Genomic DNA, 72,089 nt, shown 5'->3' with positions numbered 1-72,089 from the left:
AATACCTCTGCCAACTAGAGACCCCATTTCTAGCAGAGACGTATTCTAGGAAAAGACTGCATGCAAGGATTTAGACATTGATGTTTGGAACATTGGCCCAGACTTATACTTGCTTTGCGCTGAATTTACTTCATTTGATTAAGCAAATGCGGTGCAAGCCTAACTCCTGTATAGCGCCAAGGTTTTGGAGTTAAAGTCATTTTTTGCTGGTGGGAAACTACCATGCGTCAATGAGATACAATGTAGGCATTCCCTTAGTGTCATATCTAACTCCCATGCTAAAATCAAGCACGGGAGAAGGGGACCTTAAATAATGGCACTAAGCTTGCTTAGCGCCATTATTTAACGCCTGGGTCGGGGCAGGCGTTAAGGGACCTGTGAGCCTATTTCCATGGTCAGAGACCATGATATGAGCCCACAGGTGCCCTTCCCTAGCCTCAGGGACACCACCACCCACACCAGAGGGACTCCAGAGGATGGGGGGACCCCATCCTATGGTGAGTAAGGTAAGTTCAGGTAAGTATTTTTTTTTTAATTGCCTTTGGGGGCCTATCTTGGGCCCCTCTACATGGCAGGGGCCCAAAGGCCATGCTCAGGGAAAATATGTCCCCTGGGCAAGGCCACTGGGGTGGTGGGCATGACTCTTATCTTTACTAAGACAGGAGTCATGATCATGGGGGTTTCACGTAAAAAAATGACGCTAGTTAGAGGCTTTTTTATGCCTCTGCCCATACTAGCGTCATCCTTTGATGCACAACCTCCTGTTCCGCTTAGGCCTCCCTCAGCCGGCTAGCGTCCTTTTTTATGACGCTAGCCAGGCCTTACCGCCGGCTACCGTCAATCCTTAAATATGACGTCCGGCCGGTGTTTTGGAATGGTCCTAGCTGACGGTATACTTTTTTGCGCAAAACTGTGTTTGCGCAGTTTTGCGTGAAAAAGTATAAATGTTTCCCATTGTTTATTAGGGGTCATCGTTCCCTATGACATAACTCTACTCTTTACTATTTTCTCCACAAAAAGGATTCCCATTAATACAGCCCTGTTTGTATGTTAATCAATCACGGTATGGTATTAAGGAATTAACAACGCTGTGGAAGTGATTGCCTGTTGTTGCCAGAATCATTCAGAACACTAATTCAATTTACAATCACTAAAGTTAGGTATTAACATAGAAACAAGCACTATAGTTCAGGTATTCCCTTTTACCTACAATAGAAAATCCATATATATTTCAGCACTAGCAAGTCTGAGAGTTTCAGCCTTCCACAGAGTCAAATATACTGAGATTTCCAATAAGGTATGTAATATGTCATATTGTATCGTAAATGGTGAAATAGTTATTTCTTGTGTTAGATATCCATGCTTTTGCAGAGTAGGGTGAGCTAAGCTGTAAGATTAGACACGGTGACGACATCCCATGTCTCTCTTTCTCCTGTTTCACTCCTCTTCCCCTAGGTCTATAGCTGAGCAGCATATTATGTTTTTATGGGTATCATTTGGTTCAGGGAAGCGAGGAGTCATTGAGCCCGTAGGAGTCCCAAGTTAGTGTAAATCTGATAAAGTTGTGCAACTGATGAATACTGTCAAGTCAATTTGCACCTTACAAATGAACCACCATCTTTAAATCAGATGCACTGTACAGATCTGAAAAAAACCTCCACCCAATGCTCATACAGTTATCATCAAACAAATATGGCTGGTGGAAGAAGTAGTCTTTCCAAGTCCGTGGACAGCTGACAGATCTTGGGTGTCTGCTTCTGAAATTATTTGAGAGGATTTGTTCAATAATTTAGAAGTGAGCTAGTAGTTGAATTTCCGATCTGCTCTCTCATTCTGGTGCACATGACTAAACAAAATTATCTTTCTGAGCGGTGGGGATTCCTGAGACTACATTGCTTACAAACATTCAAAGGGCATAGCCTAAATATGCCCCCTCAAACTGTTGAGAATCAATGAGTCACAGGTTCTGTGTTATATCCCTGCACCCTACAATTCTTACATTCGGAGAACCTCAAAACTCAACCTTTTAGCCTTTTCTTAAAAATTGTCTCATTTATACTTGATGTACGTAATGTTTAAGATGTTAAGATGGTCGTCACAAGTTCCTTCATATGCTGTCTATTCTGTGATTGAGCTATAGGGTTCTATGTTGGTTGTTGCTTTTTTATGCTGAAAGTGAGTTATTTGCAATACCCCGCGATTCAGGAGGGCTACGAATGAAATAAATCAATTAGTTAATTAATTTTCTTTTCCTTCTCCTGGGTTATGGATCACCTTTAATTAGGGTTTCTTTTTTTTTTTTTTTAAAGCCGAGTTATGATTTCTTGTAGATCAACAACCCATCCAGTAAAAATATACGTGGAATACTATAATAGTTAAACATTATGTGAAAAAGTAGAACAGCTTAATGGGGTTGTTGAAAAACACTGAGCAGTTATACCTGTAACATAAGACGAAGCTTCCATTTGCAGGCGTCATTATTGAAAACGACTGTCATGGTCCACATGCATGACACAAATCTGCTGTGGTTAAACTAATATAGAAAAATAACTTTTTTCTTTTTCGTTCATACAAACGTAAAAGTAAATATTCTTTACTAAACATACCACTGTTTTGTTTCGGATTTTCTAAAACGTTTTCAAATTGAGACTTAAATCTATATTCTGCTTTCCGAGGTTGCACCGGCTCTGTCTTAAGACTGAACCCCATTATTGGTTTCCGTTTTGTATCCCCTAAAAAAACAACCTCTGTACATACAGGTACATGAAACGATGACATTACTTTATCACAGACATTTCAAGAACTGGGTCACCTAGGTCATACACACAAAAAATTATCTGCAGTTTGTAGTACGTATATTAGTACTATACTAGTACTATTGATGTGCTACAAAATGGTCAGCATCTATACCTACAGGAAGCGAGATCATTGATTTCCTGTCAAATCATCTTCAAAGCAGCCAAGCAACAGGACTCCATTTCCCATCATCTATCTGCACAGAAGGTGACATCACTGGGTTTTCCATCATCAATCTACACAGAAAGTGACATCATTGGATTTGCATCATCCATCTGCACAAGAATTGATATCAATTCACACCTTCTCCCTACTTCAATCAAAGTTTCAATACATCACATCCCCTAAGCAAATACAGGCAAGAGCTTTGGGTCAGAAAGCCTATTCCACTAAAACATATAAGGTAAGAGAAAACCCAGAGACTCTCATAGCAATTGCACAACACAGAGACTCATACACTTCCCACTAACTACCACACTCTCAAACTGTGCTCATTAGCACTTGTTCTGCAGTACACCACACACCAGGACATGCAGACACCATAACATATCTCAATCTTGACAACTTTTGCATTGTGGAATCATGATTCACCTCCAAATTCTTAAACATACTTGACATCCTTCTTCCCACAAACCACAGCATCCATCATGTGTCCAGCACACATAAGAAGGGAGAAGACCTCATTGTTCTACATCCTAGGCAAGTAAGTAGTAGTTGACTCCATGAAGGTACTGATATGCCATTTCCCACTCTCTGCAACTCAGACCACCACTTTCCATCTCATCACAGGCCTCCTGGCCAGAACAAGGAATTTATTGATGAATTCTCAGATCTCTTTGCCACCTCATCCATCTGACATGCCCACACTACCCTCTTGGATGACTTCAACTTCCCAGACAACATGAGCTCAAAACATCATGACACCCTCTTCAACCTCAACACACTTAGGCCCTCATTACAACCCTGGCAGTCAGTGATAAAGCAGCGGTAATACCGCCAACAGGCTGGCGGTAACCAAAAAGGAATTATGACTACCGCGGAAACCGCTCAGACAGACAGACACTTTAATTACTTTCTGCTGCATTATGAACAACATCGCCGATGACTACGGTGAGTACTGCTGCCTAGCACACAAGGGAGGGGGGAGGAAAAAGAGAGCAACACACACACGCAACACCCCCACCCCCAACACCATACACACCACCAGATGAACCAACATTACATATTCCCCCCATACCTCTCAGGAATAATGCAAGGACAAAATGATTTGAAGAAAGTGAGTGTAATACATTAAAATACCATGAATAAGTGCATAAAAATACAAACGCATATACATATTTACAAATGGAGGGGCAGTGCCCGGTTCTCAATGTCCGTGGGCCACAGGGCCACAACACATAAGCCAAGGCCCGACCTCCCTCCTTCAACAACACAGAGAGAACACTGCAGGGGCATCAGGTCGAAAATAGACAGGCACCTCAGGGGGACGGGGAATCGGAGGGCACCTCAGACGGAAGATGGTACAACACCATGGGTCCAGGAGGGGGCTACATGCCCTCTGCGCTGTCCTGGGGAGTGCAAGGCCACAGTCTCTCAAGTGGGTGGTTTCCCACTGATTGGTCCTGGGGAGTGGAAGGCCACCGTCTCTCACATGGGTGGTTTGCCCACTGCTTGGTCCTGGGGAGTGCAAGGTCACAAGCTCTCTAGTGGATGGCTTCTTCCACTGGTTCTGGAGGGGGCATTGTGCCCAGTGAGCTTCATCCTGAGAAGGATGGGGTGAGTTGATGGCCTCTTCCACTGGTTCTGGAGGGGGCATTGTGCCCAGTGTGCTTCATCCTGGAAAGGATGGGGTGAGTGGATGGCTTCTTCCACTGTTTCAGGAGGGGAAATTGTGCCCAGTGTTCTTCATCCTGGGAAGGATGTGGTGGGTGGTTGCTTCTTCCACTGGTTCTGGATGTGGCATTGTGCCCAGTGAGCTTCATTCTGGGAAGGATGGGGTGGGTGGATGGCTTCTTCCACTGGTTTTGGAGGGGCATTGTGCCCAGTGTGCTTCATCCTGGGAAGGATCGGGTGAGTGGATGGCTTCTTCCACTGGTTCTGGAGGGGGCATTGTGCCCTGTGATGCAGATCTCGGGGAGTACAAGGTCACAGTCTCTCACCTGGGTGTCAGACCCACAGGATTTGCAGGGGCAAGGACGCACAACAGCCCATGGATGCAGGACTACACACTGTCCGCCGAAGGTGACAGCTGCTCAGTGGTGGCAGTGGCTTTGCTGGTGTCAGGGCTGGCAGTGGTGGGGGGAGGCTCCAGCCCTTCCCTTGAAGCCTCGGATGGCTGAACCACCATGGTTGGTGGTGGTGGGTCCAAATGAGTCCTAGGACCAGGCCTCCTGTCCTTCATGCCTGCTAGTGCAGGCCCCTTGCCCTTCCTGTCAGCATCTGGGGATTTCTCCTTGCCCTTCCCTGTCACAGTTGGTGGTGCCTCCTTTCCCTTCCCTGTCGCAGCTGGTGGTGCCTCCTTTCCCTTCCTAGATGCTGCTGGTGCAGGCATCATTTCAGTGTGGCTGCCTGGTGCCCGGGATCCTCTCCCACCTGCAGTAGCTGTCGACGCTACTCTGGCCATGGACTGAGGTGCTTGCCTGGTTTCTAACCACCCTGGTCCGACGTGAAGGATGGGGGCAAGTGGTGGGGAAGAGGTCAACGGTGGACAGGAAAAGTTTCTTAGGGACATTGAGATGGGAAGAGGGTGACGTTTGGGAGTGGAGGAAGAGGAAGTGGTTGTAGGAGGTGTCTGTCTGCTGATTGTGGGTGCAGGTGCATGGGCTGGATGCTGTTGTGAGGTGGATGGCTGTCTCAGTGCTGGCGTTTGTGTACTTTGGGACTAGGGGGCACAGACACAGTGGGAGAGGACACAGGGGATGTGTGCATGGATGTGGGGGTGGTGACTGCCAGTGAGAGGCGTGTAGTGATGGGTGTGATGGTGATGGTGGGAGTGGATGAGGATGTAATGCATGCAGGCGTGAGTGTAGACGCAAATGGGAGAGAGGAGGATGAGGAGGAGGAGGGGGATACAGTCGAGGCAGTGGATGTTGGTATGTTTGCATCTGGATGGTGTTTGTGTGAGTGCTTGTGGGATGATGTGTGGTGTTTGTGTTTCCTGAACCACTCCTGTGTGCTGTCTTGTGTGCATGCTGGTCTGCCTATGTGCTTGGGATAGGTTGGGCTTGAGGGGAATGGGATTGGGTAGAGAAAGTTGGAGGGGGAAGAGTGGAAACAGGGACAAAGGCTGCCATCAGAGAGGAGGTCAGAGCCTGGATGGATCTCTGTTGGGCCGCGATGCCAGAGTGATTGCCCTCCAGGAATGCATTTGTTTGTTGCAAATGGGCATGCAAGCCCCTGGATGGCAGTGGATGTTGGTGTGTCTGATTCTGAATGGTGTTTGTGTGAGTGCCTGTGGGATGATGTGTGGTGCTTGTGCTTGCCTCAGCCACTCCTGTGTGTTGTCTTGTGTGCATGCTGGTCTGCCTATATGCTTGGGATAGGTTGGGCTTGAGGGGAATGGGATTGGGTAGAGAAAGTTAGAGGGGGGAGGGTAGAAACCGGGACAAAGGCTGCCATCAGAGAGGAGGCCAGAGCCTGGATTGATCTCTGTTGGGCCGCCATGCCAGAGTGAATGCCCTCCAGGAATGCATTTGTTTGTTGCAAATGGGCATGCAAATTCACAATGAATGCCCAACAGAGATGGATTGCAGGAGGTCAATAGCCTCCTCATTCAAGGCAGCAGGGCTAACTGGGCAGGGCCTGAGGTGCCTGGGGCAAAGGAGATGCCCACCCCCCCGGGTGAGGGGGCACAGGAAACATGCTGAGGGGCTGCTGGGATGGCAGTGCTGGTACTGGGGGTGGCGGCTGTACCTGTAGTTGGTGTGGGCACAGAGGTGTCTACCACCACCAGGGAGCTTCCATTGGAGGAGGTATCACTGTCAGAACTGTCCCCTCCAGTCTCCGCCGTGGTGCTCCCCTCCCCCACTTTCCTGCTCTCTCACTGGTGCCCTCATCGTCAGTGGATTCGGCCTCCTGGGTCCTGTGGGATGCAGCACTTCCTGTCCCGTTCCATTAGCATACACGACACACACACACTGGGAACAGCCCTATGTACTAGGCAATGCACTAACAGTCACAATGCTAGTCACCAGCCCATGGACAGGGATACCTAACGGCAATTGCTGCATACCTGAGACCCACAGACCCCTGCCCAGTAGTGGATGCCTACTACCTTGGTTGCAGGAGGTTTACATCAGACCTTGCCCAACATGGGACCTACCCTGCAATGTCCAGCCTGGCCTAGGGGCACCCACAGGCCCACAGTTGCCACCCGGAAGCCACCCCACCACATGCAAGTAGTATATTGGGGCACTGTACTCACCCCCTTGTGGCTGCTGTGATGGCCCCAGCACCCATCCAGCTCAGGATAGGCCACTTCCAGTATGTGGGCCATCAGGGGAGTCAGGGTTCGACGGGCACCCCTTCCTCATTGGGAGGACATCCCCAGCTGGACCTCTGCCCTCTTACGTGCCCAGCGTCTCAGGTCCTCCCACCATTTCCGACAGGGAGTGCTCCACCTGCCGTAGACCCCCAGGGTCTGCACGTCCTTATACCCTTTTTTGATGGGCGCTGACCTGCAGAGAAATACACATATGAAAAGGTATCAGTCAGACCGTCCTGCCTGTTACACTCATGGCCCACCATAGCCCTCACATACCCTTATGCACAGTCATTGCCCACCATACAGGCAGCATTCTGCCCAGGGCCCTTCCACCAATGCCTACCCAACATGAGGCCCTCACACACAGCATTCCATGCATTCATGCCCCATGCATCATGCTCACAGTATACTCACCTGTTGGTCTGGAGGGTCATACAGCATTCGGTACTGGGGTAGGACCCTATCCACCAGTCTCTCCAACTCTGCAGCGGTGAAGGCAGGGGCCCTTTCCCCAGTGACATGAGCCATGGTCGGTTCCAGACACAGGTCACAGCAGCACTAGCAATGTAGGTCCTCTCCTGTTGAAGGTCAGGTAGCAAGTGAGTGAACAGATGGAAAATGGCAGTCACGTCCGCGTCGGTGCGTACCATCACCATTGGCCACTGTAACCAATAGGGTTCAATGGTATCCAAAGAGGAGCTGCACGGTGGTTCTCAACCACCTCCCGCAATGGCGCACAGTCAGCGGAATTATCTCATTTCCACATGTCCCTCCATAAAGGGCAGGCGGACACCATTTCGGGGGGGGCAGGCCATGGCACCTAACTGCATCACAGTACACATAGGCACCATTTGGGCCTATCCAACAATATACTGTTACAGTCACAACATGCAATGTAGTGTAGTGTTTGTAAATATGGAATATTGACCAGTTGCTCACCGTTTTGCCCCCTAGATTGCAACTGCTGCTGATGAATAGGAGATGGAGACATCCCCCGTGTACAGGCCCCTGGTGGACTTGGCAACAATGGAGGACAGGCACATTATCAGCACCTATAGACTGACCACAGTCACAGAGCTGTGTGTCCAATTGGAGCCTGACCTAATCTCTGCTATCCGTCAGCCCACTGGGATCCCCCCTCTTGTGCAAGTGCTCTCTGTGCTCCATTTCCTGGCAACTGGCTCTTTCCAAGTGACAGTGGGCTTGGCAGCAGGAATGTGTCAGCCAGTGTTCTCAATAGTGTTGACCAGAGTGTTGTCTGCCCTGATTAAACACATGCACAGCTACATTGTTTTCCCCCTGGTGGAGGATTTAACCACAATGAAAGCTGATTTCTATGCAATGGGACATATCCCAAACATTATTGGGGCTATTGATAGTACACATATTGCATTTGTCCCCCCCTCCCGGAGAAATGAACAGGTGTTCAGAAATCAAAAGAGCTTTCACTCCATGAAGGTGCAGATAGTGTGCCTGGCGGACCAGTACATCTCCCATGTCAAAGCAAAGTATCCTGGGTCTGTGCATGAAGGCTTTATCCTGAGGAACAGCAGCATCCCATATGTGATGGCTCAACTCCAGAGGCACTGGGTGTTGCTAATAGGTGAGCCCTGGTTCCTACCCAGTTGGTGTTGGTGTATGGGTATGATGTGGGCCCTAAGGGTTAGTGTGTGGCTAACAGTTGTCTCTCGATATTTTCAGGTGACTCTGGTTAACCCAACCTCTCATGGCTACTGACCCCTCTGAGGAATCCCAGGATAAGGGCAGAGGAACGTTACAATGAGGCACATGGGGGAACAAGAAGAATCATAGAGAAGACATTCAGCCTCCTTAAGGCCAGGTTTTCTAGCCTCCATTTAACAGGTGGATCCCTGTACTACTAACCCAAGAAGGTCTGCCAGATCATCGTGGAATGCTGTATGTTGCACAACCTTGCCTTATGTCGCAAGTGCCTTTTCTGCAGGTCGATGAGGCTGGAGATGCCCGTGTGGCAGCAGTGGACCCTGTGGACAGTGAATATGAGGAGGCAGAGAATGAGGACAACAGAAGTGCAATAATACAACATTCCTTCCAATGACACACAGGTAAGACACTGTAACTTCACTTTTTATTGACAGTTTTGTGTTTGACATTGTCACTGGCAGGCTGATTTTCCCACTTCTATGGCCACTTACCGCACCATTTGGCATCTCTATTTTCAGATATTTGTGCCCCACTATCACTCCTGGTGTGTTGACTGCAGCCAACTACAGGTTATTCCTATGTATACATTACTGTACAGTTGTATTGCAGTGTTTAAAGCTTGTTAAACAAATACATAGTTCAATAATTTGACAGACTCCATACTTGTATTTATGGAAATTGTGTTTATTTAAGTGCCAATAAGTAGAGGGGGATGTGGAATGGGCTGTGGTGATGGTGGAGGAATGTCCAGGATAGAGTCCAGTATATGTGGATCACAGGTGCATTGTCTATGGGGGCATAGGAAGTGGAGCATTGGCGGTTCAAGGTGGACAGGGTGACAGAGTGGGACACAAGGGTGACAGTCAGGAGTGTCTTATTTCCTGGTGGGGGTCTTGGCAATAGTCTCTGGCTTCGGCCTAGATCGCAGGGACCGTTTGCGGGGTGGTCCTCCTTCTGCAGGGGGAGGGGTGCTGGTGGCCTGTTGGTCCTGTGGCAGGGCCTCCTGTCCACTAGCAGCAGCGGAGGTGGAAGGCTGTTCAGTGGTTTGGCTAGTGTCAGGGGCCCGCTGGTGTGCCACGTCCTCCCTCATTGTGTTGGCCATGTCTGCCAGCACCCCTGCAATGGTGACCAGGGTGATATTTATGTCCTTCAATCCTCCCTGATCTCCAGGTACTGTCCCTCCTGCAGCCGCTGGGTCTCCTGCAACTTGTCCAGTATCTGGCCCATTGTCTCCTGGGAATGGTGGTATGCTCCCAGGATCTTGGTGAGTGCCTCCTGGAGAGTCGGTTCCCTAGGCCTGTCCTCCCCCTATTGCACAGCAGTCCTCCCAGCTTCCGTGTTGTCCTCTGCCTCTGTCCCCTGAACCGTGTGCCCACTGCCACTGACCTCAGGTCCCTGATTGTCCTGTGTTTGTGGGGTTGCCTGGGGTCCCTGCAGTGGTGGACACACTGCTGATTGATGTGTCCTGGGGACAGAGGTATGGGCCCACTGGGTGGGTACTGTGGTGGTGTTTCCTGAGGGGAGAGGCTCTGTGCTTGTATGGGTCTCTGCCTGGGTAACCAACTGTGAGGAAGTCCCTGATGAGCCAGGTTGGTCATCCAGATCCAGGCGTCCACAGCTGCTGTCATCACCTTGGGTCTCTTCTGGGGGGGACTGGATGTTTCTTCCACCTCCTTCAGGGTGACTTTGGGTGGGGACCTGTGGGGATGTAAATGCAGTGTTATTGTTTCTGCGTGTGACATCTTGGGCATGGGTGTGTTGACCTGTATGGTTGTTATTGCCCTGGCAGCTTTGCCTTGTGTGAGTAGTTATTTGGTGGGATAGGTGATTCTCTCTAGTGTGCATGCTTTAGTGATGGCTGTCCATGCAGGTCTGTGATGGGGTTCTGTACATTGGTGCCACATGCAGGGCTTGATATTGGGAGGGGTGGGTTGTGATGGTGTGGTGTGTGTGAGGTGGTGGAGTGATGGGAGTGAGGGTGGGGGGTAGGTGATGACATGAAGGTAGGTGGGTGATAGTAATAGATATTTCACATACCAGAGTTTAGTCCTCCTCCTACTCCTGCCAGATCCCTCAGGATGCATGATTGCCAAGACTTGCTCCTCCCATGTTGTTAGATGTGGGGGAGGAGTTGGAGGTCCACCGCCAGTCCTCTGTACAGCGAGTTGGTGTTTTGTTGCTGTGGAACGCCCCTTCCCCGTAGGTCATTCCACCTCTTTCTGATGTCATCCCTTGTTCTGGGGTGCTGTCCAACGGCGTTGACCCTGTCCACAATTCTCCGCTATAGCTCCATCTTCTTTGCAATGGATGTCTGCTGCACCAGTGATCCGAATAGCTGTGGCTCTACCCGGATGATTTCCTCCATTATGACCCTTAGCTCCTCCTCTGAGAACCTGGGGTGTCGTTGTGGTGCCATGGTTGTAGTGTGAGTGCTCTGGGTGAGGGTATGCGGGGTGATGTGTTGGGGTGTGTGATGTAAGGTGCGTGGATGGTGTATAGGTGATGGTGGTGTGTGGCTGTGGTCTTGCCTGTGGTCTTGCTATGTCTCTTGTGGCAAATGTTTTTAGTCGTATAGGGCTGTGGGTAATGTGGGTGTGTGTTTTATAGTGGTGTGGGTGTGTGGGTGTGGTGTGTGTATGGGTGTCAGGTGTGTGTAGTTTGAATTGTCCAATGTGGTGTAGTTTTGCATGTGTGTGTGTATTTTGAACGCAGCGGTATGTTGCGCAATGGTTTACTGCCATTGAATGTCCGCTGTGGTGATTCGTGGGTCATAATACTGTGAGCGTAGTTCTATTGGCGTAACGGTGTGGGTTTTGCTACTGCCAGTTTATCACTGACCTTTCGTCTGGCGGACTTGTGTGTGGCTATATAGTGACAGATTTCTATGTTTGTGTCATAATATGGGTAGCGGTAATCCACTGCGGCGGCAGTATTTGGCAGCAGTCAGCATGGTGGTATGCGGTACTTACCGCCAATGTCATGATGAGGGCCTTAGACCCTCATTTTGACTTTGACGGGCAGCCTCGCCGGGATGACCACATATGCTGCCGTTCCTCTGTGGTACCTACTACGAGTCTCATGTTAGGCCAGCGGGCGGAAACAGAGTTTCTACCCACCGGCCCAGCGGGACACACACTGTCATAGTTTGGTCTCTTGCTCTAGGCAACACTTCTGGTTTAAGGATGACAGTACTAATGTTTGTAGACGACTATGCCTATCATACAACAAGTAGCAGCTGTCGTCCCAACCCTTCCGGCTCACTAGCCGCACCTCACCAAAAACCCAAATAGTAAAAGGTGATTTGTGGCAGCCTTTACGCTTGGACTCGAGAGTAAGACATCTCAGGAAGTGCCGTGGTTAAACGGAGATTATCCCTTTCTCACAGATATATCATGTCTCATCCAAACACAGGCAATAACTAAGATGCAGTAAAGTTTCAATAGTTTTTATTTAACACAACTGCAATCTGCGATAAGTTGCATGGGCTGCAACGATTAGGATAATGAACAATGCAAGAAACAGAACTGTAAAGACAAGAGTCATTATTACTAAGAACCCCACCATATTGCAATAGCATGAAAAGACATAAGGTGTGTAATATGTCCTAATACCCTAATATGATAGGCCTAACCTCCTACTTAAAGGAGAGCTGGGTTTGTTAAACCTAATCTACCAATGCCATGTCAATGAGAGGAGCCCCAACACTTGTTACCTTGGAATGAGGTCTCTATCTCAGACTCCAAAGGGACACGAAGACTGGGTCAGTGTCAAGACGACGTGCAGCATTGATATCAGCGATGGTGGCGATGCCCTCTGGATGGAATCCCTGTGATTATCTGTCTAAAGTGTGATGTATTTATACAGATCTACTTGGACCCCTGACGTGGGTGTGTTCCTAAACAATAGATAATAGACATGCTTGTGGTGGCAATTAATATAAACGATTCCCTCAAAAGTATAGAGAGAGAAAGTCCCTAAGTGTGAACACCTACTGTTTGTTTGACTTTGTCACTTGATCTTAACGCCTTAACGCGGTGGCACTGATAATGCAAAGCATAACAAGTGGCCTAACTATAACAAGGCAGCCATCTTAGAAGAATTAAATAATTAAATGGGCTAAGACAGAGCAAGCTAAGTAGGTTAAAAGTCACTAGGTGACGGGAGCACGAGTCTGCAAACCGAAGGCTAAGCTAACTCCTTTTATCCCATTAAAACAAACTAGGATTCACTACACCCTCCCCATTGCCGTAACAGATATGACGAAGGTACATGAACCCAAACGCTAAAATTGCTCTGAACTAAAAAGCTAAAAGCATAAAACTAGCTAAAAAATGTTTAAAACATGTTAAAAAAGATAGTAAAAAATATTTAACTAAAATACATACACCCGGGTAGGTGAAGCGACCTACAAACACAGCACGACTATTGTCTGTTCCGGTTCCTGACATGTGTTACCTATGGAGCTCTATCCTGAGACTGGGTATGGGTGACCTTTTTTGACGTAGCAGGTAGACTCAAAGTAAGTGACTGCTCTTTGTTTTTGTTTTTTGATCCCCCCCTATTAGGGTTGGCATTCATTTATTGTTTGGAGAAGTTGTTATTTTTGCACTGGTCCTGATGAAGCATCAATGGATCCAGCTAGGCCACTAGACGCGAAACATGTAGACCCACGACTTGAGGTACCATAATAGGTCTGATCCTCTCGTGTTCTTGTAGATAGTAAGTGAGCATTATCACTCACCCATTTACTCTCTTTTGTGATTTTAACGTTGGTTTCCATCTTATGATTGCTGATTAAATTTATGATGTATGTCCAAGATGGATAACCAATTTTAATCCTTTTTCTCTCCATATTGCTCAGGTACTCTGATTAAGGTAGTTCACCTATATGACCTGGTTTCATTTGCTACTCCCAGAGCAATACGGTTAAGACCCCCCTTCGGGGAGCCCGTCAGGCAGTGCAGCGCCAGCCTGACGAGGAGCTTTCCCGATGATGAAGCTAGTCATCCAATGCGATGCACGAGGGTTCTCGCTCCTGTAGGATTAGGCCTCTTTTCTTTCTCTTTGGAACAGTGTACCCATTACATTTATGAGTAATATCAATAGCAGATGACACAATGTTTGATAGTGAATAAATCCTGTTAGACAGAGTGTTCATGCCGTTGTCGACAACTGCTAAAGCCTTCTCTAAATTTTCCTTATCTAAATGCCTCAATCGTGCAGCAGCTTTTATCTGTGTAAGTTTCCAGATCTCATTATACATACCATATAAGAACCGTTTAGAACACTGTTTCCTAGGACCTAGCAGAAAATCCTGCAAGTCTACATCGTCAGAAAGAGTGGTTAGGTGTTTTTTAACTGCAGCTAACGTGTTAGTCTGTACCCATTGTTGGCACAGTTTACCCACACTGTATGTTGTAATTATACCTCTATGTTGACCCGATACAAAGCAAGGGTCTGGCCTATTAATTAAAAAAACACCTGAATAGCTCAAAAAACGTACTTGACACTTATTGGTGTCAGTTGGCCATATTAACCACCCACTGGGACTGGAAATTAAATAATTATAGGTACCAGCCTTAACCATTGCATCTAGCATTTCCCCTGTGATATTAAGGAAATATTGCCAATCATTAAACTTTGCCAGTGTGGGGATACTAAGCGTGTTCATGTCTTTAATTTTTGCTAACCCCAGAAAGGATGTCTGTTGAATGGTGTCATTTAAAGAGATCATTTGCACAGGATTCAGGTATGCTCTAAATAAAGCTTCCTTACCCTGTATCTGCCAATCTTGTGTTCCTCATACACTTTTTAAGTCAATAGTGCTCTTCCAGTATTCGTAACCTTCAACTGCGAGCTGGGAAACAAAGGGATCTGAATAAATCAGTTTTGTGTTAGTTAGCAAAATGTTCCTAATCTGTGATGAATTTATTTAAAATAATATGACTCTGCATTTTTCGTGTCATGCCCAGAAAAATATGTAAATGTATCTGTATAGTGTTTTGGGCTCCCCACTGGTGGTGCTGAACAGTGTTCCCACTGTGTATAGTTCAATACTGGCCTGTGTCTAGTGGCATGGTGTAGGTAGTAATGTCCCCAATTGTTGTAACAGAACATTTGCCCATAATTCATTGTATGTTCATATACATCATCACTTTCAAACACGGAATCGTCCTTCATTTCAGCTAGCACGGAATCAACTGTTTGGACATCCCAATCATCAGATACAACGTCAGGTATAATCACATCTGTCATGGATATTTTGAACACGTATGGTATTTGAATAACCTCAGTAGGCCCGTACATATCAAAGGGAACATTGTCCCACACAATCCCGTCAGAAATCAGTATTGCTGTAATATTCACAAGGGACAAGTCTCTTCGGACCTTATGTTGAGGGATGATATGGAGTTAAGACTTCGTCCACAGGCTCAACAGAGGAGCGTTCAGGAATATAGTGGCCATTTATAAGTAAAAAGAAAACAGTCACAAAACCAACCCCAAAAAATAATGCTGAAAATGTCAAACAGAGTAATAAATAGTTCCATGGGTATTTTAAATAGTTATTTTTAAGCCTTTGATACAGCTTACGTATTTTTGGAACATTGTCGATCACAATAGTGGATGAGTCTGAGGAAAAGTCATCAATGTCTACGAAATAGCCAGAGGCAGTCTCTGCAAATCATGGAGCCGGTGCGTTACATGGACATTGGGCCATTTCACGTGGAGGCTCTTGGTAGACAGTGTCATCAGTCTGTGTAGTGTTTATGTAAAAAACAGCCAAATCTTGGACAGGGGTTGTCATTGAAGTGGTAACTGGAACTAGCAAGAGTTAGTTTTCCGCCCTCCCCATGGTCGAGGAGGTATCTGTAACAGCATTGGACATTGTTTCATAGTTCGTAGTAGTGTTGTTCATTCTACTATGTAGAGGTATGTCCTGTTGGGTAGTGAGAGGGGATCGGGAACCACCCAAGGGACCTCTTGGTCTACTGTGAAGGATCGGCCACATGGTGTAGTTTGATGTCATTAATGGAAATGAATCTGTTAGTTGGTAAACCAGGGAGTGGTGGTAAAATGACAGTCTTGGTACCTTGAATTTCCAAGACCGGTACAGGTGCTCTGTATGATGGACTGAATTCCTTCTTCACAGCGATCTTCTTACAAACCAGATCCCCAACTTTAGGAATCCAGCCAGTCGTAGTTTTCGCTAAATCCCTTATTCCTAAAATGGCAGCACTGGTAGATGATTTATCATCACAAAATTGCTGAAGCTCCTGTAAGACAGTGAGACGTTCATTTATGTCAAATGGTGTTTCTGCTGCCACCAAACCAGAGGCATCAAGATCTGGGACATACATAGGTATGCCAAAGAAAACCTCATAAGGAGTGCGTCCCCCCAAGACTGCCTTGGCAGATTATTCAGTGCTCTCTGGACCCCATATAGGTGATGAAGCCAACTGGGGCCTGAACCTAATACTCGAGCTGTTAAGGACTGCTTTAGATCACGGTTCTGCCTCTCCACAACCGAATATACCTCGGGATCTTATGGTGAGGAGTAATGGAGTTCAACACCCATCATCCCCTTGGTGTCCCTGAATGCCTTAGAGGCAAATGCAGGGCCCTGGTCTGAATCGAATGCTGCAACTGCATATGTACCGATACAGATCAGCAAGTCTTTTATAACAGTGCGAGCGTCAGCTGACCGCTGCGGTCATACCCCCAGGAATCTAGAACAAGAATTTGCAGCGACTAAGATGTATTTGTATGCACCATCAGGTTGGAGTGGACCGCAATGGTCCAGGTACACACATTGTAGTGGCCTGCTGGACACTAAGAGGGATGTCTGTGGTGGGCGTTTGATATTGGAGCCCTTTATTTGCTGGCAAATGTCACAACAAAGGACGTACTTCTTTGTCCGTCTGCATACACCAGACCACCAGAAGCGTTTCTGTGAGAGTGTTCTTGTGGCCAAAATACCAGCATGTGCAGAAGCGACACCCTAATGCGCTGTTTTTATTAGATCTAATCTCTGGTCTTTGTTGGGGATCATTCGATCTCCAACCCCAGGAATCGTTGCATAGGCAACATTCTGTCCACTGATATGGTAAGAATAATTTGCAGGGTATCCTTTCGGGAGGGGCTTGCCTGCAGCCGAAGCTTTCACAGCAGTCAGTATTTCATTATCCAGTCTCGTCTGTGAACGAGTCACTGCAGCCACAGAAGCCGTAGCTACTGCAGATTTAGCTGTTTCATCAGCCAAAGTATTGCTGGTAACGTGTACTCCTACACGTTGATGGCCCAATGTATGTACTACATGGACACATGGTAGCTTATCCTTAAGATCCGCCAAACTCCCCCACAATGTCTTGTGTTTAATGGTGTTCCCATTAGAATACCTAAACCCGTTCAGCTTCCAATGATTAAGATAATCATTGTATGACTGAACGCAGTAGCATGAATCACAGACTATCAAAGTCAGGCATTCTTGCTCTGTATGTTCTAGCGCTAATATAAAAGCTTTAAGTTCAGCCAACTGAGCTGGGCAGTCCCCTGGGGTCTGCGTGTAGGTGTTATGAGGGTGAAAAACTCCATCCTCCATCACTCTGCTCAAAGCCGCGCAAGTGGCTGAGTATTGATGTTTAGTACCTACAGCTGGTTGTGCTGAACCATCAGTGTACATGACAGAATGGTATCTGTCCAGTGGCAAGATATTTAGAGGAGCGGGCCTGTTCGTACTGGAGAAACTCTTGCGTCTGAAGTTTTGGATCACAGATGTAATCAACATCAGTGGCGGTCAGAGACGTTGCCCACTGTATCCAATGTGGATGTAATGCTTTTGTGTTCGGAATGCTTTCTTTGGTGACAGCCTCTAAGGCCGGCACCGGGGTAATGACAATAATGCGTTTCCCCTGGGCATGTGGCCTCTCCTTTATGACAGCCATCTGAACTGCCGTCAGAATCTTTTCTGTAGGTGCAAAACGTTGTTCTGTGTTTGAGTTTAAATGTGATTTATATGCTATGAGTACTGTTTCGCCTTCACAGAGCCACCTCTGACCTGATTTTGGTCTTGAGCTTGCTCCCCCACGTCCGCAGCACCACCTTGCTGTGTCCGTGTCCCTGACCCCCGCCCACGCTGCTGCTAGCGTGTTCGAGGCCCGTCTAGTGGGCTCTGGTAAGCGTCGCTGATCTCGTGTGTATTGGGCCGCTTTTACTGTATTTGTGACTGTATTCTGTGCCTTGCTTTTCTCTGCCTTTTTGCCCCATTTTGCGTCGCTAGACTCGTGTGCATTGTGCCGCTTTTACTGTATTTGTGACTGTATTCTGTGCCTTGTTTTTTGTGCCTTTTGCTCCATTTTGCTTCCATTTGTGCCTTTTTAGACTGTTTTTCGCCCCTTGGGTGCTCCCCCTTGCCGCTTTCCCCTGCTGCTGCCTTAATGCGGCCCGCCCCCCTCGCGCCCCCATTCGCTGCTCCCTCCCGCCTCCCAGCTGCTCCTCCCTCCCCCCTCCCTTCTTAATGGCTGGCGCTGCGCGTCGAGGGTGAGCGACCTCTGACCTGATTTCGGTCTCGAGCTCGCTCCCCCACGTCCGCAGCACCACCTTGCTGTGTCCGTGTCCCTGACCCCGCCCACGCTGCTGCTAGCGTGTTCGAGGCCCATCTAGTGGGCTCTGGTAAGCGTCGCTGATCTCGTGTGCATTGTGCCGCTTTTACTGTATTTGTGACTGTATTCTGTGCCTTGCTTTTCTCTGCCTTTTTGCCCTATTTTGCGTCACTAGACTCGTGTGCATTGTGTCGCTTTTACTGCATTTGTGACTGTATTCTGTGCCTTGCTTTTTGTGCCTTTTGCTCCATTTTGCTTCCATTCGTGCCTTTTTAGACTTGGGCGCTCCCCCTTGCTGCGTTCCCCTGCCGCTGCCTCCCTGCGGCCCCGCCCCCCTCGCGCCCCCATTTGCCGCTCCCTCCCACCTCCCAGCTGCTCCTCCCTCCCCCCTCCCTTCCTAATGGATGGCACTGCGCGTCCGCGCCGCAGGCGCGCCGGAGGCACGCCAGAGGCAAGCCCGTCTGCGCCCGACCATGCCTGGACCGCGCCCAGCACCACCCCCCCTGGTCCGCGCGACCCATGCATCACCAGACGCTACTCGGCCAACCAGCTCATCGCCCTCAACCCCGGCCGCTCCACAACTTGCTTCCAGTCATCCCCAAAGACCACCAAGGGACCATTCTCCTGCCACACCTGCAAGTTCACCTGCAACAGAACAAGGAAACCTGCAACAACCACAACAAACCACCTCCACTGCATACTCCTCAACACACGTTCCGCACGCAAGCACGCCATCGAGCTCTGGGACCTGCTCGACACCACCGCCCCAGACGTAGCATTCCTGACCGAAACCTGATGGAACGACTCTTCAGCACCGGACATCGCCATAGCCATCCTGGACGGCTACAAGATCACCAGGAGAGATCGCCCCAACAGAATCGGAGGAGGAATAGCCATCGCCCACAAATCCACCCTCAAAATCCACACCCACACGGACGACACCCTCAAGACCGCCGAACACCTACACTTCCAGATCCACACTGACCCCAACACCACTCTCAGAGGAACGCTCATCTACCGACCCCCAGGACCATGAGCACCCTTCTGCGACTCCATCATCGACCTGACGAGCACCCACGCACTCACCTCTACGGACTACATCCTCCTTGGAGACCTCGATTTCCACCTGGAGAACAACAACAACGCCAACCCCACATCTCTGATCGACAACCTCTCCACCCTCGGCCTCAGACAACTGATCAACACACCCACCTACATCGCCGGCCACACACTTGACCCGATCTTCTCTGCAAGCAACCACGTCACCTTTAACCACCCCACCGAACTCACTGGACCGACCACCACTGCATCCACTTCACATTCAAGAAGCACATCGAACACCACCGCACCCAACTACCACCACACCGCCGGTGGAGCAAAGTCACCGAAGACCGGCTGACCAGCACCCTCACCCAAAACCTGCCCACCAACTCCACCGACCCAGACACCACCGCACCCAACCTACGACAGTGGATCAACGACTGCGCCAACACCCTCGCACCACTCAAGAGGTCCACCGACAACGAAGGAAAGAAAAAAGCCGCCTGGTTCACTGACGAAGTCCTCACCTCCAAACGCACCGCCAGAAACTAAAGAAGAAATGGTTCCTCGAACACACACCCGACAGCCTTGCAGCCCACAAGGAGGCCACCCGCAAGCACCACCAGCTAATCAGAATCGCCAAATGCACCCACTTCACAAAACGCCTGAACACAACGCACACGACAGCAAAGAACTCTTCTGCATCGTGAAAGAGCTCTCCAACCCCAGCGCCAACGTCAACGACATCCCACCATCCCAAGGCCTCTGCGACGCCCTGTCCACCTTCTTCTATCAGAAGATCGCCGACATCCACGACAGCCTCAACACCACGCCTCCTTCAAACCCCACCCCCAGAAACTCCACCTGCACCAACCGCCTGACCGCCTGGACCTACGTAGACGACACTGAAACACGCAAGATCATGAACTCCATCCACTCAGGATCCCCTTCTGACCCTTGCCCCCACCACGTCTACAACAAAGCCGACTCAACCATCGCCCCCCAACTTCGAAAGGTCATCAACTTATCCTTCGAAATCGCGACTTTTCCAGACAGCTGGAAGCACGCCGAAATCCACGCCCTCCTCAAGAAACCCAAGGCAGACCCCAACGACCTCAAAAACTTCCACCCGATCTCCCTCCTCCCCTTCCCGGTGAAGGTCACTGAGAAGATCGTCAACACTTAGCTCACACACCACCTCGAGGACAACTCCATCCTGGACCCCCCCTAGTCCGGTTTCAGACACAACCACAGCACCGAGACCGCTCTCCGAGCCGCCACAGATGACATCAGACAGCAAATGGACAACAGCAAAACATCAGCCCTAATCCTCCTGGACCTTTCCGCAGCCTTCGACACGGTTTGCCACCGCACCCTACTAACATGCCTCCACGAAGCCGGAATACAAGAAAAAACCCTCAACTGGATCTCCTCCTTTCTCACCGGCAGAACCCAGAGAGTCAGACTCCCACCCTTCCGCTCCGAAGCCACCAACATCATCTGCGGCGTACCCCAAGGCTCCTCTCTAAGCCCTACGCTGTTCAACGTCTACATGGCCCCCCTTGCACAACTGGCCCGCCAGCACCACCTCAACATTCTCTCCTACGCCGACGACACCCAGCTCATCCTCTCCCTCACCAAAGACCCACTCACCGCTAAAGTCAACCCCCACGAGGGAATGAAGTCCATCACCGAGTGGATGAGAAACAGCCGCCTGAAGTTGAACTCCGACAAGACGGAGGTCCTCATCCTTGGATGCACCCCCTCGGCCTGGGACGACTCCTGGTGGCCCACCACGCTTGGACCCCCTCCAACACCAGCTAACCACGCACGCAACCTAGGTTTTGTCCTCGACTCCGCTCTCACCATATCCAAGCAGGTCAAACCAGTTTCCTCTTCCTGCTACAACACCCTCTGCATGCTCTGTAGAATCTACAAATGGATCCCGACGGAAACCAGAAGAACCGTGACCCAGGCCCTTGTCAGCAGTAGACTGGACTACGGCAACGCACTCTACACAGGCATCCCAGCAAAAGACATCCGATGCCTCCAACGCATCCAAAATGCCTCCGCCCGTCTGGTCCTTGACGTACCCCGCCGATGCCACGTCTCCCACCACCTGAAAGACTTCCACTGGCTCCCCGTGGACAAGAGGATCACCTTCAAACTCCTCACCCACGCCCACAAGGCACTCTACAACGCCGGACCAGCCTACCTGAACAACAGACTCAACATCTACGTCCACTTCCGCCTACTCCACTCCGCCAACCTTGCCATCGTTCCCCGTTTCCAACGCAAGACCTCCGGCGGCAGATCCTTCTCCTACCTGGCCGCCAAGACCTGGAACACCCTCTCTACCCCCCTGCGACAGACCCAGGACCTTCTCACCTTCAGGAGACTACTCAAGACCTGGCTCTTCGACCAGTAGCAGCACCCCCCCCTCAGCGCCTTGAAACCCTAACGGGTACGTAGTGCACTTTATAAATACTGTGATTGATTGATTGATTGAAGGTGACATAAGTAAATCCAATGGCACCAGCAATTATTCTGATGACCAAATTTGTTTTATTGTAACGTGTGTGCAAGTGTTTAGCTTCTAGCATGTCCTGTTGCAATTCCCTAAGGATGCGTGAGTGTTCAACTGTACAGTGTCTGCTAGAAAAATTGGGCTGAACCAAGTCATAAAGTGGCTTGATATGTTGTGCATAGTCTGGATTATACGTTCTGCCGAAAATTGAAGAAACCTAGTAAAGACTGTAGTTTCTTAAGAGTGTTAGGAGGGTGCAATTGTGCAAATTTCTCTAGAAAGTGCGGGGCCAGGCTCTTCCTCTCGTTCGATAGCTCGTATCCCAGGAACAATACACTGAGAAAGGCAATCTTACTTCTCTTAAAGTAAAATTTGTAACCGAGATCTGCAAATCCCAAAATGATCCGATCGACCCTTACAAGATGAATGTTGAGGTCGTCATCCGTGAGATATATGTCATCCACATAGGATAACACCTCAGGATCAATATCATGTAATATTGATGTTACACAGGCTGAAAACAGTCCTGGGCTGTTTTTATAGCCTTGGGGTAAACAACAGAAGCGTTTCTGTGAGCCAAATGAGAATGCACTCAGGACTTTCATGTGCTAAATTCTGGCCGAAAAATCCATTAGAAATATCCAATGTTGTTTTATATTTTTCACGCACTATATTGTTTATTAGTGCTGTGAGTTTTGTATAGCATATGTACGTGTATAACTATTTAAATGTCTGTAATCAATGACTATTCTGTAGGAATGGTCTGGATTTGCAACGGGGAATAACGGGTTATTCATTGCAGATGTACAGGGCTCAATTACTCCCTGATACTCGAGCTGAGTGAGGATCTCCCTCACTGCAGCTTTTCCTTCATGTTTAACAGGATAATGTGCCTGCGGTTGGGGTATTGACCTAATGGGAATAACATGACAAGGAGACTCCTTGTCCCAACCTACATGATTGCGGTATAACGCTGGTGCCTGCGCTAAAGCCCATTCAACAGCATAGTCTTGTTTTTCTGCTTCCGGAACAAGATTAGAAAAGGAAGGCAAAATGTCATCTTCCCCATGCGGGAGCTTACGGACGTGCTCAGGTGGCCGGTTTCTTTCGGCCAGTGGGATGTCACTTGTGAGTTCATCCCAGAATATCACACTAATGGTGCACTCCACGTCTCCCTCTATATGAATTTCTAAATCATAAACCCTATTGGAAGGGAGAATTTGGCCGTCCGCAGTCTCTACTGCAATAAAATTGCTAGTTGCTGTTGCATCCAGATGATCTTTCAGACTCTGGCGACATATCGTGACCTCTGCTGCGCTGCCTAACAGAGTCATTGCCCACGTCTTGTTCCTCAACAGCATTCTCAAGTGTACCGGCATTTTTAACTGACAGTGCTGCCACCTTTTTTAATTTTAGACTGCGGCGAGTCTTTCTTTTCTTTCACGTATTCAGGACTTCGATCAGGACGGCCCCCTCTCTTGCTACATCTATCCGGTGTGTCTTGAAAGGAACGAGAGGGGCGTGAATCAGTATATCTGTCTAGAGTTTTAATATTCTCCCTATTTCTGAGACTGTATCTCCTTTCGGAGTTCTCCGGGTGTGAAGAATCAGCTCTCTTATTTCTTCTACCTTTAAATTCTTTTTGTTTTTCCCACCACTTTTGAGAGCCCTCTAGTGCCTGCTTCGTACCTTCCTTAAGGGTGGTAGTTTGTAATTCTAATTTCTTTGGCTTGGCTCCCAAACTATCCCGCCCTATAGTAGTATAGGTGTCAGAAATTATTTTTGGTAGCTGTCTCTCCTGTTCCAATTGTGGAGTTTCTCAGAGACGCTGATGTATTGCCAGTGCTACCGCTTCCCCTTTAATATTACTGAGTATTATTGAGGAAACTGCGTCAAAGTTACGCATTAACTTCATCCCAAAATCTAAGGCTGGTGCAGCCCTGTGCTCATTCTGTATTTGTTTTAACACTTCCGGTAAATTGGCAAGGGTGGGGGTACCATGTGTAGTAGTATATATAGCAGCGAAGACTGTACCCCATGTGGCGCAGTCATCCACCGAGGGGACCATCCCAAAGGGCAAGCAGATAGGCCCTCATTACAACCCTGGCGGTCAGTGTTAAAGCGGCAGTAAGACCGCCAACAGGCCGGCGGAAAAAAAGGGGAATCACGACCATGGCGGAAACCGCCAACATAGACAGCCACTTTAACACTCCGACTGCCATGGCGGTACAAACAAACAGCATGGCGGTCACCGCCAACAGACAGGCGGAAGACGATGTACTGCCCACACTATTATGACAGGCCAATCCACCACCTTTTCCGAGGGGGATTCAATGTGAACAAAAACACGGCAGAAACAGGACTTGGAAGGGGAAACACTCACCTCTACACAACCCACGAGGAACCAGGACGCCATGGAGCCAGAACTCCAAATCCTCCCTGCGATAGTTTTCCTGCTCCTCTACCAGGAGCACGAACGACGGCGGCCACGACCACAGTGAGTACTGCACCTACAACACAGGGGAGGGGGAGGGAAAAGAGAGTGACACACACACGCAACACACAACACCCCCACCCCCACCCTCATCCACAACAACACACACACCAATACATGCTGCAACAATATATTTACACCCCCCCAAACCCCCTGGGGAGAACGCAATGACAAAAGGAAATGATTGTAACGATTGTAATCAATAAAAATCCATTAGTCAAAACTTTAAATACAGTAGAAACAATTATGTACACCAACTATACAAGTCTGGATAGTGCACCATTCAAAGTCCGTGGACCACTGGGCCCAAAACTCATGGGTGAGGCCCACACTCAATACCAGACTGCAAACGGAGAGAGCACTGCTGGGGCATCAGATCAAAATGAAACAGGCACCTCAGGGGGAAGGGAAGGAGGGGCACCTCAGCCGGATGAGTGCACGACGCCAGCTCCACGAGGGGGCTCCATGACCATTGATGTATCCTGGGGAGTGCAAAGCCACACTCTCTCAAGTCTCTCCAGTGGGTGGTTTACCCACAGCTTTATCCTGGGGAGTGCAAAGCCACAGTCTCTCAAGACTTTTCAGTGGGTGGGTTGCCCACTGCTTTATCCTGGGGAGTGCAAAGGCACAGTCAGTCTGTGCTTTCACAAATGTGTAATTGCAACAACTATGGAATATAGCAATGTTAATTTACTTGTTTACATACCAATGTAACACAGCAGTAGGCCAGCAGTAAACATAGCAGAGGGCAGAAAGTGGGACCCAAATCTGTGAAATGGAAAGTCAAAGTAACAAGTCAGGGTCCATACACTAAATGAAAATGACACACTTATGCTAGATCTTCTTACCTGTGTCTCACTGGAAGTATTGCATGATGATGTTGTTTCAGTTGTCGATATCCTCTTCTTCTCCCTCCTCTTCTTCACTGTCCACAGGCTCCACAGCTGCCACAAGACCACCATCTGGCCTATCCTCCTGCAAAAAAGGCACCTGGTGTCGCAAAGCCAGGTTGTGTAGCATACCGCAGGCCACGATTATTTGGCACACCTTCTTCGGTGAGTTGTAGAGGGATCCACCTGTCAGATGGAGGCACCAGAATCTAGCCTTCAGGAGTCCGAAAGTGTGCTCAATCACCCTCCTAGTTCACCCATGTGCCTCATTGTAGCGTTCCTCTGCCCTTGTCCTGGGATTCCTCACTGGGGTCATTAGCCATGACAGGTTGGGGTAACCAGAGTCACCTGCAAATGTCGAGGGACAACTGTTAGACACACACTAACCCTTAGGGACAGCCCCATACCCAGACACCTATGTCAACTGTATTGGGACCATGGCCTCACCTATTAGCCACACACGGTGCCTCTGGAGTTGCCCCATCACATAGGGATGCTGCTATTCCTCAAAATGTAAGCGTCATGCACAGAGCCAGGATACTTGGCATTGACATGGGAGATGTACTGGTCTGCCAAACACACCATCTGCACATTCATCGAATGGTAGCTCTTCCGGTTTCTGTACACCTGTTCATTCCTGAGGGGGAGGTACAAATGCCACATGTGTCCCATCAATGGCCCCAATGATGTTGGGGATATGTCCCAGGGCAATAGAAGTCTCCTTTCACTGTGGGCAAATCCTCCACCTGAGGGAAAATGATGAAGCTGCACATATGTTTCAGCAGGGCAGATAACACTCTGGACAACACGTTAGAGAACATTGGCTGGGACATCCCTGATGCAATGGCCAATGTTGTTTGAAAAGACCCACTGGCCAGGAAATGGAGTACAGACAGGACCTGCACTAGAGGGAGGATTCCTGTGGGATGGCGGATAGCTGACATCAGGTCCGGCTCCAACTGGGCACACAGTTCCTGGATTGTTGCACAATCAAGTCTGTATGTGACCAGGATGTGTTTCTCTTCCATTGTCGACAGGTCCACCAGGGGTCTGTACACTGGAGGATGTCACCATCTCATCACCTGCCCCAGCAGACATGCCCTATGGAGGAGAATAGCGAGCAGAGAGTCATCCAACACTGAGGTATCACAATGTTTAATTTTCAGAAATGTAATTAATCCTCAATGGGCCTGTATTTGTTTTTATTCCAGGCCTAGATAGGAGTGATGTAGTTAACATCCATCCCATGTGGCCTCCTGAAATGGCGGCTGCCTGACCTGTAAGGTGGGACAAGGGGATATGAGGTAACTGCACTGGTGTTCTACACCGTCGCGGTGGGCGGTCGAAGTCCGCGGCACAATTCAACATTGCTTAACATTGGGCCCTAAGGGTCCCAGGAGCCAATGACAATGTACTCCAGCAGTGACAGTATGCACCGCCGCGGACGTGACTGCCATTTTCTGTCTATTCATTCACTTGATACCTGACCTTCAACAAGAGAGGACCTACACTGCAAGTGCTGCTGTGACCTCAGTCTGGAAGCGACAATGGCTCATGTGTCTGGGAAAAGGGCCACTGCCTTCATTTCAGAGGAGTTAGAGAAAGTAGTGGATGGGGTCATCCCCCAGTACATGCAACTGTGCAGTCCTCCAGACAAACAGGTGAGTACACTGTGAGCATGCTGCATGGTCAATGCCTGTTTTGAGTGGTGTGTATGGAAGACACATGGGGGGGCTGAGGCCTGCATGTGCAGATGGGGAGTGTATTTGCGTCAGGGCAAGGGTGGGAACTGGGGGGCAATTAGTATGAAGGTCTGGATGGGTAAGTAATTTCCATTTCCCCCTGTACTATTCCTCTAGGTCAGCACCCACCAGAAGAAGGGTATTTGGTGTTCCATCGCCAAGGACGTCCAGACCCTGGGGGTCTTCCACAGATGGATCACCCACTGCCGGAAAAGATTGGAGGAACTGCGCCGCTGGAGCAAGAAGACAGCGGAGGCCCAGCTGGGGATGGCCTCCCAACGTGGGAGGCGTGCCCGTCGCACCATGACCCCCCTGATGTTCCGGATCCTGGCGGTTGCGTATCCGGAGTTGGATGGGTGCTTGAGGGCATCACAGCAGCCACAAGGGGGTGGGTATACTCTCATTCAGCGGACTCTGCGTGCATTACGAGGTGTCTGGGTGGGGGAGGTGGGCAGTGGGTTCCCCTATGCCAGGGCAAAGTTTTTAGGCAAGGTCCCTTGTGAGGCAGGCTTTGTGGCACCCCAACCCCAACAGTGGTAAGAGCCATCTACATCTAGTCAAGCTCCCGTGACTTCCAAGTGTGCAGCAATTGGTGTTAGGACTTGTACCCCATGGTCTGGTGAAATTTCTAGGAACTGTTAGTGCATGGCGTAGTGCAGAGGGCTGCTTCCTGTATGTTGTGTCTGCCAACGGTAGTGGTGTTGCATGCACTGAACATGTCTTTCTTCTGTCTTCCCCCCTCTTTGTGGTCTTCCTGTTCTTGTGTGCAATAGCACCAGCAGGCAGAAGAGCATTGTCACCGGAGCAGGAGGGAGCTGCAATCCACTTGGCCCTGGAGGGTGAAACAACGGAGTCTGAAGCCACCACTGGGACGGAGGGCGAGGGGAGCTCCACGGCAGGGAAAGGAGCAGGCAGCAGTGACAGAGACTCCTACTATGATTGGACCTCCCATGCGGTGGCAGGCACCTCTATGCCCACTGCATCAACAGGTACAGCCGCCACCCCCCTACCAGCACTGCCCACCCATCAGCCACTCAGCATGTGTCCCATGCCCGCTCACCCAGGAGGGTGGGCATCTCCTTCGCCCCAGGCACCTCAGGCCCTGCACCAGTCAGCCCTGCTGCCCTCAGTGAGGAGGCTATTGACCTCCTGAGATCCCTCACTGTTGGGCAATCTACCATTGTGAATGCCATCCAGGGTGTTGAGAGGCATATGCAACAAACAAATGCATACCTGGAGTGCATTCATTCTGGGCAGGCAGCCCAACAGAGAGCATTTCAGGCTCTGGCCTCAGCACTGATGGCAGCCATTGTCCCTGTGTCCAGCCTCCCCCCCTCCAACTTCCTCCACCCAGACCCAGTCCCCTGTACCTCAGCCTATCCCAAGCACACCATCAGGCCAGCATGCACACTCATCAACACCCAAGAGTGACTCAGGCAAACATAAGCACCACACATCCCACAGGCACTCACACAAGGACAATCTCCATGCAGATACAGCAACATCCACTGCCTCCACTGTGTCCCCCTCCTCCACGTCCTCCTCCTCCCTCACTGTCAAGTCTCCACTCACACCTGCATGCACTACATCCTCAGCCACTGCCTCCATCATCAGCACGCCCATCACCACACAACGCTCACGTGCACCCACCACCCCCACTACCATGCACACATCCCCAGTGTCCTCTACCAGTGTGCCTGTGAGACCTCCTCCCAAAGTACACAAACGCAGGCACACACCCACCCAACAGCCATCCACCTCACAACAGCCTCCGGCCCATGCACCTTCACCCAAATTCAGCAGACGTACACCTCCTACAACCACTACCTCGGCCTCCACTCCTAAACCCCCTCCGTCTTCCCATCCCAGTGTGTCTAAGAAACTCTTCCTGGCTAACATTGACCTCTTCCCTACACCTCCCCCCGTCCTTCCCCTAGGGCCAGGCTTTCCAGGTCCCAGCCCAGCACCTCAGCCACCAAATCCCCAGCCACAGTGGTGCCAGCAACTGCGGGGTCATGGAGTGCTCCACCCATCAGGGCTGCCAGTGTGCCACGTAGCGAGGGCAAGGACATTCCGCCACCTGCCAAGGTGAAAAAGGTGCCCACATCCCAGAGGGAGAAGCCTAAAGTACCAGCCACCAAAGGCTCAGCAAAAACCAAAGGGGATAGTGTCAAGACAACCGTGACACCATCAAAGCTGGGGAAGGGACAAAAGCTGAAGGTCAGGTCAGGTGAGGGCATGGTAGCACCGACTGAGGGACCAGTGTCACACTTTCTGTCCACGACCACGCCAACCTGTATGGCAGCGAACACCGCTAGCTGCCCTGCCGCGACAACCGCCACCACAACCTCCACCCGCACCGTCACCTGCACTGCCCCTGGCATGTATGCAGCCTCAGCAACAGTCCCCAGCCTCTTCCCCAGTGGGCAGCTGTCAGCTGTGTCCCTCTGCAGGTGCTGACCCAAGCACCGCCGCAAGCACCACCGAAACAGACACCGCCGCAAGCACTGCCACCTGCACCGCCGCCGGCATGTACACAGCCTCAGCAACAGTTCCCAGCCTCTTCACAAGTAGGCAGCCGTCCAAGGCTGCAGGAAACATCCTGCTGTGTCCCTCTGCAGGTGCTGACCCATGCACCTCCGCCAGCGCTGCCGCAAGCACCGCCGCAAGCACTGCCACCGGCCCTCGGCGTCCTCGGACACAGGCACCACCGCTGACATGGATACCATCCCCAGTGGACAGTCGTCTGAGGCTAGAGGAGAGTTCCTGGACCCTGGAAAGCTTCCATGAGGCATTTCTTCCATCACTGTTTACACCTGCAGGTGGAAGGTGCAGCCGCAGCAGTGTGGGGTATGTAGCTGCCTCCATGGCGTATCATGCTACCTGAACCTCGCCAATCTCATGGCACGCACACCCAAGTGAGGGAATTTTACCGGCTTCACTGCACGTGGAACACTCTGGGCAACAAGCCCCCTCCAGAACCAGTGGAGAGATACATCCACTACCTCTGTCCTTGGCAGGATGAAGCAATCTGGGCACCAGGCCCCCTCCAGAACCAGTGGAGAAACACATCCACTACCTCTGTCCTTGGCAGGATGAAGCACTCTGGGCACTCACATCCACGCAGTCTTCAGCTTAGAGGTACCTCTGTACAATCTCCTACACAATCCTCCTAAGAAGGTGCATCTTTGGTCTTCTCTCAATCATCCCCCGCTGGTAGGAAACAGGTATCCACCATTAATCACAGTCCCCCGCAACTGCTCAAATGGCACCCCTCTCCTCTATGTTGGATAACCTGCCAGCCATGTCATATGGCCACACATGCAGCGGCAAGGACCTCTTACAAACATTTAGGAAGAGAACGAATCCTGTGGATGCTAGTTTGTAGATGGTGGTGTCTGTCTCTGGCCCTCAGTCGCAATTGTGGCCGTAAGGGTTTGTGGGTGATGTGGGTGTGTGTTTTATATTGTTTTGGATGTGTGGGAGTGGTGTGTGTATGTGTATCAGGTGTGTGTATTTGGAATTGTCCAATGTGGTTGTGTTTTGTATATGTGTGTGTATTTTGAGCGCGACGGTGTGTACTGCCAATGGAATACCGCGGTTGAAAGACCGCCACGTGGATTCGTGGGTCGTGATAGTGTGGGCGTATTCCTGTTGGCGTGACGGTGGAGGTTTTGTTATCACCAGTTTATCACTGACCTTTGGTGTGGCGGACTTGTGTGGGTGTCTGGATTTTGATGGATTCCGAGCTGTGGGTCATAATGACCGTGGCGGAATTCTGCGGCCGCGGTGGTGTGTTGGCGGTCTTCTGCACGGCAGTAAGCGGCTTTTACCGCCAATGTTGTAATGACCCCCATAATGTTTTATGAATAAATAGAAAAAAGGGAATGAAACAAAACCAATAAAAATATTTTTAACATTTGATTGACATTAGATAGTTCCCAAAAGTTCTAATAATGAGTTGCTGAAGTTAAGATCACAGATTTTTCAGACTTACCAGGCTGATGGATGGTAGAGGACCTATTAGTTGCTACAAGGATCTGTGATGTCATTGGTGCTGATGTTCTAAAGGTGAACGAAAGGGGCTAGTGTATGACGAGCTGACAGGAGAGAGAGAGAGATACATACATAGGGAAGTAAGTAATCGGAAATCATACAAGAAGCTTCTATTTATATCGTTTAAATACTCAATTTATAGACACACAAAGACTGCTCTCCTGCAGGTTTACACAGACCAAAAAGACATTCCACAGTGCTGCCCTCCTTACCTTGGCAACTATAATGGCACATTCATTTGTTATGGTTTATTACAGAATAAACATTATCTTAACAACGTAATTCTCTTAATATTGATATTTTGTATTTTAAGCACCAGTTCTTAAAGCATAGCTCAGTTCATGTTGACTGATTTTGTTCATTTTTGATAGCCAGTCTTCATTAGTAGATGATCAATATGAACTTCAATTTGTCTTTTTTGACAAATAACTTTTCAAGACTACCAGTTTCTTTTTATTTTGAGAAGAATGTATACCATGTACATCTGCAATGACCCCCCTAAATTACTTATTTTTTCCAAAACCGTAGTCATTTCTTCTATGCCGGGTAAAGATGATTTATCAAACTTCTCAACTGAATGAATGGAAGGCCAAAATAAATATTTAACAGAAAGGCACTGATGCTCAAAAAAGTTTATTGGTTTTCAATGTTTACAATAAATTCTGATTTTAATGAAAAGCAATCCCTTTTCAATTTTTATATGAAATTGTAAATATAGATGGCATTAACCCACAGTCATAAAGTCTGGTATAAGGAGTGATGTAAGGTATTTTGGAAGTATTAAAAATGCTCTTTACATTTAAAGAATTGAGTTTCTTATAGCTGCTTTTGGGACCCTGGTAAGTCTAATTGGGCTTGATATTTATGGAATCGTATTATTAAACATTTTATTAGTAATAGAATTGCAAGAAAAGTAATATGGAGTACCCATCTGTTTGAGTAACCAGCAAAGGGAGAATGATAGTAGAGTTTAATGTCTGGTAATGCCAAACTACATACTTTTTTAGGAAGACATAAATATTGCATTGCAATCCTGGCTTTTAATGCTGTGTGGTGCCAGTCCAGGTCTTACTGCATTCGCAGGAGCAGAAGTTAATGTGGTGGCAGGTGGTGGAAGGGACTACAAAACAATGCATTACAAATGTAAAAGTATGAGTATATCATAGTGTAACTGAATAAATGTCAAAGTTACATTTGTTGGGTAGAACATTTTGAGATTTTAAAGTCTACTGCTATACATAACTTCTCTGTGTACCACTGTACCCACCACTTCCATTTGAATGTAGATGGACATAGGCTGTAGTTATTAGTGGTCTATTAATTTCCATTGGTCTTGTAATAACAGGTGCAGTCATCATTGAAAATATGACTTTGCTGGTAAAACGACTGATTAGTGGTATTCAACTCAGATATTTGACCTGAAGCAGGCAAAATCTCCTGATGAGATACTGGAGAAAACATGAAGAATTTGGCATGCTAAGTCAGATCTATGCATGTTATTTTCCAAAAACTCATAATAGTCATTATCAATGATAATTATGCCCTCACACACATCATAATTACTGGTATGCTGATAATGGCACTTCCAGGGGAATTAATGACAGGAATATTTATAGACAACCCATTGTGAAGACCAAAGTGGGTAAGTACTCTCAAAGGTCCAAAATATTTTTGGCACCTTTGATCTTTTTCGTACCCACTCTACTTTTGTTTTTCTGTACAATATTGCCCATCATTGTAGAACACACATTAATCATAAATGGTGGTGGTTTGCATGTATGTTCCCATCAGAGCCTTTCCTTGAAAGGGCTGCACACTTCTCAGTATATGTGTGTCCAGCTATTAAACTCATCCTCAAAGAACCAATTCATCAGTGCAACAGAGAATTATTCAGTCAGCCCTGCAATGGTCTCTCACGAGACATTGGGCTCTTTGTTTCATTAATCAAGTATACATTGGTGGGTCCTGTATTATTAAATTCTACACAATAACACTTCTCCAGATCACTAGCATGTTTTGTTTTGAGTGTGATAAATATAACTGTGCTGCTGAGATCAATGTTTTGTTTTATTCTGTTCCCTGGATCCCTCTTACTCTTTAATGGCATTGGATTGCAAATGTTGGCCTTTGCAGCTAGCATGTATTGAAAGGCATACAGTTAAATCTTTGTGTGGTCAATTCCAATGGCTCTTCACTGAGTTCAGTATTAAGCTCTCATTCTGTCAGTCAGACATTGGTGTGATTGATAAAGACACCAGTGCCTTCTGTAGTCTGAATGGGTCCAAGGCAGAAGGACCTGAGTTTGGTTTTGTAGAATACTTTTGAAAGAAATCTCTCAATTGCCTTGAACATCTGGGACTCTTGTATATTTATGGCCTACCAATGAGGCCTCAGATATATGTGATCTACGCTTAAACTAAAAAAACAATTATGCTATGTATTTGGTCTAGTTGACAACTTGGTAGGCCAACTGCAATAGTGTGCAAAAGGTGACCACAGCTACACCAATGTCTGATGCAATATTGATTAGATATTTTCCAAAAAGCATCTAAAACATGATGTGTGCTGTACAACATGTTTGTGTGCTGCGGTGACCCATGTTTAAAAGTTATAACATAGGCAAAAGTCTTATTTTGCTAACCTTCTTTAGACAAATACTGTTAACCTTAGATTTACACTATGACAATGACAATAGAAGCATTAGATTTTGATTGGTTACACCCATTGCCTATGTTTTGTAACTTGTCAAATTGTTTCTCTAAAGCTTACCAATAGGTATGGTCCCTGTAAAATTTGTGTTAAGCTGATGCAGTTATTGTAGTTTTTCATTACTCTTGTTATGCAAAATTCCCAAATGATGCTATAACTCTAAATTGCCTAGTTCATGGGTCATTCGACTGCCACAAGACTAACATGAACCACAGAGTGTGAGAGACTGCTATTCCTGGTGCTTTTGTTTTTCACACTGTCTTTTGCATGAAATGCATCATTGGTCCAAATTGAAAGCAAGGAAGCATTTTGCAAAAAATGCAACATCAACGACCAATTTTTCATTTCAGGTAATTATGCTTCATTTTGGGGAGTTTGCCAACATTCTTTCTAATTACGCAAAAGCAAGTTCCGCAAATTGTGCACATCCCTGCAACAGTGTTAACAAATGCCCTATCTTCTTTAACAGGCTGAGCCCCTTGTTGCTCATATTGTTCTGTCCATTTTACACACATTGTTGGACTGGGAGGCGACAATGATCAACTACATGATTTCAATGGTCTTCCAAAATATAGGGCTGCAGGAAGAGATATAACTGTGTTTCACCTACCTGGGAAAGTTCCTGTGAAATGCAAATCACAACATAAAGGACCTGATTTATCAACAGTTGCACCAGTGCAAATTCACAAAAGAATACAAACTGATGCAAGATGTTGATTTGGAAAATGGGCCCACATTTTAAGAATGGCGGTAAATGCCGCCTAACGCTGCGGTGACGGCCACAAAAAGACCATTGCCGCGGCTAACATCTGTCTGCCAAAATTTGACCACAGCCATGTTTCTGCCGCAAGAAGGGCGGAAATCCAGCTGTAGCCATACTGGAGGATGGTGTTAAGGTGGCGCTGCTACCACCAGCAATGCCACACCAGTAGACCGTTGCCAGCCATATTATGAAAAATAATATGGCCAGACAGTGTTCTGCTGGTGGGCACTGATGTCAGTAGCAGCGCCCGTCCCGTCCCATCCCCTGCCGGAAGACCCCCTGGATGCAGGTACATTGGGTTTCCGACAGGGGAGGGGGGTGTTGTGTGTGTGTGTGTGGGAGGATGTGTGCATGAATGTGTGAGTGAGTGCGTGAATGCGAATGTGTGTGTAATGTTGTTTGCGTGTGTGTGTGTGCATGTGTGAGAATGCGTGTATGAATGGAAATGTGAATGCATGTCTGTGTGTCAGTATTAATGTGCATACAGATGTGTGCAAGAATGAATGGATGCATGCAAGTATGAATGCATTTATGCCTGTGTGAGTGAGTGTGTGAATACGTGGTGCGTGTCTGCGAGTGTGCATGTATGGGGGAGTTGGGGTTTAGAAGGGGGGAGCATGGATGGAAGTGGGTGGATATCATCTGGAGAGTGTGTGGGGGGTGGGTGAGCCTCCTACGAGTGACAGAGAAGGAATTTCCTGTCACTGGTAGGGCCTACTACCATGGTTTTCATGGTGTTACGAATGCCACAAAAACCATGGCAGTAGACAGGGTCAAAATGCCATTGGTGGTACATTAGCAGCCACTGGGCTGGAGATTGTTCTCTGCGGCCCGGACACTGCTACCGCCATGGCAGTTGGTGTTGTATATTGGTGGGTTGGGTTCAGCCAACCCGCCAATGTCATAATGTGGCAGTATGTACCACCAGCCTGTTGGCAGTACTACCGCCACATAAACACCGACCGCTGGGGTCATAATGACCCCATAGTGTGATTAAGTGCTTTTTGCTATTTTGCGTGAATGTGGCATCCCATGGGAGGTGCATGGATATTTCCATGCAGTCCTAATGATATTTTATACAAAACCCTATCTACTAAAATTTGCACACAGGGCTTTGTACGAAAAAAATAAGCCTCCTCTAGGCAGGCACAAAGAAGCAGAAAAGGTTATTATTCTCCCAATTTTTCTAACTTTGCATTTGTGCTGTACTGTACAACACACATACAAACAGAAAAAAAGTTTCAGAGTAATTCTAAGCAAAGTACTTTGTACTGGAAGATTACGTTTTGGTGCAAACTGGACCATTCACTGTCTCAAAGAGCCTAAGAATGTAAATTCAGTGCCACTGAGCCCACACTAAGTGTAGAGGACCTGAGGGGCACCACTTGGGGGTCACGGGTTTGCTCCAGCTAGATTTGAGTGCTGGTTCAGGTGGCTGTGAGCTTGTTATGCCCTTGTGGCAATGACCAGGAGGTCAGCAGACTAGCGCGTGGAGTCACTCTGGGTGTCCTGGAGGACAGCAGGGCAGAAATCCAGAAAGGCAGGTGTCCAGCAAGCAGTAGTCTAGCAGGACAGCAGTTTAGCAGAGTGACAGTCTTTCAGCAGCACACAAGTCCTTCATGGCAGTCTTCACAGGTCCAGACGTGGACTGAAGACTTGGGCCCTCATGATGAACTTGGCGGCAACCACCGCCAACCGCCTTGCTGTCGGTGAACAAAAGACTGCCAGCGGTGGTGAACTGCACACCACGGTATAATGATGCCAAAAAGACAAAATTCAAAAAATCTTGCAACCTCCACCCACCACCAGGGCCAACGATGGTGGAAAGACAGTACACCTCACCCCGGCACCGCGATGCAGACAAATCCCCTGCCCACCAAGTAATGATGCACAAATCAGCATGGCGGACAGTGAATGTCAAACGACCATTGACGAGACGGACCGCCACGGTCAGCAATGGGACCCTCCAACAACAAATGCACACATTGGCAAGTTCGAAAACCACACACCTTATACACATCCACAACACTATAAAACACACCTCGCAATCCTTTGCAATGCCATTATCACGACAGATATTGATAACACAAAATACATACACTGAAAACACAATCACACAAGTCACATACACAAATATACCACCAAAACACATACATTGCTCAACCATCATCACAAGCCACACACGCAACCACACAACAGCACCCTCACCAATACACCTACAACACACCACCCACAACACACACCATGGCACCCCCTAAGGACCCCTGCTTCAAAGACATGGAGCTAAGGACTATGGTGGATGAAATACTCCCACATCCCTGGACAGTCACCCTCTAGAAGCCCCACCCAGGACACCACTGACACCCCTACCACTCAGCCACCACCATCAGCTCTGGCCAAACGACCCCACACCAGTGTCACCAGGCCACGGACTGGCTGCCCACATGTACAGAGGCCAGAGTCTCCACCCACCACCAGGCAGGATGATCAATCAATCAATCAATCAATCGTTTGTAAAGCGCACTACTCACCCGTTCGGGTCTCAAAGCGCTGAAGGGGGGAAGGGACTGCTACTGCTCAAAAGGCCAGGTCTTGAGGCATTTCCTGAAGGTCAGGAGGTCCTGGGTCTGTTGTAGGTGAACCAGGAGGGAGTTCCACATCTTCGTGGCGAGGTGGGAAAAGGATCTGCTGCCGGCTGTGGTCCGACAGATGTGAGGGATGGTGGCGAGGGCAAGGTTGGTGGATCGTAGCTGGCGGGTGGGAGCGTGGAAGGTAATTTGCTCGTTGTGGAGAGTTTAGTGAGCGTGGACCAGGAGCTTGAACGTGATCCTCTTGCTGACGGGAAGCCAGTGTAGGTCTCTGAGGTGAGCTGTGATGTGGTCATGGCGAGGGATGTTGAGGATGAGGCTTGCGGAGGCGTTCTGTATTTGTTGCAGTCTCTTCTGGAGCTTGGCCATAGATTCTGCGTAGAGCATGTTGCCGTAGTCCAGTCTGCTGCTGACAAGGGCGTGGGTGACTGTCTTTCTAGTTTCGGTGGGGATCCATCTGAAGATCTTGCGGAGCATGTGGCGGGTGTTGAAACAGGCGGATGAGACGGCGTTGACTTGCTGGGTCATGGTGAGAGATGAGTCAAGGATGAAACCTAGGTTGCATGCGTGGGTAGTGGCTGTTGGTGCGGTTCCTAGGGTGGCTGGCCACCAGGAGTCGTCCCATGCGGAGCCGTTGGAGCCGAGGATGAGGATCTCAGTCTTGTCGGAGTTCAGTTTGAGGCGGCTCACCTTCATCCTGTTGGTGATGGCATGCAGTCCGTCGTGGAGGCTAGTCCTAGCGGTGGAGATGATGTTGAGGCTGTGGGATCTGACTATGTTGGTGAGCGGAGCCATGTAGATGTTGAAGAGAGTTGGGCTGAGAAAGGATCCTTGTGGAACGCCACAGATGGTCGTGGTGGCTTCAGACAGAAGCAGAGGGAGGCGGACTGTCTGGGTTCTGCCGGAGAGGAAGGATGTGAGCCAGTCCAGGGCCTTTTGGAAGATCCCAGCGTCGTAGAGGCGTGTGCGCAGGGTGTGGTGACAGACAGATGATGAAGGGCCAACTGAAAGTGGGACTCCAGACCTGTGCAGGGGACACAGCCACAGGGGGCAAGGGCCAGTGGGAGGGCATCAGTGGCCCAGGGGGGTGGCCAAGGATGGATGCAGCAGCCAAGGAGGTGATATCTTAGGTCATGGGAACATACCACCATTTCCAGGACAGGATGGGCCAGATCCTGGACACCTTGAAGCAGAATCAGAGGCTGCAGATAGCACACCACCAGGAGGCCATGGAGCAATAGAAACAGCTCAATGCCACCATGGCCTCCATTGCAGGGGTTCTACAGCGCCAGTACCACAGTCAGCGTGAGTCATCCACCCACCTGCAGGCCCCGACCACTAGCCAGGACACTGCCCTGCCAGCTACAGCTGCATCATCCACTGGAATGGTGGCACTGACAGAGGACTCACAGGACATCAGCACCCCTACCCATGCATCCCATCTGCAGCTTCGCAAACATGCCCTCAGACCCAGATATGCCACTGAAACACCAGCCAAGACCAAGCCCAGCGCCAGGAGCTGACCCTGCCTTGAACTGTCTCCCTTGTGTGCCACTGAGCTACCTCGTTGACATGCCACTGCCATCTCACCATTTTCCAATGGCCCCATGGACAATATTCCTGTGTTACCAACTATGTACCTGAGTGTGTTGTTCACCATGTGCCCACTCCCTTTCACTGTCCCAACACTCATGTATATTTTGACATTGAATAAATACACCTGTGTGCTCAAAATATATGTACTTAATCAATATCAGAGATCAATTGTGAATGTGAATGCATTAGCCAGTTACCACCATAATGCCGCTTTTATTGCAGGAGGTGATCCAACACACTGTAGTATCTGAAGTATGTCACACTGTACATATCATTGCGTGAACTGGCATCTGTCACATCAGTCATGATTTGGCATTGTCATTGACAAAGGACACCACAGTACTTATTACATGAGTCAGACTGAAAGAATGCAGTGAAGACATCAGCATCATAGAACCGTCAAAGCCAAGTTGTGCAGCATGCATCAGGCCACCACTATCTTACACACCCTTGTCAGGGACATAGCACAGGGATCCCCCAGAGAGATGGAGGCAATGAAATCTTGCTTTCAGAAGTCCTTTAGTGCGCTCTATCATCCTCCTAGTACGACCATATGCCTCATTATAATTCCCTTCTGCATCTGTCCTGGGATTCTTCACAGGTGTTAGGAGCTATTGCATGTTGGGGTAGCCAGAATCACCTGCAACAGTGGGCAAAAGAGGACTTGAACAAGCACATTTTACTTGCATACAGCCTGCCTGTCAGCCAAGTCTCTGATCCAGTGTCATACACACTCACTTATGAGCCAAGCTCTGTCATCCTGTAGTTGTCCCAGCATATATGGAACACTGCTGTTTCTCAGGACAAATGAATCATGGACTGATCCTGGGAACCTTGCATTGACATGTGAAATGTATTCAGCAGGACACACCAATTGGACATTCATGGAGTGATAGTTCTTAAGATTCCTCAATCAGTAATTTGTTAAGCACGCTACTTACCCGGTAGGGTCTCAAGGTGCTGGGAGAGAAGGGGGGTTGCTACTGCTGGAAGAGCCAGGTCTTGAGGTGCTTCCTAAAGGACAGGAGGTCCTGGGTCAGATGTAGGTTGACGGGAGGGAGTTCCATGTTTTTGCGGCAAGGTGGGAGAAGGATCTACCACCAGCTGTGATTTGGTGGACACAAGGGATGGTGGAGAGGGGGAGGTTGGCGGAGCGGAGCTGGCCTGTTGGGATGTAGAAGTTGAGACGCTAGTTGAGGTATGCAGGTCCGGCGTCATGGAGAGCCTTGTGAGCGTGGATCAGGAGTTTAAAGATGATCCTTTTGTTGACAGGGAGCCACTGGAGGTCTCTGAGGTGGGCTGAGATGTGTTTGTGATGAGGGAGGTTGAGGATGAGTCGTTCTGAGGCATTCTGGATACGCTGGAGTTTTCTCAGGAGCTTGGCCATTGTTTCTGCATAGAGTGCGTTACAGTAGTCCAGTCTGCTGCTGACAAGGGTGTGGGTGACCTTTCTTCTGGTGTCAACGGGGATCCGTCTGAAGGTCTTGCAAAGCATGAAAGGGTGTTAAAGCTTGAGGATGAGATGGCGTTGACTTGCTGGGTCATAGTGAGTGATCAGTCCAGTATGAAGCCAAGGTTGCGCGCGTGGTTGATGGACGTTGGGGCGACTCCCAGAGTGGCAGGCCACCAGGTGTCATCCCATGCTGCTTTGTTGGAGCCGAAGATGATGATCTCGGTCTTCTCCGAGTTCAGTTTGAAGCGGCTTGCCTCTATCCAGTTGGCGATGGCATGAAGTCCGGTGTGGAGGTTGGTCTTGGCGGTTGCTGGGTCCTTCGTGAGAGAGAGGATCAGCTGAGTGACATCCGCATAGGAGACGATGTTGAGGTCATGGGATCGGACGATGTTGGCAAGCGGTGCCACGTAGACGTTGAAGAGGGTGAGGCTGAGTGGGGATCCCTGGGGGACTCTGCAGATGGTCTTGGTGGCTTTTGACAGGAACCATGGGATGCGGACTCTTTGGGTTCTGCCAGAGAGGAAGGATGTGAGCCATTTCAGGGCTCTGTGGCAGATTCCAGCGTTGTGGAGGCATGTGCGAAGTGTGTGATGACAGACGGTGTCGAAGGCTGCCGAAAGGTCAAGGAGGCTGAGGGCAACGGTTTCAGCTTTGTCGAGCCTGCTCCTGATGTCATCAGTGGCAGTGATAAGGGCGGTCTCGGTGCTGTGGTTCCTGCGGAAGCCGGACTGGGAGATGTTGAGTAGCTTGTTGTCCTCCAGGAAGCAAGATAGTTGGCTGTTGACTATATTCTCAATGACCTTCACAGGAAAGGGGAGTAGGGAGATAGGCCGGTAGTTTTTGAGGTCTTTGGGGTCGGATTTGGGCTTTTTGAGAAGGGCGCTGACTTCAGTGTGTTTCCAGCTCTCCGGGAAGATGGTGGTCTTGAAGGAGTTGTTGATGATGGTCCGGAGCTGGGGGGAGATGATTTGGCTGGCTTTATTGAAGACGTGGTGAGGGCAGGGGTCAGTGGGTGAACCGGAGTGGATGGTGCTTATGGTCTTGGTAGTTTCTTCATCATTTGTGTGGGTCCAGGCACTAAGGATGTTGGTGCGGATTGGTGCGTTGGGGTCGGTGTTGGCAGTGGTGGAGGACGATGGTGCAAAGCTTCCATGGATGTCTGTGATCTTGCGGTGAAAAAAGGTGGCGAGGGAGTCGCAGAGGTCTTGCGAGTGAGGGGGGTCGACAGAGCAGGACTTGGGGTTGGTGAGTTCCTTGATGATGCTGAAGAGCTCCTTGCTGTTGCGTGTGTTGTTGACAATTCGTTCTTTGTAGAAAGATCTTTTGGTGGTCCGGATGAGCTGGTGATGTTTGCGGATGGCGGGGTTTGAGGGCGGCGTTGTTGCTTTCTATTTGTTCTTGGCCCCAGATCTTCTCGGCTTTTCGGCATTCCTGCTTCGAGGCCTGAAGGTCTGCGGTGAACCAGGGAGCTTTCTTGCTGGTGCGGGTGTTGGTGGTTTTTCTGAGTGGTGCGAGGGTGTTGGCACAGTCGTTGAGCCATTGCTTGAGGTTGAGGGTGCCGGTGTTAGGGTCGCTGGTGGCAGGGCGTGGGTGGCGAGCAGTTGGTCCTTGGAGATCTTGTTCCACTTGCGGTGAGGGTCTGATGCTGTTGGTGGTGGACGGTGGGTTTCTGAAAGGAGAAATGGACACAGCGGTGGTCAGTACAGTGGAGTTCAGTGGTTGGCGAGGTAGTCCAGTAGGGCTGAGGAGTTGCTCTCTCCGGTGTTCTCCAGGTCAAAACTCAGGTCGCCGAAGAGCATGTCGTCCAGGGAGGCGAGGGCGAGAGTGCTAATTGTGTCGGCGATGGTGTGTCAGAATTGTGGGCAGGGACCCAGGGGTATGTAGACGAGGGTTCCTCTCAGGGTAGTGTTGGCGTTGACATAGATCTGGAAGTGCAGGTGGTTAGCGGCATTTAGGGCATTGTGGGTGTCAGTTGAGATCCTGATGGAGCTCCTGTGGACTATGCCTATTCCTCCTCCTGGTTTGTTTGTGCGGTCTCTTTGGGTGATTTTGTAGCCCTCAGGGATGGCTATGGTGATGTCGGGTTCCGAGGAGGGGTTCATCCAGGTTTCGGTGAGGAAGGCGATGTCTGTAGAGGTAGACGTGAGCAAGTCCCATAGTTCGACGGTGTGCTTGTGGACGGAGCAGGTGTTGAGGAGGATGCAGCTGAGGTGTTTTTTGTGAGCAGTGTTGTGGTGCTTGGTGAGTTGAGTGCAGGTAAAGTTGCACGTTCGGCAGGAGAAGGGTCAATGGGTGTGCCTTGGGGAGATCTGGACGCAGGCGGTGGGGGCCAGGGTTGAGTGTGTGGAGTTCTTCTACAGTGTAGCGATGTCTGGTGGGGTGAGGGGTGCCTGGGACAGGGGCACTGGCACTAGGCATGTTCCAGGCACGGACAGGGGCAGACGGGCTTGCCTCTGGCACCCCAGCAGTGGGGCCGCCATTAAGAAGGGGAGGTGGGAGGGAGGAGCAGCTGGGAGGCGGGAGGAGGGAAGCAGTGGCAAATGGGGGCGCGAGGGGGGTGGGTCCGCAGGTGATGCAGCGACAGGAATGGGAAAGAAGAAAAAACAGTAGAGTCAGAAAAACAGAGAAAGTCACAGAATGTGAAGAAGCGGCACAGATAACACGAATACAAATAACAGGACACACAAAATACTCATGGCAACCACTAGACACCAGAGATGAGGCGCAGGCGGGTGCCTACAGGTTGTGGAGGGCCTCGAACTCGCAGCAGTAGCGAGGGCAGGGTCGGGGGCACAGTGTCAGACAGGGGGAGCTGCGCAGTGTGTATAGAGTGAAGCCTGGCCTTAAGATTCCTGTACACCTGTTCATTCACTCGTGGGGGTATGAGGGCTATGTGGGTTCCATCAATGGCACCTATCACATGGGGGATATTAGCAAAAGCATAGAATCCAGATTTGATGGCAGTGAGATCAGCCCTTTGAGGAAACTGGACATAAGTGTGCAAGTGTTGAACGAATGCATCCAGGAAATTGGACAGGATGTGGCTTAACATTGGTTGAGATACCCCTGCGGCCATGCCCACTGGTACATGAAATTAGCCTGTTGCTAAAAAATGGAGCACAAATAGCACCTTCACAGTTGTAGGTATGGTATGCTGATTCCGATTGCCCGGCTTAAGAACATTATCCATTACTGCACAGAGGTAACACATTGTAGCTCGATTTATTCGGTAGGTTATGATGATGTGACGTGATGATCTACCAGGGGTCTGTAAACAGATGGGGCGCAACCTCGTAACATGGGTATGTACATATGGGTGATGAAGGAACACATTTTGATTTTCAACATTCAATTGCATCATGTGGTGTCACTATACTTTTCTACAAAGCGACATAGGTAATGCACACAAACACAAAGAATGAGGTACACAGTCAGGCTAAAGTGTGCTGAGGTTTCTCAGTCATAATGGCATCACAGTGTAGACACACTTCCAACCATGGGTACATGTGGGAATCAAACAATCATTTCAGTAAACGATGAAGGAGAGAGAGAATGGAGCCATAGATGAGGCCCCCGGCCAGGCTAAGTAGATGTGGTGATAGCAAAATGGCAGCCTCCTGCCATCCAGGTATTGTAGTGTGGAAGTGACTTCATTCCACTTACGTTAGTCGTCATGGCGGTAGGCAGTGTTCACCACCATGCACCTGATCACTGAATTACATTGTTGTCAATGGGGAACCTGGACCAATCAATCATGTTCGCTGCTGGTGGTGACGGTGCACACCACCGCAGTATCTACCGCCATTTTGACAGACCCTTGACACTTGACTCCTGCATTATGTGAAGGGTAGAACTCCACTGCATGTGCTTCCGTGTCCTGACTCTGGTCCCTGAGATGGCACGTGTGACAGGGGAAGAGGCCCCAGCCTTCACCGCAAAGGAGCTTGAGAAGCTGGTGGACAGGGTCCTACCCCTGAATGGGAAGTTGAATGGGCGACCAGAGGAGAAGATGAGTTGCTATCTGTCCTCCTTACATGTGTGTGATTGTGGTGGATGCCTGCATGTGTTTTTGTTCGCTGTGTGTCTGGCACTTTCTGCTTGTTATTTGTTAGTTTTCAAGTCTCTATGGGCCATGTCAGTATGAATGGGCATGGCATTTGTGTATGGGGTACTCACAATGATATTTGTTTCTTTACTCTCTGTGTCCCATGCAGGTCAGCGCCAATCAGAAGAGGGGCCTGTGGCAAGCCATCACCAAGGAAGTGTGGACCCTGGGGGTCTACAACCGGTGGAGCACCCATTGCAGGAAGCGGTGGGAGTACCTAAGAAGCTGGGCCAGGAAGACCGGAGAGGCCTAGCTGTGGAAGGCCTCCCAACGAGGAAAGGGTGCCCATCTGACCCTGACCCCCCTAATGGCCCGCATTCTGGTGGTGGCCTATCCGGATTTGGATGGGCACTTGAAGGCAGCAAAGCAGCCACAAGGGGGTGAGTACCAACACTGTTGTGATGCCTCTATGATGAGTGTAGTTGGGTGCTAAGGGTTGCATGCATTTTAGTGCCAGGCACTTAGACAGGTGTGTCCCTGCAGTCCTGCCCCCTCCACATCTGTGGGATAGTGTCATAGCTAGTTTTGGCAGGGTCTGTAGGCCTGTGAGGGGTTCCATTTTTGTACATGGTATTAACTGTGGCCTCATGAACTTGTAGATGTATTGGCTTGGCATAGTCTCCCATGGGTTTGTTTCAAAAAGTGTATCAGAGTTGTGGTTCAGGATGGTGATGTTGTGTATTCTAGGGTCATGCCTACTAGTCAGAGGCACATACTGAATGTGTATTGTGTCTGCTGAGGGTTCATGCCTGACCTGTGTGGGAGTGTCTGTGTCCCAAAATGTACCTATTTCCAGGATTTGACATACTTGTTTCTTGTTTTGTCTCCCCACCCTTGTCTTGTGCTTTTGTGTACCTGTGTACATTAGCATCATCTGGCGAGGGAGCTGAGGGACCGGCGAGTGGGGATGCAGCAGCCAACGGTTCAAAGGAGGCAGAGTTGACCGACTCCAAGGGGACCAGTGGGTTGGAGGGCGAAGGGAGTACCATGGGGGAGGCAACTACCACTCGCGGTAGTGACTCTGATACCTCCGCCGATGGCAGCTCCCTGGTAGTGGTGGACCCTATTGGGCCCACCCATTCGTTGTCATCATCTGCCTCCCGCATACCATCACCACCCTCCCAGTTGCACCTCACTGAGTTGCCCGTGCCCGCTCACCCAGGAGGGTGGTCATCTCCTTTGCCCCAGGCAACTCATCCCCTGCCCCAGACAGCCCTCCTGCCCTCACGGAGGAGGCTATTGACCTCGTGAGGACCATCTCTGTAGGGCAGACAACCATTGTGAATGTCACCCAGGGGCTAGCATCCCAGATGCAGCAATGCAATGCAATGCAGACCTGGAAGGCATTTACGGTGCCATGTCTGGCCTACAGAGATCTTTTCAGGCTCTGGCCTCCTCTTTGACGGCAGCCACTGTCTCTGGTCTTTTGGTCCTCCCTCCCACCACCTCTACCCCTTCCAGCACTCCCTTCACCCATCCCAAGCACACATACAGACAGTCATGCACACAGATCAACACATAAGAAGCACACGGAAAAACACAAGCACACACTTCCCACCACATGCATGCACACACCCAACATACAAAAGCACACACAACAACATCTACCTCCCCCACTGTGTCACCGTCCCCCTCATACCTGTCTGTCACCTCACCATGCACACCCACATGCGCTGCACCCTCAGTCACTGCTGCTGCCCCCATTATTGCTGTCACCACACAAGCTGACATCCAGTCCTGTGCACCAGACACCACACCTGCACTCACGTCTACATTCACAGACACTTCCAGCACACTCACCAGACCTGCAGACACCCACACAACATACATCTACATCCTTCTCCCAGTGTCCACATCCCCTCCTCCCAAAACACTCAAATGTTCACACACATCCACACCACATACATAAGCACACTAAACAGGCACCTGCATCCATGTCCAGCACACCTACTCCTCATACGACCACTCCATCAACCTCCACTCCCAGACCTGGCTCCAGATCCCCTCCAACTGTACCTAAGAAGTGTTTCCTCTCCTGTGCTGACCTGTTTGTACCCACTGGCCCACCCTGTCTTGTCCCTTAACATTCCCATGCCCTTGCCTAGTCCACTCCTTCCTCATCTACGTTTTTCCTAGTCCACCCTTCCCATTCCTGTGCCTGTGTTGCCCCAGGTCCCTCTGCCACCCCCCAGTCCACGTCCACTCCCCCTCCTTCCAAGGGCAAGCCCAAACTGTCTCTACCTCCTAAGCCCAAGACACCACCTTCAAGACGTGAGTCCCCACCCTCGCCACCCCCTGCCCCTGTTCCCTGAGGTGTCTGAATGCCCCATTGATGCCCTTTCCCATTGGAGTTTCCTTTACACACTCTTAGGGGTCAAGTTTGGGCTATATTTGCCCTTCAGGAACTTTACAATGGACTGGCCAATGGCCTTATTTGGACATTCCTGTTATTTGTTGCAATTAAATTTGAGTGCCCAGCAGTGCTGTTGGCACAATATTGAGCTGTTGTGCAGAGCTTCACTGTGGGGGTGTGGTGTGCACAGGAGTGTGCATTGATGCAGGTATTTGTTGGCTTGTGTCTGGTAAGTACACCTTGTTATGGTACCTATGGCTTGGGATGGTGGGAGGAGTTCGGACTGCATTGGGGGTGGGTGTGGTGGATGTGTAACTGTGCCTTCTCTTCCCATGTGTACTAGGCTGTGGTAATTACCGTTGTCGTCTTTGTCATTGGTCACGATCCTGGAGGAATATGGCAAGGAGAAGCACTGGCATTATTTCCAACTCTCCCTCCATGTCTGCTTCGGGTTGTTTTGTGTACCTCCGGTGAGTGTTTCCTTATATATTGTTTGTTTCCACCATGCTTTGCCTGGCAGTGGTTCCCACCCCGGAACTGATGGCCGTGTGGTGTTTCATTATTTGTTGGGTGGGCAGGGCCTTTCCGCCGGCCTGAAGGTGGCCTTCTGATCGTCGGCGGGACTACAAAAATGATGGTGTGTGGATGGACCGCTACTTGTTTTTCATTGGCTTCATTATTTGGCGATCCAGACCGCCAGCCTGTTGGCAGTAGTTACCACCACCTCCGGCAGTGCATTGTTTCCCGCCATGTTCATAATGACCACCTTGGTGTTTGAGAGGCAATAGTTTCACTTGGTGCCTCAGTGGAAGTGGTATAAGCTTTTAGAGGCTTCCCTTTAAAGTGCACATCCTTCCTGCCTTCCTGACATTGCTCCAAACTAGAGGTGGGTGAAATATTCCATTCCGCTTGCAAAAGTGGTGGAATTGTAGCGACTCTGTGTTACCCTTGTAACACGGAGTTCCCGCCAAATTCCGTCAAAAGCTGTGTGGCCAATATTTTTCCTGTGTGAGTGCCTAAACTGTAAGTTGGTGAGTGCAAGTGAGATTAGGTTTTCCCCTGTGCAATTTTCAGTTGCTAGGAGGACATTCTGTGAGATTTTTCCAACAAGGGCAGTCGCAACCGTTTGCAGATAGAAGGCTGCGGCTTGAGTGTAAAATCTGTTCAAGTGGCAGCCAAATCAATTCAAGTTGCTCCGTGCTCTTTCACGCCACATGATTAGGTTTACTCAGATTTTTCAGTAAAAAACACACTTTTGGGGCTAAATCGAAGCACAAGTAGCTGGACATTCCTAGTTCTGCCTATTAGCGGAACTCCGCAGATTCTTGCAGAGCTTTTTTGTAACTCCATGGAAGTCCACACAGTAAAATTCCATGAGTTCCACCATCTCCTACTCCAGACTAACTGCAAGGAATATGCAGCCCTTTGTGTAAGGGTAGGACACAGCCTATTCAAGTGTAAGTAAGGCTCTGCCAAGCTCCTACCTCCCATCCTGCCATTGTTGGCCCATTCAGGCACACCTAATATTTCTATTGTGTGTGGCTGTCTAGGAGGAATATACAAAGCCCAACTGTCAGCTATACCCAGGCATGTGACCCAGAAACAGGCTACAAGCACTAAACGGCTAAGGCATGAAAGAGGAACTTTCTAAAAGTGGCATTTTCAAAACTGTAATTTTAAATCAGACTTTACTATAGGAGAGAATGTTTTGTTACAATTCCAAAGACAGGAAAAGTGATCTTTTCACTGGCTCCCATTCAGAAGTTACAGCTTATTAAAGGTAATAAGGTATCCCAATCTTATTATATGGGAGAGACAGTCCCTGCAGCTGTGAAAACAAATTTAAGAGATTTTCACCATCATGACATGTACAACTTTCAAATACATGTACACCTTTTAAATTCACTGCACCCTGCCTTCTAGCAAATCCAGGGCCTACCCGAGGGGTGAGCTATATGCATAAGAAGGCAGTTTGAGCCTGGCAAAAGGTCTATTTTCTAGGTCAAAATGGCAATTTAAATCTGCACACACAGGCTTCAATGGCAGCCTTGTGACATGTTTAAATGGCTACTTAAGTGGGTGGCACATTCAGTGCTGCAGGCCCACTAGAAACAGGCCCTGGGTACACATTGTACCTCTTTATTAGAGGTTTACAAGTTAATTAAATATACCCATTGGGTATAAGCCAATTCTACCGTGTTTCGAGAAGAATGCACAGTCACTTTCGCACCAGTTATCAGTGGTAATGTGTGCAGGGTCCTAAGACCAGTAAAAACAATGTCAGCAAAACAAGAAGGTTGAAGACAAACCATCAAGGGTGAAACCACACCAAGGATGCTAGTTCTAATAAGCCATGTTTTAGTAACATTAGTCAAATAAATTACATGTATTTTACTTTGAATTGGTCAGTGTTGTTGCCCTTTGCAGACTTTAAAAGCCCCCAGCTGATCAGTCTAAAACAGAGTGATGACTTGAAGGGAGGAAGAAATTATACTCTTCCTACTGCTGCTGAAAGAATTCCTGTTTGTCTGAAAGAGTTCTATGGAGGGAAAGGTGCCTCTGTCTTAAAAGCTGTTGTCTGGTTTACTTAGCCCTAAGGTAGACCTGGGTGAAATCTAAATAACGTGGACATCATTCACAAATTCTGGACTTTCGTGTTACGAATATAGCACTAAATGACAGATTTGGATTTTACGTAATTACTTGTAATTTCCACATGATTTTGCTGCAATTTTGTGTAATTTGCCAATAGTGGTCTTAGAGTTCACAAATGGTAAAGAATTTTTCAAACCGACCTAGTGTATCACATCACCAAATTTCACATTATAGTGTGTTGCATTCTGACCTCCCTCATCAACGTTCATGAGTTAGGTTTGAAATTGCCATCAGATGGATGGTGGCCTACTGGGGGTCTGTAATTGAATTTAAATAAAGTAAACATTTTTTTAAGTGTGTCATGCTTTTCCTAAAGGAAACAGGGCTGCATTGAAAAAGATAAGCTAATTTTTTAAGTTTGTTTGAAAAGTGGTAGTTGTCCCTTAGACCACTGCCTACTCCCAAACAAACTTTTTTTTACCCTTCGCGAAGGTGAAGCAGGTTCCAAGAGAGTGCTTCCCTTTTTTCAATGTGTTACCACCTGACTTTGGTAATCGGAACTTTTCAATGTTTTGGATCACAAAACGATGATACATAGCATTAAGAATCACTATTTACAAAGGATTAGGGCTGTGCAAAACATGCTTAGTTTTCACTTGCTTAATTATGTGAAACAATAGCCAAATTATACAGAAATTCACATATTATAGCAAAAGTAAATTGTGCAAATTTTGAACACTTCCAAAAGAGTTACATGGCATTCCAAGAAGTATGCCGACTGGAGAGCTGCAACTGGTGCTATTTTCCAGAAGAACCACTAAAATATTTTTGAAGTGACAATATGTATAAACTTATACTGTTGAAAATGGCCCTTTATACACAGTTATCCCCAAACTTTTGCCTTCTTCTTCCTATTTTTCTTACCTTCTCTTTGTTGGCTTTAGGACACTGAGCCCTTTACCACTACTAATCAGTGCTAAAGTGGATGTGCTCTCTCCCCTAAAATATGGTATATTTGGCTTACACCTGTTTGGCATATTTAATTTACCTGTTTGTCCCTTATAGAGTGGTATACCATGTACCCAGGGCCTGAAAATTAAATGCTACTAGTGGGCCTGCAGCACTTATTGTGCCACACACAGTAGTGTCTTAGGCCTGCCACTGTTGGGCCTGCATGGGCACTTTACTGCCACATTGAATTGGCATTTAAAACTACCTGTAAAGCCTAAACTGCCCTCTCACTACACCTAGGCCATCCTTAAGGTAGGCCCTAGATAGCTCTATGGGCAGGGTGCTGTGTTGTAAAAAGGTAGGACATGTACTGTTATGTTTTGCATGTCCGAGCACTGACAAAGAGCTTATTTCATTTTTCACTATTGTAAGAGCTACTCCTGTCATAGGTTAGCTTTGGGAATTCCCTTAGATATATTTTAGTGATAATTTCTGATCTGAATGGAGTAGCGCTGGCATGTTTGGTATGTTTGAATAGTAGCGAGAAATCCTGCGTATTGGTTTTGTTGGATTTTACTTTATTATTTCAGACATGCCACTTTTAGAAAGTGTGCATTTTGCTGTGCTTTTAACTCTCTGTGCTTTGTAGTCTGACTCAAATCCATGCCTAGGGCACAGTGACAGCTACACTTTGTGCATTTTTTCCAGACAGCCACAACACAGGAGTTGCTGGATGTGACAGGAGAGGCATCTGCATCAATCTGCATACTAATAGTCTTCCTGGCATGGAGAGGGAGAGGTTATTCACACATTACATGTCAATACCTTGTGTCCTGCCATCACACAAAGGGGTCATTTACCCCCTAGTGATGCCTGGAGCCAGGTCTGATTTGAAATGATTTTGCTACATGTGAAAGGGTTCCTCAGAAGTTACCCCTTACATGAAAGACTTTTTTGAGTGTACGCACATGGGCTTTAATCCCATGTTTTTCAAGCCCTTTCAGAACTGGGACTGAATCTCTGTCAGAAGGACTGCTGCTCTGTACAAAGGACTCATTTGGACTGCTCTTCTGCTGTTGCCCTGCTGCCTGCTACTGGTTGGGTGGCACAAATGACTCACTGGATTGCTTTTCTGTGTGTTGCCATGATGCCAACTACTCTCTGACATTATTCTGCCTAATGGACTTGTAGAGTGCTGTCCTTGGCCCTTGCCTGCCATGCAATTAGCATCTCGTGAGCGCTTCATTTTCTTTAGCCGCGTGTGCTGAGCGCTTTCCTCTTGTGACAAGCAGCAAATGTGGATCACCAATTGGGCTGCAGGAAACAACATTTGGTTCTCCAACATGACCCTGCTGCCCCCCCAAATGAATAGGGAAGCAGGACAGCTGGAGCAGTGATCCGGAGCACCGCTGGTGGTCTAGAGCAGCGTTCGTTCCCCAGCCCCACTTGCCTGTCTACGCGACTCCTGTTTCCAGTGATGCAGACCTGTGTGCAGGGTCCGATGAAATTGCCTGGGCAATGGTGCTGCCCTATCTCACAGGCCCAATGATAGGGACAGCTGGGAAGAGTACAAGATAGGTTCCCTTGCTGCCTGTATTTAGCTGCCATCCCTGCAACCACGGCAGCTACCCTGAATGCTCATGGGTAGCAGCATTCAGCAATCAAATAAGCAGGGAGTGCAGCAAGGTCTCCCTACCAAAAAATACACTTTGCGGGTGTCCCCCCCTCCTTCTTGAACCATACTTGGAGGCACTTGACATCAGAATGGAGTGAAGCTTCAGCGGAGGTCTCCGGCCGCCGATATGATTTTTCCTGAGCTTGAAGCATTGCAGAGGATAGTGTATCTTCATATTGAGCTCCCCAGAGAGGCGTGGGGTTGCATCATGGAAAAGTTACAAAAGTTACTGGAATGGCCATAACAGGAGCACCAATGCCTCTGCACTTTATGCAACAGGCCTGTTTCTAAAGGAGACACAGGATTTATGTAATAGGGGCCATATTTATACTCTGTTTGCGCCGGATTTGCGTCGTTTTTTTTTACGCAAATCCGATGCAAAACGAACTCCATATTTATACTCTGGCGTTAGACGAGTCTAGCGTCAAAGTTCATGGAGTTTGCGTCATTTTTTTGCGTGGACACCTTCCTTGCGTTAATGATATGCAAGGTAGGCGTTCCCTACTAAAAAATGACTCCGAGGCATGTGCGTCGTATTTATACTCCCGGGCAAAAATGACGCCCGGGAATGGGCGGGTCAAAAAAAATTATGTCCAGCGGCGTTTGCGTAATTTTTTAACGCCTGCTCAGGGCAGGCGTTAAGGGACCTGTGGGCTCGGAAGGAGCCCAGAGGTGCCCTCCCATGCCCCCAGGGACACCCCCTGCCACCCTTGCCCACCCCAGGAGGACGCCCAAGGATGGAGGGACCCATCCCAGGGAACTTAAGGTAAGTTCAGGTAAGTATTTTTTTATTTTATTTTTTTGTGGCATAGGCGGGCCTGATTTGTGCCCCCCTACATGCCACTATGCCCAATGACCATGCCCAGGGGACATAAGTCCCCTGGGCATGGCCATTAGGCAAGGGGGCATGACTCCTGTCTATTTCAATGGGGGTTGGGAGTAAAAAAAAACTGCGCAATTCGGGTTGAGGCGAATATTTTGCCTCAGCCTGACTTGCCCCATTTTTTGATGCCCAAGCTCCAAATTCCCCTACGCCGACGCTGCCTGGTGTAAGTCATTTTTTTGACGCACACCAGGCAGCTCCGCCGGCTAACGCCGGCTAACTTCATTGAATAAATACGGCGCCCGCATGGCGCTTCAGAATGGCGTTAGCCGGCGTTAAATTTTTTGACGCACAACTGCGTTGGCGCAGTTGTGCGTCGAAAAGTATAAATATGGCCCTAGGGGTCTCAATGCTTTTGTGCCCCTATTATATTGTGGTGATTTGTTTTGTGTTCCTACTCTTACTGGCATCATGTGGCATCATGTCTAATGCAAGAAATATCCATGATTGACGTATTTATGGTGAAACCTGGGGATCTATGTGGTACCTAGCCACACTTCTGCATCTTATGCCCCAATAGTTTGCTATATGCCATTCTAGATGCCTGCCATGTCAGGATAACAAGTACTATGACAAGAATTGCATAATGTTCACAGTGTTTCTAATCAGTGTCATTTTTGGTCTTGTGATATATATAATATAGACAAGTTTTTTTTTGTAATTCTGTGTGGAGTCTCTTTTGTGGTGTATTTATTGTGTCACTGGTGTGAGTGTGTTGCGCAAATGCTTTATTCATTGCCTCCAGGGATAAGCCTGATTGCTCTGTGCCAAACTACCAAGGGGTGAACACAAGTTATCTTCGGTGTCTAAGTTACTTGCCCTGACTAGAGTGGTGGGTTCTGCCTGGCTTAGGTGCATACCCTAGCCAACCAGAAACCCCATTTCTAATATATACTGTATGCAGGATTATGTTTTCCTTTGAGAATTGGATCTTAAGAGTTTGAGTTGGTGGGGTGTATAGGGTTTATGTGTTAACCTTACATTTCCATTTCTTTTGTTATGTACTTTTTACCCTACATTAAAATTCCATATAAGTACTGATTGTACAACATCGAGAATCTTTGATAATCTTTTTTTTAAGCACTTGCATCAGTTCGATATAAGAAATACAAGTTGAAGATATTCTGATTTGTGGGGGAAACCTTTATTAGCTGCAAGTGAATTACTTGAGGATAAGAATCAATGATTTCTTGGTTAAAGGCTAATGAACCCAATATTTAGGGAAAGGCTGTAAACCAATGGAAAAAAATACTACTGACCCATTAGAGTACTTGATGTTTCTGTGAAGGTATTTGCAGAATACTTCTAGTCAAAATTGGAAGACTAACTGACGTTACACAAGTTGTCAGCCAGAAAAAAGACACTATGGGGGTCATTATGACCCTGGCAAAAGGCGGAGAAGTGGCGGTAAGACCGCCAACAGGCTGGCGGTCTCTTTTTTTGTATTATGACCATGGTGGTTACCGCCATGGTCATCCGCCGCTTCTCCGTTCTGCCCGCCGGGCTGGAGACCTGGGTCTCCAGCCCGGTGGCGTCACAATACCGCTGCTGGTATTTTGACCCGGCTTACCGCAGTGGATTTCCTGCGGTAGGAACCACCATGAAATCCATGGCTGTAAGCACTATCAGTGCCAGGGAATTCCTTCCCTGGCACTGATAGGGGTCTCCCCCACCCTGACTCCCTCCCCTACCCCCCCACCACCCCTGCCACCCCCCAAAGGTGTCAGGACCCCCCTCCCCACCCCGACCCCAAACATCACAGCACTCACACACACACGACACGCACGCAGGCACCACCAACACACACATGCACACACACCGACATACATTCCTACATCCACACACTCAGTCAGACACGCACACCCATATACAAACATACACGCACACATCCATACAGACATACATACAGACATACACGCACTCATTCCCACAACACGCGACACCCCCGCAAGCATACACGCACTCACACACCCCGACTACATACACAGACGCAGACCCCCATGCACCCACACAACACACAACACCCTCCCACCCCCCTCCCCTAACGGACGATCGACTTACATGTTCCGTTGATCCTCCGGGAGGGGACGGGAGCCATGGGGACTGCTCTGCCGACACCACATCGCCAACAGAACACCGCTGCGCCGAATCACAGGACGTGATTCGCTGGGCGGTGTCCTGTTGGCGTGGCGGTGGAGGTGGAGCAGCCTCCACTTCCCCGCCGCCCGCCAGTATGGCTGTTGGCTGCTCTCTGTCTTAAAAAGGACAGCGAGCAGCCAACAGTCATAATACGCTGAGCGGCAAACCGCCACTACTGGCGGTCTTCCGCACGGCGGTCCCTCGGCGGTCTTGAAAAAAGACCGCCGAGGTTGTAATGACCACCTATGACTCTGAGGAAGACATATATGTTTGCAAAAATTTTTGAGAAACAAAAGAAATTGCATTTTTATTTTATTTTATGGTGTACCTTTAATTCATTATTTGGAAATTGTTTGGTGAAAGAGAAACAACTAATCTCTGATCTTTGTCTGATAACTTGTATGGAGAATGTATTTATATGTTGCAAACCTTGCTGGAAGGACACAAAGTGCTGAACTAAGGGTTGAGCCTTGAATACAGATTGTGATCAATTACAAGATATAAGTCAAATGTGGGTTTTTGTTGTATGTGGAAGTCATCTTTAAAGACACAGGTCTTCCAATTCTTTCTGAACTGCAGCATAGTAGGGGATTTATAAAAATGGGATCTCTGATTGGCAATCAGTTTGCCCTCTGTCCAAGAAGAGACCCTCACTCTAATCAGGGCAATGGAGATACGAATTTAAGATAATCCCTGCTCACTCTCTTGGTAGCTTGGCATAGCAGTCAGGCTTATCCCAAAGGCAATGTGTAAAGTATTTTTACAACACACACTCATAGTAATACAGTGAAAACACTGTAAAATGGACATTACACCAGTTTAGAAATAATTATCTAAGTCAAACAACACCAAAACAACAAAAATCAAACATACACAACTACAGATCTGAATGTTTAAATTAAAAAGAGTCTTACTTCATAGAAAACAATGGATGCATTGATGTTTCACAAAGTACCTGGTTTGCATAAAAAATAAAGCTGCATTAGCTAGCATGCGTTGGAAAAGTCAGAGATGTGTTGATTCCTTACTCGCAAGTGAGGCTGTGCGTCATTTATTCTCCGGCTGGGTAGATGATCTATCATTTTTCTCTCCCCCAACAGAACAATGCATCAATTTCCAGATGGGAACCTTGGATCCGGGCAGGTTCATGTTGATTTTGACGCCCAGAGATGATGCATGAGAAATCTGGCCAGAAGGTGAAGAGGAGCCGCACTGCATGGGGCCTGCGTCAATTTTAGCAGCCACAAGTGGGTGTTGCATTGTTTCTCCAGCTGTGATGCAGGTGATGCGTTGATTTTACAGATACTTCACAAGTAAGAATATACCACAAAGTACAGTTGTTGTCCTCTTTCAGGCAGAAGCAGCATCTGCAGTCCAATCCAGCACAGTTACAGGCAAAGAGGCAGTACTCCTCCTCCAGCTGTTCAGCTCCTATCCTTGGCAGAGGGTCCTCTTGACTCCAGAAGTAATAAAAAAATCTGGGGGTTTCGGTCCACTACTTATACCCCTTTCTGCCTTTGAAGTAGGCAAACTTCAAAGGAAAGAGTCTGTTGTTCAAAAGATCCTGCCTTGCCCAGGCCTGGCCCCAGACACATAACAGGGGGTTGGAGACTGTATTGTGTGAGGGCCAGCACAGCCTGGAGCTCCTCCCTCCACTCTACCCTAGATGACCCATCAGGATATGCAGCCTACACCCCAGCCTTCTATGTGTCCCTGTCTTGTGGAGAGTCAAAAACAGCCCAACAGCCAGTCTGACACAGACAGAGAAGGGTCACATAATGATTTAAGCAAGAAAATGCCCACTTTCTTAAAAACTGACAATATAAAAACCAATGTCACCAAAATATGTATTTTTAAATTGTGAGTTCAGAGACACCAAACTTTAAATCTCCATTGGCTCCCAAGGGGAAACTGCACTTAAAAGTTATTTAAAGGCAGCCCCTGTGTTAACGTCTGAGAGAGATAGGCCTTGCAAGAGTGAAAACCCAATGTGGCAGTATTTCATTGTTAGGACATGTAAAAATACACCAGCCATGTCCTACCTTTAACATACACTGCACCCTGCCCATGGGGTTACCTAGGGCTTTCCTTAGGGGAATCTTACATGTATTAAAGAGGATGATTTGAGCCTGGCAAGTGAGTACACTTGCCAGATACAATTGACAGTTTTAAACCAAACACACAGACACTGCAGAGGCAGGTCTGAGCCATGTTTACAGGGCTACTCGTGAGAGTGACACAATCAGTGCTGCAGGCCCACTAGTAGCATTTGATTTACAGGCTATGGGCACCTCTAGTGCACTTTACTAGGGACTTACTAGTAAATCAAATACACCAATCATAGAAAAGCCAATTACATATACAATTTACACATGGAACACTTTAGCACTGGTCAGCAGTGGTAAAGTGCCCAGAGCACCAAAACCAGCAAAAACATAGTCCAACCCACAGTCAAAACTTGGGAAGCACGGGCAAAAAGAAAGGGAAGACCACACCAAGGTTGTTAGGTCTAACAAGGATTTTCTAATCTTGACTGGTATGTCATTCTAGCTGTTGACCAAAGCAATGGGAAAGGCTTGTTTCTGCTCTTTTCCTTCGTGAACATCTTCAGCTCTAGTCTGGCGATGTTGTAGTTCCCAGTTTGGCATTTTGCTTCAGAGGTGAACTTCTCAACCAGATATTCAAGGCTGATGTCTCTGAAAGCCTTCCAAGACATAGATCTGGTCTTGAAGATGATAGAGGTTTCGGGAAGGAGGCAATGTAGTGCCTTTAGTCTTGGAGCTTTGCAATAGAACAATTTTAGGGCTCTTTATGAGATGTGTACAAAGTGTGCTGTATGGCTATTTTAGCCATGTTTTAGACATGTTATTTTAGAAAACTAGACCTGCCATAATGGACTTTAGCCCATTTACATTTTATTCAGCATCGCTTTATTTTTCTAGCATTAGCCAAATTTGCGGTGTTGTTTTATTTTCTCTATCTCTTTGTTATTTCACCTCGCACTGCATTCATCTCACTTTGTGCTTTCTTAAAGGCTGCAGTCAGATAGGGTTGCCGGCAAAGGTGGTATGCTGTGTCTCTGACATTCACAGAAATATACAGATCTTTACGTGGGGACCTTTTCTTAGAACATTAGATATTTTTTTGTAAAAACACTTCTCTATCCCATACATGTTAGAGGGAGATTCCAGACAGATACGGTGTAGTTACTTCAATAAACCTTATTGCATTATACTCTGCTTCTGTTTGTCTTTGCCTGTGTAAGACTAATGTAACTGAGAGAAAGGGATGAGATATGATCGACCACGATTTCCTTGAGGAGTCCTCTCTGTCATGCGCCCAGTTTCCACAATCATCCCCGCTCTCGGGTGGAGATGAGGCACTGCTAGTAGGCCAGAAAACCCAGATTAGGACAACAGGTGTCAAATGGTGTGGGATTGTACTCCATACCCCACAATTCAGGTGATTCTGCCACCCAAATCCAGTAGTCTCATTAGGATAATGAGTACCTATGCAACAAGTGCAATCAAGACATATGGTTTTTGTAGTTTGGATGTGTAGTTTTTTCTGTTTTTCAGGAGGGAGAGCTAGTTAATGACAAATACTCTTGGTTTTTAGGTGATATTTTCCTTGGAAGACATTTCCAGGTTGAGTTTAAGTCTCAATGACTTTCCTTGTCGATCAGCTGGTCTGTGAGTCTGTAGTTGTTTAGTGTTGTAGGTGCAGAGGAGGAATCCTCTTTCTCAAGGACTTAGATTTAGGTAAGTGCTTGACATTCATTTCTGGAATAAGTCATCACAGGTTTTGAGTAGCTTGATGTCATACACTGAGGAGACTTTTGTGTCATTTGTATATTGACAGAACTTTATGTTATTGTCAATATGAATCTAAGTGGTTGTTTGTATGATTTGAAGATGATGTTTGCTAGGATACATCCATGGGGTACTTGGGCCCTGTAATTTCTATCTGAATGAGTTGGTTGTGCTTGGGAAGGTAGGAAATGACACTAATATAGGACTGTGCAAAAGAAACCCATATGTGTTTCCACAGTGTTGACCAATGTTGGTGGTCAACTGTGTTCAAATATGTCGAGAACTAAAACAAGATCAGGAGGCTTGGGTCATGCTAGTAATTGAGGAAAATGTCATTCTTAATTACTTGAAGTGTCCTGCAGGATGATCTGAAACTGAAATAGTAGTCCTGTAGAAGGGTCTTCTTGATGATCTCTAACTTGTTACTGACCGATAACTTCTTTTCTTATGATTTTTACGATGGAAAATAGGTGGGCAATGAATAGAGGTTGCTGCAACAATCAGGGAAGGTTTGTGTTTTCAGTGAAGAGACTTCTGGCACAACACTTGTTTTTGATTCTTGGGACTAGAGTGATGCAGTGTGAGAAAACTGGGCTGATTGCAGAAGCCCCCTGACTTTCTTCCCCCATTTGTCACTTATGCTGGTGTTTTTCTGACTCTGATGGTGCCCTGGGCACTGCTAAGCAGTCCCAGGGCCTGTGTTCCAGTTAAAATGATTATGCAAATTAGGCTAATTATAATTGGCTGTGTTAAACTACCCATATGTCCCTAGTATATGGTAGGGCATGTAGGTGTAGGGACCCCAGCATAGATAGTATACCATAGGTGCATTGCTGTAGAGCCCAGTGTCATTTTAAAGGCAGGCCTGTCTTGATGGCTGCTTTTATGTTAAAATTAACCCCAAATTTGACTTTGGAACTGAAAATACTTCCAAATTCCTAACCTACCTTATTTTTACATATAAGTCACCCTAAGGTGTGCCCTAGCTGCTCCTAGTGTTGGGTGCATTGCAACTATAGATGGGGAGGTTATAAAAGGTGTTTTATAAGCCACGGAGAAGGAAAAATAACTACATATGTTTTCCCCATTGTAGTGATTGGGCTCCGTAGGCTAATTAAAACAATGCTAACAAGGAAGATATTCATAGGATTAGGGATTACAAAGTAATGATACAGTCTATTCATGGCACGGTGCTCCTGGCAAGAGGATCTTCCTTAATCCTCCAATGTTTCAAGGGAAACTAACAGTGAAAAAACAGATGTCAGGGCACTCATGATATCATAATTAGAAGTTAATAATGTATCCAATCTTCTTTGTATATTGAGAACAACCTCGTGTTAATCTCAGAGTCCAGTTTTATTCATAATGTTCTAATATCCTCCACAAACACAGCCAACACGTGTTTCATCCTATGAGAAATTGTTCTCTTAAGGACTTCATCAGGGCTTGACTTCAGTTTACAAAGTTAAGTGAAAACATTCTCAAATGCTAAATGCAATACCTTTGTACCATATAATCCATCCAAAACCAATAATGACTCGAGGTAGTCTCCATTCGTATCTATCTAATAATGTCTATCAGAAATCACGTGGGGAACCACAACGCGGTCCTATTCACCCCGCAGCATCCCAGTAACACCGAACAGCGTCGTGAGTGCCCTGACATCTGTTTTTTCTCCGTAGGCTAATTAATAAATTCTCAAAAGGAGCTAGATATTTAAAATTTAGTATCAAAGGTATTAGCAGCCAAACTGTACTTCAAAGGAGGAAAGGACATTTGGGCCAGCCAGTGGACCTTCCTTATTTCCTGCAAAACCAGACAGCTAGGGGGTCCCTGATTAGATTAGGAGAGGCATGGAAAGGGGGGTAGTAAGGGAAACATAGTCACACCAGTGGGTGAGCTCAGCCAGACATAACTTCTGAGATTACATTTTTGCCAGCTTGGATTTTGGGAGAATGTGGCTCCCTGGGATTGATTTTTGCCACACTTCCCAGGAAGTGGTAATTCAAGAGGGGGGTGGCCTGTACGTGATTGGTCAAGAGGCCCCAGAGCTTTCTACCCCAGAAGAAAGGTTAAAAGTGGCAGAGCTGCATCCTCAACTCAGATCATTACCAGGATCAAAGACAAGAAGAAGAAGGACTGCCCTGTGGACCGCTGCCCTGCACCTGGACACTGCATTCTGTAGTACTACACCAGCTGGACACTTGGGCTTCACCAATATAAGTACTTCGCCTGTCTTCAACTACTTCAAGAAGGGACTCCTTGTTTGCTACAGTTAAATAAAATAGCTCACCCGAGTCCCCTGCATCAAGCCCTGAAGAAACTGACCAGCTGACCAGTGGCCATTTTTGTATTTGAACCAGGTGCATTCTGGGAGTTGGTGTCTCAACCCTCAAGGAGCATATCCAGAAGTTTGGAGAAGATAGGAGAACTTTTGGAAAATAGTTCCACAATCGGGCTGACCCAACATCGTGAATCAAGCCAGCTTATGTCGACCGTGACCCAGCCTGACTCGCAGGTTCATCCTGCTGAAAAGCTCCGGATCCCCAGGCTTCCAGGAATCCACCGGGGGCTTGTGGAAAGGCAATCCAACAGCATGGACTCAAAAACGGACTATGGAGGATCATTCGACGTCAGAGAGAAAAATCTCCAAAAATGTGACAAAGTCCGAATGTAAAAAGTTCACTGAGTCTTCCTGCACAGCGTATCCGAAGAGGGATCCAAGAAGGTCAGATCCAATTTCAAGTTTGGCCCGGACGAAGATTTCTGTCATGAAAAATCATCTACGTCAATAAGTAGATTTCTTCACCAATGTCTCCTGCTACCTGTATCCGAAGGGGGCTTCAGGGAGGTCGGACCCAACTTGCTATATTGTCCTGGTGAAGTAAATCTTCAAAAAGAAGACTAAGGCCCTCATTATGACATTGGCAATAAATACTGAATACTGCTGCGGTGACTGCTGCCAGCATACCGCCACAGAGACGAACATCCATCCGCCAGATTATGATACATACAGGCAAAACCGACAGAAAACAGCCACAACCACAAATCCGCCAGACCCACTGAGCGTGATAAACTTTTGGAAGTACCAGCCATAACATTATGCCACCAGTACACCGTCCTCCAAATAGTGACTCCTGAATCACCACAGCGGACATACAATGGTGATAAACCATTGGCGGTGAACATCGCCACAGCAGATAAGGCCATCCAAATACAAAACAAGACAACATTGGCCAGAACAAAAAACCCACACCTGACACAAATACACACACCTCACACACCCTCCAACAGCACTATAAAACACACACCCATATCACGCACAATCCTTTGCTAACATAACAGGACAGATACACTTAGCGACACTAACACAAAAGAGAACTGCACACACATATCACAACTACCTATTCATCCCACACGCACCACACACCCCACCACATCACACATCACCCTCTGCACAACGTACACACACCATTCAACACCCATGTCCCCACAAAGGCACCCCCGTTTCACCGATGAGGAGTTGCGGGTCATGGTTGAGGAAATAGTCAGGGTAGAGCCACAGCTGTTGGGAGCACAGGTACAGCAGATATCCATTGCCAGGAAGGTGGAGCTATGGTGGAGGATCGTGGACAGGGTGAATGCCGTGGGACTACACCCACGTGCAAGTGACAACATAAGGAAGAGATGGAATGACCTACGGGGGAAGGTGCATTCCATTTCAGCAAGGCACCAGCTTGCCATCCAGAGGACTGGCGGTAGCCATCTCTTCCCCACAGCTGACAGGATGGGAGGAGCAAGTCATGGCAATCCTGCATCCTGAGGGACTCACTTGAGTAGCCGGAGGACTGGACACTGGTGAGTCAACATTTACTACCTATCACCCCCCCATCTCTGCATGCCATTTCGACCCCTTACCCTGACTCCCTTCACCTCACCCCATCCCACTCAGTGCACCACCACAATTAACAAACCTAAATACCAATCCCTGCATGCAATACCCACTACATGCACATCCTTTCCAGCCCTGCATGTACACCCACCACCAATGCATGCACAGCATGAAGAACTAACAATCCCACAATCCATCACCATATACAAACAAAGGTGGCAGGACCACATCAATAATTTAGGGGAATGTAGTGATGCAGAGTATGTCACTGACATGCAGCATAATTCACAACTTAAATCCCCACAGGTGACCCAGCCAATCTCAGCGGCGAGGAGGTGCCACGGCTACCCAGTCCCCCACCAGGAGATGCCCCCAGTGATGACAGCAACTCAGGAGCTCTGGATCTGGATGAACTCCCTGGCCCATCAGCTACCCCAGACTACACCCAGTCCACTAAAGAGCCTCCCCCCTCAGAATCCAACACCAGAGCAGCCACGCAATGTCCCACACCTCTGTCTCCAGGACACGTCAATCAGTAGTGTGCCCACCTGTACAGGGACCCCAGTCCACACCTCACAGGCAAAACAATGAAGGTCCTGGGGTCAGTGGCTGTGGGCACACCGTTCAGGGACACAGACACAGGGGGCCAGGGACGGTCGGGTGACAGCTGTGTGCCAGGGGGAGGACAGGTCCAGGGAACTGACTGCCCAGGAGGTATTTACTAATATCCTGGGGGCTTACCAACAATCCCAGGAAAAGATGGGCCAGGTGATTAACATCATGCAGGAGAACAAGTGGCTGCAGGGGGAACACCACCAGGAGATCGAGCAAGAATTCCAGGCTCTGAACACCACCATGGTCTCCAATGCAGGGGTGCTGGGTGATATGGCCAACATCATGAGGGACTATACAGCACACCAGCGGGCCCCTTCCACTAGCCAGTGTACTCACCAGCCCTCCACATTTGCTGCAGCCAGTGGACAGGAGTCCTTGCCACAGGACCCGCAGGCCACCAGCACCCCTCCTTCTGCAGAAGGTGAACCACCCCGCAAATGGTCCCAGTGACCCAGACAGACACAAGAAACAGTTGTCAAGGCCAAGACCACCACCAGGAAATTATTCCTCTCCTGAAAGTCCCCATTGTGTTCCACTGTGTCACCTTGCCCACTTTGAACTGCCATTGCTCCCCTTCCTCTGACCCCTTGGACACTGGACCTGTGCCACAAACAGACTGGCCCACTACACTGGACTTTTCCCAACCATCACCCCACTCTATTGCAATTTGCATTGTATACCAATTATTAATAAGCACCCTTGGACACAACTTGAGCAATAGTGTTTTATTTGAAGGTAATGTACAATGTATAGAACTGCTATGAACGGCATGAACCTGTGTAAATGTCCAGTTACATGTTGATCCATCCTACAAATGTGTCTCAGCAGTCTGTACACATCACAGCATTACACTGTTGTAACCACAGAAATATCTGCAATAAGGGAAGGCATAGGTGACAGTCAGGTGGGATGCAAAGATAATGACTAGCATTATGCTAGAGCCACACAGCACAACACAAAAATTGAGAAATGTTTAGTACAAGAGTCTTATTTGAGGGTCATTGGAAGTACTCCAGGATCATATGTGTCCTGTTGTCCACATCATCCTCCTCTTCCTCCTCCTCAGTGTCCTCAGTATCCACTGCTGCCATAGCTGAATTGTCACCCCACCCTCCTCCTGCAAATAGGGCACATGTCGCCTGAGGACCAAATTGCTCAGCATGCAGCACACAACAACAATCCTGCAGACCTTCTCAGGGGAGTAGCATAGGGATCCACCTGTCAGGTGGAGGCACGTGAACCTAGCCTTCAGGAGCCCAAAGGTCCTTCCAACAATCCTCCTGGTACACCCCAATGAGAATCACTGTACCTATTCTCAGCCCCTGTTCTCAGATTCCTCACAGGGGTCAGGAGTCAGGACAGGTTTAGGTAGCCAGAATCACCTGCAGGAAGTGAGGGACACACATTAGTCCTGCACAATGGCATGGGATATGACTTCTGAAGTCATACACTGACATACATTGGGTGGGGGCTCACCTATAAGCCACACTCTGTACCTCTGTAGTTGTGTCATCAGCTGTGGGATTCTGCTATTCCTCAGGACAAAGGCATCATGCACTGACCCAGGATACTTGGTAGTGACGTGGGAGATGTACTGGTCAGAAAGGCACACCATCTGGACATTGAGTGAATGGAAACTCTTCCGATTCCTGTACACCTGTTCATTGGCCCTGGGGGGGACTAAGGCAATATGGGTCATGTCATTGGACCTAATTACATGCGTTATTTGTTCCCTCACAAAGAATCCAGCCTTTACAGTGGGTAAATCATCTACCTGGGGGAATGCGATGTAACGGCACGTTTGAGCATTGCAGTAAAAAAACCCTTGCAAGCACAACAGAGAACATTGGCTGGGATATTCTTGTAGCCACGCCCCTTGTCACTTGAAAGGGCCAGATGCCAGGAAATGGAGCACTGAGCGTACCTGCACAAGAGGGGGTATTACTGTGGTGCAACGGATAGCAGGTAGCAGATTAGGCTCCAATTGTGCACACAGCTCTGTGATTGTGGCCCTGTCCAGACTAAAGATGAGTATGATGTGCCTGTCCCCCAGTGCAGCCAAGTCCACAAGGGGTCTGTACACGGGTGCTTGTCTCTCATCCGATTCCTCTGCAGTGGTTGGTACCCAAGGGACCCAAAAGTAAGAAGGAAGTGACAACAGGAACCATGAAGTCATTGCAGCAGTGTACACAGAGCATGCTTGTATGTTGGACACTGGAATTTGTATAGGTGAGTACATTTGACTACAATGACACACTTTTCAATTTGTACATGTGTACTAGCATTAGATAATGGCACGCGCCTGTCCTGTATGCAGGGACAGATGGAAGTGACCTCACTTCGCCAGCATTTGCGCCATGACAGGAGGCAGTTTGCACCACCTTGCAATTCCTCATTGGCTAACGTGGCCCTCTTTGTAGTATGGGAACCAATGAAGATCAACGCCAGAGGTGACGGTGTTCACATACTGCTGCTACTCCTCAGGATAAAGGGATCATGCACAGACCCTGGATTCTTAGCATTGACATAGATGTACTGGTCCACCAAGCACACCATCTGTACATTCATGGAGTAAAAAACTCTTTTGATTTCTGAAAACCTGTTAGTTTTGCGGGGGGCAAATGCAATATATGTTCCATCAATTGCCCCAATTATATTGGGGATATGTCCCATTGCATAGAAGTCAGCCTTCACTGTAGCCACATCCTTCACCTGGGGGAAAACAATGTAGCTGCACATGTGTTTAATCAGGACAGACAACACTCTGGGCAGCACTATTGAGAACATTGGCTGTGACTTTCCTGCTGCCAAGCCCACTGTCACTTGGAAAGAACCAGTTGGCAAGAAATTGAGCACAGATAGGACTTGCATAAGAGGGGGGATCCCAGTGGAGTGATGGATGGCAGATATCAGGTCAGGCTCCAATTGGGCACACAGCTCTGTGATTGTGCCCCTGTCAAGTCTATAGGTGAGTATTATGTGCCTGTCCTCCATTGTTGCCAAGTCCACCAGGGGTATGTACAGGGGGTATGTCTCCATCTCCTATTCATCCACAGCGGTTGCAGTCTAAGGGGCAAAAGAGTGAGGAGCCGGTCACAAACTGAACATTGGAGACACAACAGTACAATGCATGATGTTAATTTGTAATTTAAAAGTGGTATTTGTCCAGTATGTTTTATTTTGAACTGTGACGCAGTTATTATCCAGGGCCTGCCCCCTGCGAAATGGCGTTCGCCTGTCCTGTATGGAGGGACAGGTTGAAGTGAGTTTATTCTGCTGACGTTGTGCGCCGTTGCGGGAGGCTGTCGAAAACTGCTGTGCAACTCCTCATTGGTTATTATTGGGCCCTATGGGGTACAGTGGTCAATGGTAATGTATGCCCGCAGTGACGATATGCACAACCGTGGACGTGACCACCATTTTCTATCTGATCACCCACTTGCTACCTGAACTTCAACAGGAGACAACCTACACTGCATGTGCTGCTGTGAGTTGTGTGTCTGGAACCTACCATGGCTCGTGTGACTGGGGAAAGGGCCCCTGCCTTCACCTCGGCCGAGTTGGAGTGACTGGTGGATGGGGTCCTACCCCAGTACGGATTGCTGTATGGGCCTCCAGACCAACAGGTGAGTACACTATGAGCACGATGCATGTGGCATGTATGCATGGAAAGGTGTGTGTGAAGGCCTCATGTGGGGGGGTGGGTGGATTTCCCCTGTGGGGAGTGCAGCTTGTGTGCTGGGCCCTGTGTGTGCAAATGGCAATGTGAAGGGGTATGGTGGGCAATAAGTGTAACAGGCAGGACTGTCTGACTAATATTATTTTTCTGTGTGCATTGCCTCTGCAGGTCAGCGCTCATCAAAAGAAAGGTATATGGCGTGCCATCGCCAAGGACGTGTGAACCATGGGGGTCTACGGCAGGCGGAACACCCACTGTCAGAAATGGTGTGAAGACCTGAGACGCTGGGCATGGAAGGTGGGGGAGGCCCATCAGGGGATGGCCTCCCAATGAGAAAGGGGTGCCTGTCGAACCCTGACCCCCCTGATGGCCCGCATAGTGGTGGTGGCTTATCTGGAACTGGATGGGCGCTTGAGGGGATCACAGCAGCCACAAGGGTGTGAGTACAGTGCCCATCATCGCTACTTACACGTGGTAGGGGGGTACCCAGATGGGGGATGTGTGACAATGGGTGCCCCAAGGCCAGACCTGACATTGCAGAGTAGGTCCCATGTTGGGCAGGGTTCTGAAGTGATAATCCTGCTAACCTAGCTTGTAGGCATTCACAACTGGTCAGGGCTGTGTGGGTCCAAAATGTGCTGCATTTTGAGGTATGTGCCCCTCCCCATGCCTTGGTGACTAGCATTATAACTGGTAGTGCATTGCATAGTTTGTAGGCCTGTTCCCTGTGTGTGATGGTGGTGTGTACGCCCACAGTGGTGTTGGTGCAGCCATTGACCAAGAGTATCCTTTGTCCCCCCCCCCCTCTTTTTGTTTTGTCATCCTGTCCTTATGTGAAATAGCATTGTCTGGCAGAGGAGCAGAAGCACCTATGATGGAGGGAGCTGCATTCCACAGGATCCAGGAGGCGGAGTCTACCGATGATGAGGGCACCAGTGGGACAGAGGGCGAGGGGAGCACCACAGCAGAGACTGGAGGGGACAGTTCGGACACAGATACCTCTGCTCCATTGTGGTGGCGGACACTTCTGTGACCACCCCAGCTACAGGTACAGCCGCCACCCCTGTACCAGCACCACCCTCCCAGCAGCCCCTCATTGTGTCATCTGTGCCTGCTCACCCAGGAGGGTGGGCATCTCCTTCGCTCCTGGTACCTCAGGCCCTTCCCCAGTTAGCCCTGCTGCCCTGAGTGAGGAGGCTATTGACCTCCTGCGATCCATCTCTGTTGGGCAGTCAACCATAGTGAATGCAATCCAGGGGCTGGCAGCCCAAATGCACAGACAAATGTATTCCTGGAGGGCATTCACACTGGCTTGGCGGACCAACAGGGATCAATCCAGGATCTGGCCTCCTCTCTGATGGCAGACATTGTCCCTGTTTCTACCCTCCAACTTCCTCTTCCCAATCCCATTCCTCTCAACCCCAACCTATCACAAGCACACAGGCAGATGAGCATGCACACAGGACAACACACAAGAGTGGCACAGGCAAACACAAGCACCACACATCAACCCACAGGCACACACACAAACACCATCCAGATGCAGACATACCAACATCCACTGCCTCCACTGTGTCCCCCTCCTACTCCACCTCTCTCCCAGTTACGTCTACACTCACACCTGCATGCGCCACATCCCCATCCACCACCAGAATCACCACCACACCTAGCAGAACACACACCTCACTGGCAGACACCTCTACAACAGCCATGCACATGTCCCCTGTGTCCTCTGCCACTGTATCTGTCACCTCCCCTGCCAAGGTACACAAACACAAGCACTCAGACACCCAACAGCCATCCACCTCACAACAGCATCCAGCCCAGGCACCTGCACATAAACACAGCAGACAGACACCTCCCACAACCACTCCCTCTTCCTTCACTCCCAAACCTTCACCCTCTTCCCACCCCAATGTCCCTAAGAAGCTTTCCTCTCCACCATTGACTTCTTCCCTCCCCCTCACCCCGTCCTTCACATCTGGCCAGGGTGGCAAAAACCCAGGCAAGCACCTCATTTATCCAGTCCACGGGCCCAGCAGTCTCCACACCCACTTGTGGTGGGAAAGGATCCAGGGAACCAGCCAGCCTCAAACAAAGTGTGCCTGCCCCAGCTGCTGCCTGGAAGGGCAAGGAGCCTGCCCCAAGTGCTACCAGGAAGGAAAAGGAGCCTGCCCCAAGTGCTGCCAGGAAAGGAAAGGAGCCTGTGACCGGGTGTTCCCGGCACCGAGTGCTTCTAATGACGTATCGGAGGGCTCCGATACGTCATTTCCGCGTTTCCCCGTTGTCGGGGAAACGCGACACGAACGAGGCCGAAGCGCTGCCATTGCCGGGGAAACCAGTGTGGTTTCCCGGCACAGGGAAGTTAAAAACGAGGACGCGCTTCAACGGGAGGGGAGAGCGAGATCGGAGGAGAAGGCGGAGAGGCCCAAGGACGAGGAGAAAAGACCCGCGGAGAGAGAGGAGAGAGGCAAGGAGGAGGAATACCCCGAGAAAGGACCACCGAGGACGGGAGGACAAGGAGATCCAGGAGATAAAGAGGAAGCCGTACTGGACACCCCGGGAAGAGGAGATCGACCGGAGGAACGCCATAACACCAGCCACGGCCCTGGAGGGTCGTGGCTAAGCAAGGTACGGTCCTTTTGGACTTTAGAAAGGGGCACTAAGCTAAAAGGGGACGGGGAGGGGATATAAAGGAGGGGAAAAAGGAGGGATAGGAAAGAGGTCACGGTGACCACTGCATGTGAGACACTTTTTTCCCTCACTAATTGTGGACTCTGGTCAAGTCATTCCTCAACCTCTCACCAACACCCACCCCATCCTTTTGGTTTTCCCCTTTTCCCCAGTCAGTGAGAGAGAGAGAGAGAGAGAGAGTGGAAACCGGTTATAAAACCCCATACTTACCCCAGTGTTTTCTATCCTTCTGTTGCCGGTACTGTTCGGGATCCACCTGAGCGAACAACCAGGATTCCATCTGAAAGAGAAACAAAGAAACAGAGGACATTAACAAACCTGGACTAAACGACCAAGGACACAGTTTGAGAGAGAAAATCAACTGCACCTTAGTATGGACATTCTGTGTACTTCACCGTTTCATTTTAATAAATCATTTAAATAAGCACTATCACGCCTCTCCATTGTGTTTATACTGTTCGGTCTGTCACAGTGGTGTCAGAAGTGGGATTTATTGGTTTTGACCCCTCCCAGACACCCGAACAGTATACATAATGAGTGATACTCCCTCGTTGGAAGATATGATAAAACAACTGGCAGAAGGCCAGCGACATCTGCAGTTGGTATGGGAGGCACACCAACGAGAAGCAAAGGAGGACAGGGAAGCATTACAGTCGGCTTTGAAAAGTCAGGCAACAATCCTCGCAAATAATCAACTGGTACACGAGACGGCCATGAAGAAACTAACCGAAACTATTGCTGTCAGTAAGGTTCACCCCAATGTACCCAGTTCTGTGTTACAGAAATATCAAGAAGGTGAAGACCCCGAATCCTTTTTTACTAACTTTGAGAGAGTGGCTTCGTCAGCTCAATGGCCTGAGGATAGATGGGGTCAGTATGTCGCACCACTTCTTACGGGGATATTACAAGCAGCATATCAAGCAGCAAACCCGGGAGGAACCACACCATACCAAGAGATAAAGACTAGTATATTAGAACGTGTAGGACATGACACCGAATATTATAGGGTCAAATTCCGGAAAATCAAATGGGGACCAAATGAGGACCCCCGAACCTTTTATTATCGTGTAAAAGATTTAGCTTTGAAATGGTTGGGTCCTTCTGGGAATAGCAGAGAGGAAGTGATCCAGACGATCGTTCTTGAACAATATTTAGATGCCTTGCCCACGGCTACAAAACACTGGATTCGCCAACATCCCACAATAAATACTGACATGGCGATCGACTTAGCATGTGCCTATCATCGCTCAGTGGATATAAGGAGTGTGCCACCCCGACCCAGCATAAAACCGGGGCTATCTAACCCTAAAAGTAATCCCAGAGCCCCTCCTGATGAGCCTATTTCACGCAGACTAATCGACCATCCTCAGGTATCAGGGCCCCAATGTTACAACTGTGGGGAATGGGGACACATCGCCCGCATGTGTCCCAGAAAACAAGATCCTGGTGAGCCAATGGAGATAGGAGTAACTCGGAGAAGGGTACTGTGTACAGGACGAGGTAACCTGAAGTTTAAACAGATCCTAAACATCAATGGACAGTCAGTATGGGCTCTTATTGATTCTGGGTGTAGCCAATCCGTAGTGAGGAAAGATATAGTAAACCTGTCAGACGAGGAAGTAGAACGATGGGTAAATATTTGTTGTATTCACGGGGACAAAGAGCAATACCCCTTATATAAGCCAACAGTAGAGTGGGGAAATTACCGAGATGTCCTACCTATGGGAGTAATGACAGAACTGATTGAGGAATGTATCATCGGGACTGATTATGAACATTTTCAAGAGATCTTAGATCATGTTAGAACCCCCAAGCAGACACAGGACTGGTGGAGGGAAGCTCCCTTTTCTAACAGTGTTATTGAATGCCCGGTAACCCGTCGAACATTATCACGGAGAGAAAAACAGGCAGCAAAAGCGAATCACCGGGAAAAATAGGTACAAGGACAAAAGCCTGGCCTTATAGCCGAAACCCATGAGGCACCTATCAGTTTCCCTCAGCAACAGAGAGAAGATCCCTCACTCACCCAAGCTTGGAAGTCCGCAAAATCGGAAGAGACCGAGGAGGTGGGTCCCTACTTCCTAATTAAGAAAAACCTCTTGTACAGAATAACTACCACTCGTACAGGGGAACATAAACAACAACTATTGGTACCCGAACATTATAGAGATCACGTCCTGACTTTGGCTCATAGTCAATCAGGTGGGGGTCATTATGGGAGAAAAAAAACGGAAGAGTATCTCCTTAGGCGGTTTTATTGGCCAGGGGTTTTCGCC

The sequence above is a fragment of the Pleurodeles waltl genome, chromosome 12, assembly GCF_031143425.1.
Source record: "Pleurodeles waltl isolate 20211129_DDA chromosome 12, aPleWal1.hap1.20221129, whole genome shotgun sequence".
Lineage (NCBI taxonomy): Eukaryota > Metazoa > Chordata > Amphibia > Caudata > Salamandridae > Pleurodeles > Pleurodeles waltl.
This window is presented reverse-complemented; position numbering follows the sequence as displayed.